We start from the raw sequence: 53,208 nt of genomic DNA, 5'->3' as shown, positions 1-53,208 counted from the left end.
AGGGAGACAAAACAGTGGAGTAAAAACACTCAAAAATTCTTTCATGCTTTGAAAAATGCTGGTCAGCTCCACCTCTTTTGCTAAGTATCTACTTTTTATTTGCTTTGATTTCTTTAACTATACACATGCTTATTAAACCCAGTGATAATGTGATCACTTTATTAATTGCAATAAGAAATTAATGTGAAGCAACCTTCTAATTCGAAAATTTTAAAATAAATAAACTCTCAAATTAGTTCCAAAAGCAAATATTTATATAGAAATAAAAATTTTCAGGACTTCTAAATCCTTCCCATCCCTGGGAATGTTCAAGGCCAAGTTGGATGGGGCTTGCAGCAATCTGGTCAAGTGGAAAGTGTCCCTGCTCAGGGCAGGGACTTTGAAACTAGATGATCTTTAAAACCCTTTCCAACCAAAAGCATTCTATGATTCCATTGCAAGCACCAGGGAGAAGTGGAATTTTGCTCATTTGCCTACAGGTTCCTTAAATGTTGAAATTTAGAAAAAAAACCCACTCCTGGTTCTCACAATCCAGTTTGAGAAATGCACTACCTTGCTGGCTTCTTTGGGAAAAGCAATCCCTTTTAAAGATGCCTCTTTTTAAGATTTACATTTATTTTTAGTGCTTGGAGTTTTAATTTGCAATACTTCATAATTAACTTAGCTTTCTGTATGAATTAATCATTTGCAGTTATTGCTGCTGGGGAAAATTCCTGCTATAAATAATTCTTACAATTTAAATTGGAAGGTATACCTGGCAGATTATGTTTTACTAATAGCAAGTAATACACTTAGTCAGCTTTTTCATCCTTTACAGCTCTTTCCAGACTTTTTTTTCCCCCCTTTTGCCCAACAGTCATGCTGCTAATTACTCTGCAGTGAGACTGTGTGGTGGTTAGTTCCACTGAATAATGCATCTCCTCTTCTCCAGGCACAGAGAGTGTGCCTTATATTGTAATCTGCAGAAATTATAACCTACAGAAATTGTATGTGTGGATGTGTATTTCTATATATATGACTATTTACTATGGCATGTAATGTTCAGAGGAGAGAGAAAAAAAAGCAGAAATTTTGTTTTTAAGAGAACCACTGGCCAATTCATCAATAATGCTAAGCATTCATTTGGCTGAGCAGCTGTGTGTGTGATAACCAGGTCTGACATGCTCTGAGGGGGAGATTTTTAAAGCTGGAAAGGCTCAGGGTGTGGAACAGGAAGAGAGATTGAGCAGCTCCTGTGTCTCTGCTAAAAAGGAGAAAAATACCATTTTTCCCCCTTTGAATAGAAAAAAGAACATTAATTTTAATGTCTGAATATGGGGCAGACACTTCCCCACTCACAAAGAAACTGTGCAGGAGGTTCTTACAGATGTGGGAAAGCTGTGGTGGAAGAGTAGATACAAATATTAATATAAATAGGTAATGCTGTGATACTTTTGGAAAATCAGACATGTATATATGTGTCATGGACAAAATCCTGGACTTCTACACAAAATTGCATAGGCTATCTATATGCACAAAATAATTTAACCTGTTAAAAAGTAAAGTTTTACGAGTTAGGACACTTACTCTAAAATATTTTTCATTTATAATCTTGACCCAAAATACTAGTACAGTCTGAGATGGTGTTCCTTCAGGTTTGCTTTGTACAATTCACACTGAAAACAAATCCAAAAAATACAATATTGTGAGAGTTTCAATGAAGGTTTGAATTTTTCAATGCATTTCAAATTTAGGAAATTGTATTCTATAGTATATTTAAACTATTTATCTACCCACATGAGGAAAAAAAAAAAAAGCATTTGACACATCTGGGCTTGGGGAATTGCTTGAGTAGAAAAAGCACTTAAACCTACTCCCTGTTTAAACCCCTGAAGAAAACACATCACCTGGGATACTTAAATGAGTTACAGCTTGATGAGAGTGTTTAGGTGTAGATGGGGAAATATTTGTCTCCATATATACATGGCAGTCTAAATAATGACAGAATAACCACCATGAATGATCAGTGCCAATGGTTTCTGATATGCCAGGTATATCCTCACCTATTGGACTTGTTTGAAAATTTAACCTCAAGGAGCAGGAGACAGGAGAGGAGGGAGGGGCTCTTCCATCATTTCTCTGCTGGCTTTTTGCACCCAGAACATTTTTCATTCCTGAGAGCAAACATTACCAAGAGCTGCATGGGGCTGAGGATTTCATGTGTCTGTATTGTGTCATTGTGTCATGTATTGTCCTCAAGAGCTGTCCAGGAGAACAATCACACTGCAAGATGTCCAGAGAAGCTATTTTTAGCATTTCCATGGCAGGCTTTGTCTGGGTACCCTGGTATTGCTGGCCACAGGTTAGTGATGGAGAGATCTGGCTCTGACATGTTTCATTGGACAATAAAAAATGCTCTGCCAAGCACATAAAAATCTGGAAAATAACTAGGCTAAATAATACTTTGTTGTATCTGTTCTTTCCAAGCTGGTTTTCCTTCTGGAGTGAACAGAGCCCTGAGGCTGCTCTTAGCTCTGTGATCAATGGGAAGAAATGCTAGTCTCAGTTTTACAAACCTAATTATTTTCTTCAGAAATCTGTCTGAAGCTAAAAAGCCTATGAGAAATAAAAAAAAAAAATCCTTCTTATCCCTGGAGCTCAGAGGAATTCAGTCATTGCATGTGAATTGTGTTTATATTGACTGCTTACACATCTCTTGAAATTGGAGTTGGCTCTGCAAGAAAACACATTTCCCTCCAGGCACAAACTGTGAGCTCCTTTTATCAAGAGAAATGTTTAGCAATAAGAATGCAGTGTGAGATTGTATTTACAGACATATGTACATGAAGGGATGTGTGTCTAGGATCAGTCATTCAGGTGATGGTGCACAGCCCACCCACACTGGGAATTCCTGTGGAATCATTCCTTGTTCTTTAACACAGTCTCAGTGCAGTTGGATTTAAGAATGTTAAACTAAGCTGTAACTTTGTCTTTCTAAAGGGCAAGTAAAGTGTCAATAAAATAAAATAAGGTTCATCTGCCATTTTAAAGAATTATGGTGTCAAATTAGAGTCCCTTAAATACACAACCATCAGGGAAAGGGGCTTCAAAAAATTGACCTTAACTAACATCAAAATGCAAATCCATCCATCATGAAAAGTGAATCCACTCTAAAAACCTTGAATTGCCTGCCAGACCTACATCTAAATGTATTATCCTGGAATAAACCCTGTGGAAAATTCATAATGAAAAACAAGCCAACCACCCTGAGCAGGTGTGACCTGCAGGCTGCTGCATACTGTGATTGCTTCCCATAGATTATAATTTTAGCAACACCTGGGCTGGATGTGCTGTGCTGATGCAGCAGCCTCGTGGGTCCTAATGAAATAATTATGGGGTAAGAGCACAAAGAAACATTCAGAGCTTGCAGGAAAACAAACAACTGTAATTCAGGAACAAAGATATTAGATCAGCTGGGGGATAAAAAAGCTTTTGTATGGCCTTATTTATATCGCTGGCATAAGTGAAATCTCTTCAGACCTTTATGCAATATGTTAGATATAAGTGCAGTCAATGAGAAATGTTAACTGCCTGGTCTGGAGAAAATCACATTAGTTTTACAGGACAAGGCCTTACATGGAATATTCTGGTCTAACAGGAAAGATGGGAAGGCAAAGAAGAGGTTTCTGCCACCTACCTACCTCTGCAAGTAGGAACAATCCCAGACAAACCTAAGAAGTCAATGGGTTTTTCTTTTGGTAGGTGATAGAGGTCAAGTCAATTGGTGAAACGTACCAAGAAATAAATATATTCAAAATAAAAATGAACAAGAACCTCCAAAATATCTGGAGGTTAAAAAGTGTCTCTGAACAGCTCTGAATCCTTGCAAAATTCATTTCTGAGATTGTTCTGAATAATGCAGTAGAGCATCAGTGAAATGTGGGGTGCATGAGCTGTGCCTCAGCCATGTGTGACTCACTCAGGATCTCCTCAGACACCCAGAACCATCCATGGACCTGCTCTCTCACCCACTGCTAAGGGATGAAATTCTAAGATTTCTACTCCAGTACTCTGACAGACCTAACAGTTACCCACATGTGTATTCCCTGACTTGAAGATGTGACTTTGCAGGACTGTACCTAAAATGTCTTAGCAATAATTGTAAATATTTAAGGATTAAAAAAATAAAAAGCCTTTTGAATGCTTCTCTTTTCTGTAGCTTTTAATTAGAAATTATATTTCTCTGAAATATCTGTTCTAGAGCAAATGAAAAAAAATACTAACCTTATATTTTACATGGGATTATTGAATTCTTAACACAGAAAAACATGATTTACAATCTAAAATGACTGAGACCCTTTGCTTCAACAAACCAGTCATAATCTCTAAGATACCAGCATACACAACTGGAAATACTGCAGTAAATTTCTTCAGCCAAATTCCTTTCTAAAGATCTTAATTGATTTTCTTCCCCCAATAGTGCTTGTGGTTTTACACTGGTTTTCAACAGGAGATTTTTTTTTTGTCCTTAGACCATACAATCTTCATATGAGTCTAAACACACTTGGAAAAATAGGAAGCCCTGCCTGGGAGTATAAATTGTACTGCTGTGCTTAGTCACAAATGGCTGAGCACAATGAGATTTTACAATAAACCAGAAATGTCTGTGTTTTGTTGTGTCAATAAATGTTCCAGTGATGCTCTTAAAGACAATAAATTACTGGTAATGGAACACTATCCTCAGCATGTAGAAGTCATTTTCCACTTCCAGACATTCTCAGATTAGGTTTAAATTGCTATTAGAAAATCCTAAATGTGTTTGGTGGAAGAAAATCTTTTTAATGCCTAGAAATAATCTGGCAGTGGCTGGCTAGAGCAGAGCTAGCAAGAGTATTCCTGGGGAGAACAGTTTACACATATGGAAGGGAACTTGGCTCCAGCAGATCCCTACCACTCAGAGGGAACAATACACAGAGATTTCAGAGCCTGTAATTTTTTGCAGCTGCTCAGATGAAGGGAAAACATGTCAGTGCAGAGGAAATCATTGTGAGGGACTGAGTTTACAGTCCAGCTCTGGGCTGCCCTTGGCAGAAATGTGTTCATAATGTTTGTTCTGCAAAACCTTAGGGTGGCAGAAGTAAGTGATGGGCATGGACAGAAGCAAACAGGGGAAGGGAAGATCCATAAGTGAAGGAAAGAGCAGAGAACAGGACTCTGGTGTACAACCATTCCCTCCTTTGTGAGTGGAGTTTTGGTTTCCCTGAGGATCCCCTGGAATCCACAGTGCATTTATCACCAGTGCTTGTGGTGCCTGCAGCTGGGCCTGGAGGTTCAAATCCTGGGTTCTTACACATCCCCTTTCCTCAACATTGACAACAGAAAATCAAAGCAGGACAAACCATCCCACCCCCTTTTTTTTGTTTTCCCCCTTATTAATGGCTGCAATACTAAAGCCAGAAAAGTGTGTGTATTTCTAAGTGTAACAACTGTGAACCACCAGCAAGACTGCCACACTCATCCTGGCCCTACACCAAAAAATAAAGAGTTAACTAGAGATGCATAGCATTAAGAGGAACTTCTGTATTGACTTTTTGAGTTTTTGAAGAAAGAAATACACGAGGGACTGAGAAGGAATTTTCAGAGGGACTAATTATCTTCATGGCCCATGAAAAATATCATTGCTAAACTGAGACTCTGCTGGACTGCATTGCATTTTCTCCCACACTAATTGCCCCAAAACATGGGGCATATTATTCTTTCCTGATCAATGCATTCAAATTCAAAATTACATTTCCCTTAGCATAAAGCCTGCTTTATTTCATATTTTATTTTGCTTTGTAGAACCCTGAAATGAAAGGAGAATAAATTGATATTGTTAATGGATATATTTCCATTAGCTATAGCAGGGCTTGCCCCTTGATGTGATGTATGGCCTGTTCTATGTAAGTGAAAAATAAAGGTTACTATTTATTGTCAGAACCATCAAAACTGGCTGTGGTCCCTCCCATTTTCTGTCAGTGTTTCAAGCTTTTGTGAGTCTGGTGTAGCCTTAATGTGACAGATAATTTTGCATGTGTGCTGGGATCTTTGAACACAGACATGTGGTGTCACACTGATGTATAAACACACATATTTATGTGTAGGTGTAGATACAATATATTAATAAATAGAGCTCCGTAGATTTTTTTTTTCCAATCCTACTTAAAAAAACCTATATAATGTATGCATTGCAACTGGACATTTATATTGCAGAATATTTGACTGAGTTTTCCTGGTGTCTTTATAGACATTTTCCAAGGGAAAACAAAACAAGTAAAAGCATGAAGCTGTGAAAAATACATTCAGAAAAAGAGGAAGCAAATATGAGCCAGAAGGCTCCAAGCAGTGAAGAAAGTTCTGGCTGATGGTGAACTTGCTGCATATTTTCATGTGAGATTCCACTTTTAAGGCTCTAAACATCTCTGGTGTGTTAGGGCTGCTGACAGTGGCAGCTTCTCAGAGCCACAGGAGTCCTAGATGAGCCCTCAATGGTGCAGGGGCTAGAGGATTCCCATGGATCTTCCACGGAAAGCATTCCAATAGAATACCTCTTCACACCTGTAATTTCCCATATGCCTTTATTTTTGCCACTTTATCCAAGTAACACAACAGAGGAGCAAAGTTGGCTTAGTGTCAGATGGTTAAAAAACCAGAAATTAAGAGATACAATGGCAAGGCTTCTCACCTGGATGTGTCTGGCATGTGGAAAGGGAGGTGGGAGCACCTCAAAGAACAAAATGCCATCAGCCTTCCCACAGGTGAGGACAGAGATCAGCAGAACTCCTCCAGGAGATGGGAGCCCCAGGGGAGACTCCCCTCAGTCACTGAGAGCCTCTGACAGCACCAATCTTCCTCTCAGGGTCCAGGGAGGAGAAACTCAGGCCTTTGGTGCTGAAAATAAACTGCAAATAACACAGCCAGTGCTGAACCAAGAAGCCATGGACTGTAAAAACTAACTAAACTGCTTTCCCTGAAAGCATTAAAAAGGCTTAGTTTGGCAACAAGAGATTTTTTTTGCTTTAATATAGCAGAATGCAACACAATGGATAAGACCACAAAAGCCATGAAATCGAAAAATGTGATTTACTGAACACTGTGTTGAAAACACTTCAGTACATCCATCTTTATTCAGGAACCAGCCCTTGAGCAGGAGAGTATTTCTGCAAAGGGAGTGAAGGGATTCCTCTATGCATGACATCAAAGGTATTAAATTTTCACTATTTAAACATTTTTGCCTTTCTGAAAAGGAAAGAGGACTTGTGTAAAATGAGGATTCTGTGTCATGGAGTATGTTCATTGTCATACAATCCTAGTTTTATATAACCTTTTTTAGCCTTTATTGTTTTATACAATTTTTCCTTCTATTTTCCTGTGTAAGCAAAGCAAATCACACACAAAATACTTGGGGACAGCTTTCCCACACTCCCAAATCCTTCCAGCTCCTCTGGCTTACACAGCAGCTCACCATAACTGCTGTTTCAATGCAGGGCAGGTTAGTTAATCTTTGTGAAGTTAAAACATTTTAGGAGAGGGAAGTTCCACAGTTAGATATTCAGATCTGACAAATGCTTAGCATCCTGCATGTGAGATTTGAGGGGAGGTGTCCTGGTGCAGGTGTTGGGACAGGGCTGAGTGGGGCCAGAGGGGCCCTGTGACACTGCCTGGGCTCTCTATTAAATTAAACACCCACACTTTCCAGCCACCAGATTTCCCCTGCAGGAAGAGCCAGTCATTGTCAATATTTATAAAGCCCCATGAGACCTCCTCACTGTAGGGTGAAGAGTGTTTCATCATGATGAGTTTCCAGCTCTTCAGTGACATTTGATGAAATCACATTAAAGGTAATTATATTTGAGGGGCACACGTCTAAGTTCTAATGAGCCTTTATAGTTATTCATTATCTGATTTCTTCATTTTCATTTTCCAAAGGTTTGTTTGCTTCATTCAGCTAAATTATGGGAGGACCATGTTCATAGCATCTCCCCTCCAACTTTCAGGTCCTTTACTGTGTTTTATGACTCTCTGCTGGTGAATATTTGCACACAGTTTCTTGATTTTCACCTTCTAGGGACTCCCATCATGTGTCAGAAGTTATGGACAAGAATAGATTTATGAATAATATCTAGTCCCAGGATTGCAGACTACAATTTTTGGTTTTCATTAAAGGAAATTCTTACATGAAGAAAGCAGGTTTTGCTTTTTCAGAAATGACTGCAGCTAGTGGGATGAAATCCAGGCACTACAGATGCTTCCCACAAGAGATATATGCAGATTTAAAGCAGAAACCCCATTTTGACCACATATTCTGGATTGAAAGGGAAATGGACTGAGCATTACACTGACTTGTACTAAAGATTAATATCTGCCCTGGTTTAGTCTATTATTTGAAGCCCTGATGTGGGGAAAAGGCTCTGGATTTTAACAGGAGAACATGCCTTCATTAATTTTTTTCCTTCTCTTTCTGTGTCTTTTCCATGAGGAATCCAGGTAAGATGCAGCCACTGAAAGCTGTAAATTATATCCATAACCTAATTATAATTATAATTACAATTAACTATCTAGATTGCCTGCAGTAAAGAAAGTGAAGAAGTGATAAAGGTGCCAGTTGACTTCTGTGTAATGATGTGTCTCCCAAAAACTTTTCCTGATTTCTTATTAAAAATCCTTTTTCAGGGAAAATTAAGTATGCTTTTGAAATTTTTCACCATGAACAATCTCCACAAGGAAAATGTATTTCTGACTTTTCTGATAAGAAATATGAAGCACTAAAATATTAACAGAGTGCAGCTTTTCAGCATTGCATATCTGTAACTGAATAATTTTCTGAAATAAATATTCCTAATTTCCTAAATAAAATAATGACTTTTAAAATGTAAAACCTTTTCCCTGTTTTTTTTCTTAGACTCTCATGTAAGTATGTAGCAGATCCCTCATAACTTTAAGACACAGGAAACCCAAACCAAGGATCTGAGAATCAAGCTCCTGTAATCTTTAGGAGTTATATCTTGATATTTATAAATAGTCATTTTTTATATAGTGATTTTTAATAAGATGGGCATCTGTATTCTGCTGTTTGCAGTCCCAGTTTGAATCCAAATGTATCTTGAGCATCTCTAGAATTTCACTTGCAATTAAATACTATGTTTTTCTTTCCATATGATTTCTCTTTCTCAAAAATAATCAGGTACCCCCACTTCTTTGCAAAAAAAAAAAAAAAATTACCTCCGATTTAGCTCTGCTAGAGCCTGCATCCACATGAAAGGAGCTTTCAATAGGCTGTCTCCATTGCCTCTATCTTCAAATCACTATATTTGTACAGACTGCCTCTTCACAAGAATAAATAAAAGAGAGAAAGCAAAGCAAAAAAAGGAAAATTCGAGGATAAAAGAAATAATTTGCAATCCTAGTGAAGGCAAAGCATCGTGCCACATCTTTGTTTTTCAGATAACCCAAAGCAACTTCAAAGTTAGGTTCTAAAGGCAGGATCAATATCCATAGCAACTAATTGCATTTACTGCACCTGCTGGAAAGTGCAGTGTCCACGAATGCCAGAGTAACCAGGCTGCTCCAAATGGCAGAGCCTGGCTGGGGGCACCTCTGTGCCAGCTTCAGGATGCTCCCTGCTGATGCTGACTCCCTTATGTTTCTACTAAATATCTTCTCCTTCCTCTTCTGCTGTTCTTGACACCAAGAACATTCTCCAGAGAAGAATTGAGGGAATTCTGTTGTCCTCCCTCAGTCTATGATGGTACAAAAATCCTGGCACAGGTGGCATGTAGGAAATGCTGCCTGCTTGACCTTAGGCAGGGCCTCTTCCCCCTGTGCACCTGCATGCAGCTCTCCCTCTGCTGTTTGGAGCAATGAGATGTTAGGGCAGGCACTGCCTTTACATTATTTAGTTATGCTGTGCTGGGCTGGGACTGCAGCTCCCTCCAAGCAGAACAAACACATCAACAGGGGTTTATCAACACCCTGTGCAGCACCCCTCTATCAGACAGCACTGAGCAGTTTGTGACTGCAGCCTGAGCATGACCACCTCATTCCAAACAGCATTTCCATCCACTCAGCAGTGCTGTTTGAAATGTTTACAAAAGCAGAACAATATCCTGTGGCTGGAACTTCTTGTGGATATTGCACAAGCAGAACAAACCTTCTTGGTGTTTATCAAATATTGTAATCCAGCTGAATTTCTCTGTGAGACAATAATCCATTCAGTCTAAAAGGCTGATAATATTAGAAACTCTTGTGTGTGTGGTTTGGTCCTATCTGACTGCACAGATAACATGCTTCTGTTTCTATTTGTCAGTTTTATATACACAACTTGTAGAGTCAGAAAGAGAGCAGGGTCTGAAATGTATAGTGAATATCATTAAACAGCAGCAAAGACATCTTTTAAATGTTAATATTTCCTTTCTGGGTCTTGTAAGCCTTGCCAAAAAATTGTCTATGGATATATGATCTTATTTAAAGCACACTGATTTTTTTGTGATAGATGTTCTGAAGGTAACTCTGTGAAAGAGATCTTGCTCTTTTTAAAATTCGTTTGTCCAAAAACAATTAATTGATAAATATTACTTGATATTCACCAAAATCATTTGCTTGCTCTGACATAACCCTTGAGCCTTTTGTTGCAGCTTTTCAGCCAGACTTTTCTAATAAGAGAAGCACCATGCATTGGGCAGATAGCAAAATGAATGAATGCTTGGGCTGATTTTCTGTACGTGTCCAGCCCCTCTCCCTCCGTGCTGAGCAGCCCTTCTGCTCTGTCCTGCTCTTATCTGACGATCTCCACTGCCTGGGAAAGCAGCCCCGAGTCACGGAGCCACAGCCACGGCTTGCACAAACCTAAACGAGGACACTGACAAAGCCCAGAGGAGTAAATCTGTGCTGGAAGATGGATTTGGGTCAGTTTTCACCCCTCTGTGCAGCCCAGGGGTCTCAGTGCTGATGCTGCCCTGGTCCCTCCTGGAGCCCTCACTGTAAATCCATGCTGCCCCATGCACACGGATTTCTGCCCGGATTTCTGCCTGAACTGATGTGAGAATTGCCCTGGAGGAAGAGGGGGAGCAGGAGGAGGGCAGACAGAGAGAACAGTGACTGCTGCTTGCTCTGCATGCTCAGCCCCTGTCCTGTCTTCTCCTTCAAAAGCAAACAGGGAGAAACCTCTGCAAGGGACAGCACTGGGGGACAGCAATAGGGGACAGCAACAGGGGCAGCAATAGAGGACAGCAAAAGGGACAGCACAGGGCCACCAGCAGGGATCTGCACCCATTCTCCCCCCTCCTCTCAGGAAGGTACCCAAGGTGACACATCCCCTCCATGGCCTGGGAGTGACACTTAGGAGCCTGTCACCCCTGGTTAACATCTACTTTTCCCTCAGTTCTATCACTGACCCCCCATTTACTGATGGCCATTGCTGGCAGCCATCCTCTTTCCCTGTGCATTACATTTCCTCCTGCATCCAGGGCAGGGAAAGTTCAGCATCCAGAGCAGCATTTAGAGGGGTGGTGAGGTCAGTGTTGTTCTGGGGTGGGGCTGTGGTGCAGGGGCTGACATTTTGTGTGTTCACATCAGATCTGCCTCCTGCAGTCATCATCAGCCAGGCTGATTATACCAGGGCTATAGGCTGGAATGATTCAAGTCTTGTGGCCTCTACCATTGGAACTTAAATTCCACTAAAAATAACAGTAAGACAAACTGGAGACATTTAAGTAGAAGTCTGGGCTGAGAACAAGCAAGGATAGAAGGGAATAAATAAAAGATTATCTGTCCTTTGAAACACCTCATCTTCCTGCCAATTCAAATATTGACTGGCTGCAGAATAGGAAAAATCACTGCTTGCAGTGGGCTGGAAATGGCAGAGTTTGCTTCAGAGATAACCCAGGATGCAAAAATGATGTTTGGAGGCTTCCAACAAAGACCAGAGCTCCAAAGCAGGAGAAAAGGCACTGTGTGCCTTGAGGGGGAATGTCTCTGGGATGTTTTTCACTGTGAAATCTGAGTGCAGACATAAATTTCACATCCAGGATGCATTGTGGCATTTGGTATTCATAGATTAGAATATCCTCTGTTGGAAAGGACACACAGGGATCACCAAGTCCAACTGCTGGCACTGCTCAGTGGTGACACCAGCTCTAGAGTGGTTGTGCAAACATCCCCCTTGCTGGTTGTTTCCATGGACATGGTGGGATATGCAGGGGCAACTGGTCTGCCTGAAGAGAAATTCCATGTATTCAGGGTATCTTCAACCATTTCATTTCTCTGTTCCCAACTCTGAAATACTGACAAACACCTTCCCACTGAGTTCCTGAGGGGATCACCCATCTCACACCTCCAGTTGTACATGGGGTGTGCTTGGTGATATGACTTCCAAGATCCCCCCATATTCCAACACACTCTGAATTTAGCATTGTTCTGCCTGCATTAGGGGCTGTTTTGACCATCATTTTAATTGGAGTGTGATGGATGGAGGCTTGGTTTGACTTTTCAAAATTTGTTTTGTGTGTGTCCAGTGATTTTTTTGTCAGTACAAGACAATAAACTTCAAAATGAGTCCTTCTGTCTGAGATGTTAATTTTTCTAACACTAGAAAGGCCTGTGGAGATCAATTATGGGAACAAAGAATTAGAATCTAGCTCCTCCTCTGGTATTAATTAAATCTTTTATCCTATGGTGAGCAAACAGCATATTAGGCTTTGCCACAGTCCTCAAAGGTATCATTACCACACTTCAATGGATGAGGGCAAATAAAGCCAAAGGAGGCTGTAATTTGCTTTAGGTCATTTTTCCAAATTGATGCAAAATAAAAAACAGAGCACAAAATGCCCTGTTCTACATCAGTTTCCATTGCCACCAGCCAGTGCTTCCCCCAGTGCATGCAGAGACTGTGGGCAGTGGTTTTACCCCTCTTGGCCCCCCTTGCATGTGAACTCTGTGGGGTCAGCAGAGCCAGCTGCTGGTTCTGGCTCTGGCCCTGAGCTCCTGTGTGGGGCTCTTAAATCTGTGCCTCTGTTTGCCCATTCATATGGCCATGATTAAGAAATCTGAGATTTTTCAGTACTTCCTGTGTATTTTTTGTTTAAAAGGATTGCTAAAATAAGAACTGCTCAAGGAGCATTTTAAAATCCATGCTGTGTCTATGTGGATACATGTAGGGCATCACATCAATTTATCTCTGTGGCCCCTTTCTGCTTTAAAACCAATAAGAGATTGACTGTGTAAAGTATTTTGCTATCCTTTCCTTCCTAAACTGCACTCATATGCTCCTCCTTTCAAAGTCCCCAGCTAACGATCCCGCTGTTCCTGATGTTGCAGAGAATTTTCTAAGGCATTCTCTGGGCAGACCAAGGCTGAAGAGCAAACGGGAGGGTTTGTCTCCATCCCAACCCTGCCATCTGGTGGTCCTGAGCCTCCCGAAGGAACGAGGTCTGCTTGCACCATCTAGTGGCTTCGGGTAACCCAGCCAAAGGGAGTTCCTATTTCCAGCACAAATCCCCAGCAAGCCTGGATAATTAAAATACAGACGAGGCATCTGCAATTTCAGGTAACTCTAAGTGAACGCAGGGAATGCAGAAAGCAAACTCACCTCCAGGAATAAAATGACAATTTTCTCTTAATCAGTTATTTCCCCCCCACTCTAATTTTACTTACCAGTACCACCATTCAAAGCACAAAAAAGGAGAATTCTTAAGAAATAAAATAAGGAAGAAAGTTCCTCCACAGCAGTAGAAGAGAAGGCATCTGTGCAATCTCAGTTCCAGGATCGATGCTGGGGAGGTCAGACTGATCCTTCTCACACATCCTTCCTTTTGCAGCTGCTTCAGAGCAGTTTTGCTTTCCCCCAGAGAGAAGTGGAGCTGTGAAAGCAAAGCTGCAGAGGCAGTGTCTCATCTCTCTTATTGAGTGAATGGAAAGAAAAGCTTCTCCAAAGACTTCAGAAGCACAGCTGGAATGGCAGGAGTTGCATTTTTCAGGGATAGAGTCACATTAAAGGTCTTTGGTTTTCCATTGACGAAAATAAGAGTTTTGCAATTGTTGTCAGTCACTCTGAGTGTGGGAATTTACCTGAGCTGAGCAAACAGCACCTTGTTCTCTCACCATGGAGATCCATGGTCGTGCCAGGGGGTGGAAAACCTCCCGGGAGATAGAGGCACTTGGCTGGGAACTTCCAAGTTATGTTTAATGGATGCCTAAAGGCTTCTTCAAATACACCTGATTCATTCCTCAAGACACCATAATATGCATAGAAAGTAGAACACATCCACTGTGAAACACACGACCTGCTAAACCACGTGGACGGAATTCTTTGTAAATTATAAAGAATATTTGTATTCTTCCTTTGTATCCTTCACCCAGAGCAGCCTTTGAGTCATGTTTGAACAGGAGTACACCATGACTTGGAAAGCTTTTCTAGGAATTTAAGCCCTTGATGGTTGCCATAAAGTGTTTGTTTTTAGGACCCTCTTTGGTTTACAAGGCTCTGGGACTTTAGGAGAACGTGAGCTCGAGAAGACAATTTTTAATGCCTATTGCTTTCCTCTTGTAAATACAAATTTAACATCCCTTCACTCACTGTGTTCCCTGGGACTAAAAATTAAATTTATAAAGGCAAATAGTGCAGAGAGTTCATCCCTATGTTAATCTTGCAGGAAGGAGCAGGGGTGTATTCCCCAGTCTGCAGGGACCCAGAGACCTGTCTGCAGAGCTAAAGGAATGGAAGGATGCACCTTGTTTGCTGTCTCCAGAGACCCATTTAGGCCATTGGAAGTGAAGGGAGGGCTGTCCCATGTCCAGGAGTTCATCTCCTCCCAGGTTTGACAGTTATAACCTGCCAGACCATTTGTGCATTGCCCAGCTCTCTCTCTCAGACATTATAATCTGCTTTGCTTTGATGTTCTTTCTTTTTTCATTAAATCATGTTGTTTCAAACCCTTCTTGCTATGAAACTCTCTTCCAGCTAAGCATCTTTCTGCACAATTTTGACAAATATTTCAGGGAGTGAGCCAGGAAAACTCTGAATTGAAGCATCTCCTGTAAGGCTCTATTAGTGTCTCAGTCTCTTCTCAACAATAACAAGCATTTAAATGTGGTTGCTTTTCTGACTGATCTCTTTTCTACACCTGTTTCAGCTAAGCTCTAAGGCAATTCTTGTGAATGCTCATGGACTCCTGAGTACAGATTCTTTCACTATAAATCACTTAATCTGGGCAATATAATAATAAGACTATAAACACTCCTATGTAAGCACTTCTCTGACACATATGCCTTCTGGTCCAATCCCATAAAATGTGATGATGATTTGAAATTTTGCAAGCTTATCACACTTTTCACTCTAGAGAGGGGAAAAGTGATTTCCTCGATCTGTGCTTGTCAATTTTTTTTGCTGTGCTGGATTACATCACTCTTCCAGCTTTCCAGGCAGCTTCAAGCACCTTTAGCAAGAACTATCCATCATCATGAAAACTAAGTTAATATCTGAAGGCTGACAAACTCATGCTTTCCCCAGTATTCAGATTTATCCAAGAGATTAATTTAGAGATCAGCAAAGGTATTTATAAATATTAACACCCAAAGTCAATGCACTGGGCATTCCCTGGTTGATTGGCCAGGCCAAATGTGCCCACAGCTGGTGGGGTGAAGTGGCACAGCTGGAGCAGGACATATGGGCAGTGCAGACACTTCCCCTGTCATGGAATTTCATGGTGTGCAGGAGGCTCCTGCATTCACAGCTCCTATTTCACTGAGCTCCTTCTTTTCTAAAACACACCACAGCTGCTCCACAGATCTACTCAATCACCCAGTGACACATTTTTGTGCACGTGCCATAAGGAGTTTCTCTTTCTTGCTCAGCCAGGACAGGCAGGAAGTGATAAGGGCTGCTTTAGTTAGAGATGCACTCTGCAGCAGGCATGCAGCTAGGAACTCCCAGATAAATGGGGGGTTAAAGTCCTTATCTAAGATGCTCCAAGAAACCGCCTTAATAAAAATAATGAACCCCAGAAATAATAATTAGTAACAGAATTCAAGGAGCCTGACCCCAATCCCATGTTTGGTTTAGAATTTCTTTTCTTTTTTTTTTTTTTTTCTGATTTTGACAGAGCTGCTTCCCTCTGAAACTGCTGGAAGTGTAATCAGAGTCAGGGACCAAATCTTTTGGCCTCCCTACTTCTAATTGAGCTGCTCTGAAAGGTTGTATAGCCCCACAGTGATGCTATCCAGACCAAAAAGCAGGTGAGATCTTTAGATCAAAGCAGCATTTTCCAAAGTCAGCCACTTCAAATCCTTCTGTGTGAAGTGGTAGGCTGGAGAATTTTACAGGAACAGACTCTCTAATGGTTTTTTATGACACCTTTTTCCAAACATTAGAAACTCTGAGGACAGTTTCTAGCATGGTTTCCCGTTCCCATCAGTAAAAGCTTATAATTGAACAAATTAAATACCTGACTCTCAAAACACTGGACTTCAATTATGCTCAAGTCAAAGTGTTTATTGGAACATCATCCCTAAAATCTATTTTAAAGTCACCTGGGGGCTGGGTTTAATGACTACCTTAGTTGCTGTGTTTATAGTGCTGTCATTATTGATGGTGCTGCTTCCCTTTTAATGGAAAACAAAGCCAAGAGAGGGAATATATCCACGCTTCTCCATGGAAGAATTCAATCTCTGACTCAAGGCAGGGTGAGCCTTGCTGTCCCAGGGAACATGTCACACATCTCAGGGACATGCTGGGCCTTTGATGGGAATTCTGAGACAGGGACCCAGTGACAATGGCAGTCATAGCCACAAAAAATGTAGTGTAGGTGTAAGACACATCTTAATGTTTGTCTGGCTTTGACCAAGAACTTGGATTTATAGAGAAATTTCCTTTTCTCCTGAGTCTGTAAACATGTCCTGATTTCAGGTCAGTGCTGCTGATCTGGAAAAATATCTAGTCCTTTCAAGAGGAAAAAAAGATAAGCAATCAGTAATTTAAGCAGATTTTTGTGGGAAAAAGCGTTTCCATGTGAGAACAGTTTAGGCGTGAAATGGTTCTTCTAAAACCAGGATCAAAGTGATTAATGGCAAAACACATTCTATTTGTCACTTCTCTCCAAACCTGATTTTTCTAAAGCACTGTGGGTTTTGCCATGGATACCAAGAAGATCATAATTCAGATCACTTCTTCTTAAATAGCATTTATAAGTGTCTTTTTTAGAAGGCAAACACATGTACCCATGCCAGTCCTTAATCTCTTTGAGCACAAAATGTGTTCATTTCCTTGGCATAGAAAATTGCTGTAAAAACCATTTGGCAGTGTAACTTTTCTTGCAGGGGAGACAGAAAAGAGGTGCTGTTGGCTGTCAAATGTTTGTCCAAGCATTCACTATTTACAGACCCATTCAGAAAATCAGATTTCTTAGCACAGCAAACTGTGTCCTGTTCTTAAACTCTTAAGGAAAATTCATGAGCCTCTCTTATTTCCTCTTTCCAGGAAGTACAAGGCTGTCTTATCATAAGGCTATTTAAACTGAGAAGCATTTGTTTTTATCAAGAATGCTGCATATTGCTTTGTCTGGAGTAGATCATGCCATCGTTTGGTGTTCTCCTGGGAGGTGTGGAAAAGCTTGAATGAGCCTTGGGGAAAGCCAGCCCTCTTCCATCAGCAGGTGACCTGACTTGTCTCTGAGTGAGGAGCTGCAGTTACAGCACAGGAGGATCACAAACAGCTTTATCTTTCAGGCCTTGCCCTTCTTACCAACATAAATGGTTCATCTCACAGTGTCATCCAAAGGTGGAATTGTTAAAGCCTTTCCAAAGCCCTCTCTTCACCATCAACATTTTGTGGTTCAGCCAAAAATACCACTCTACACTCAGATTTGCTTTGAAAACACTTGCAACTTCAGGCTGGCAAGAGTGCTTGGAGCACCCTCCATTAAGCATCAGTGCTCTTCTGAGAGTTTGGATGGTTGTGTGAGCAATAAACAGCCTAAAATCATGTGCATTATCAAGAAGGTTTAATACAGAACTGAATTCCCCAAACTCCCAAATTCCTTTAGCAGCAGCATCTTCTATTACTTTCCACCAGAAAAGTGGGGGAAATACTAGAAAGTGAGTGTCTTGTGCCCACAGTCAGAAGCCCAGCCTCCAGCTCTGGGGCTGTTTCTCAAATCTTTTTGCCACGTGTGGCAGAGCAGAGCACACACAGCTCTCCCCCACAGGGCACAGATCAGAGCACGATGACAGTCTGCAGTGCACAGCACATCAAGGAGCTTTCTTCCAGCAGCACATCAACTACACTGGCAACTTTATATGCTGATTTTGTGGTGTTCTCTCACTCAGTTTTCCTGTTCACACAGGAATTTGTGGAAGCAGATAATGTAATGAATCAATGTTGCCAGACAGCATCGTTACCCTGATTTCTCATCAGTAGATGCTAAACATAGAAATTCATATTTCACTGTCAAATTTCTACTCTTCTCTTCTTGCTTTGCTTTCATTTCCCTTCTTGTCAATTGCTTTCCTTTTTTCTCTGGACTTGGTGCATTCTGAAAATGTACAGACATAAAGTTTTATGCACAAGACCAGCATTGGAAGGATTCTGTCTCTGGCCAAACACTGAGAACTTCATCAGTTTCAAAAAGCCTGAACTAACCTCAAAAGAACTACATTTTATCTACTCAGAGACTGAATTTTTAACTCAAAGAAAAATACAGCAGAAGAAAAAAGCTCAGATTCACATGCAAACCCATAAGCACACAAGCCAACTAACATTTGTTCAAGCACTTCCCAAAACTCTCTAATGAAAACCACGTGCAGACAATCAGTTATTGGCACGTACAAGCAATACACTCATGGACTTCATTGCTCATGAAGGTTTGCACTTAGACCTCAGACTGCTATCCTAAAAATATTGGCTTCATATATGAGAGATCTGCTGTCTTCACATTGCTATGATTTGTATGATTTGCTGTATGAATGATGGAGAAAATTCCTCGTACTTCTGCTGTTATCTGTGCATGTGTGCTTTAACAGAGAGAATTGAAATTTATCCTGAGCAACCTGATCTCCCTTGCTCTGTGTGTAAATGCAGGCTGCCCTGTCAGATGGCTTGAAAAATATCTTTTCTGCCTTATAAGTGGTGCATAAGGTGAGGAAGAAATGGACAGATAGCCCAACTAAATACTTGAATTTGGTCTTAGAATATAACATCACCCGGCAGAACATGCAGAATACAGCCTGTGGAGTTATGGTGATAAGCCTGCTTAGTAATAGTGATTATAACAATAAAAATATTGTTGTTACTTATATATAAAAATAATAAATTTTCAAAAAATGTTTCATTTATGAAAGCCAGGTTAAATTGTAAGACCCATCCTTCTGGGTTCACAAAACACTCACATTGCATGCAACAGCCACACATGCTACATTTGATGCTTCCTGTGGTCTGGAAATTAGGATCCCAAGGTATGCTGGCAACCTGGAAGCAAAGAAGACTGCAGGGACTGCTCCCAGCTGGAGTTCCAGCCTTTGCCTCTGCTGAGCCTGCCACCACACATGCAATTAGCATTCATTATATGGCAGTGTTTTTATGATGTGGGTGCATCTCCACCTGGAACAAGTTGAAAAAGCATAAAAACCATCAAAGTGTTATCAGATGTTATTAACGTTGAGCCCACTAAAATCTGGACCACATCTGAACTACTGGCACACAGATGACAAGTCCTACACCCCATTAAGAATTTCCTGAGTCCTCAAACTTACTGCTCATGAACAAAATGTCATTCTTTGAATGACAAAGCAGAGGATAAGAGGAATGTTTCTGATGGTTTCATTAATGGCCTTTCAGTGCAGACCCTGTATCTTCTTTCTGACACTGTTTTATCTCTCAGGAGGATTCCTTGCTCAGACTTTCTGCCCTGCTGTGGCTGCTGGTGGTGAGACCTGTGCCAGAGCCCATTATCCATAACCACTGTGCTGGTTCAACAATGGGTCTCCAGCCAAGCTGGCTGCACAAACCTCCCCAAGTCAGAGGAACCAGTCCCCTCTGTATTTTCAGTATCAAGCACCTCTTCAGCATATTAATGTCTACACAGAAAATGGCTTTTTCTTTCTCTGCTTCTGTTATTCTCCTTGTAACCCTTCTGCCCAAAGATTATTTTCCCCTCCTTCCACTCATTCCTCCATGGCTCCCCTGTGATTCCCACACCAGGAGTACCCTGCCCTCTGCTCCTAAGTGCTCGTGACAGCTTCCATCTTGGCCCAATCAGGGGTGATTGATCCAGCATCCTTCAGCCTCAAGTGCATTTGATCTGTGAAGCTCTCCAGCTGGGGCTGTAATAACTCATATCCGCTGTGGGTTACACATCAAGCAACTCTTTCCCCATCAGTCACGTCTTCCCTGATGGAGGAGTTCTTCAGTGAAGCCCTTCACATCTAATCCACCATCTCATGCAGATTGTGATGGGGAAAATTTATGAAAAGCAATATTTTGTACTGCTTTGAAGCAAACAAAGCTGATCTCCATGTCAATTTTGTTGAATAAAAACTGCTGTGGGCAGAGACTGTGAATTCTTCCAGGATTTAGTCCATGATAAGAACAGTCAAATCATAAATATTTATGCACTAAATGAGCCATTACTCACTACTTTGTTTCATTTTCACTAACTCTGTGTCTATGTTTACTGCATTTGCATTCAGATCCTGCTCTGCAGCGTGAGCTGCTGCAGTCACTGCCAGCCCAAGGCTGCTGCACACTGCTCTGCCACCTGTACAGAAGAATTAAATACCTTTTTATACCTGAGAATGCAATGTGTGTCCAACTCCCCACCCTCCTTTAGGCTCATGGCACATGCCAAATGACCACATTACTCTCACTGCAGACTGGTTGGGTACTGTTGCCTAAATCACAGTTTTTGGTGATATGTTTTGCACTGTCAGACTAGACTGGTTTGTCCACCTGCCGCACAAGTATGAAATTAAATATCTATTCAGGCATTAGATCTGCTGAGTGGTTATTTTTAGCTCTGTAGCAATATGCATTACAGGCATGGAAATCAGAAGAGGATGGACAGAATATTTTCTGTCTCTGAGAGACAGCAGGTTGCAAAGGAGGAAAACAAGGATAGCAAAATCTGTAGAGAGGTTTCTCCTCATCTCCCAACTCAGAACTCAGTGATTACTGAGCCAGAATTGTTATCTTTGGATTTAATTATTTTAAAATTTTTTCTTTCATAGTTTTGTTCCTTGTCTCATTGATCTAATGGGAACTTTTAATTGCCACATTCTCCCATGACAAGGAGCATCTAAGGCTTGGTTATATGTTGTGTGAAGCACCATTTTCTGTCCTTTCTGTTTCTTTTCTTAAGCCTGTCACATGTGGGTTTCATTTGTCAGCCCAAGGTCTCCTAATGAAAGATGTTTGAAAATCATTCCATCATTCCTTGTTTCCCTTCTCTGAGCCCTTACAATGTTACACATCTCTCCATCAGCCTCTCACCTCTCTCCAGACTAGAGAGCTCCTGTACATGTCCTGTATGAAAGTTGTTCCCTATATTTGTTCATCCTTTACCCTGGGCTATAAAGTTTCTTTCCAAATTTACACATCCTTTGGGAGGTGAAGGACCAGAGCTGTGCACAATATTCAACAGTCAGGTGCATTATTATTGATTTATGGAGGGGGATGGTTATGTGATTTGTTCCCTCTCCTTCTACAAAATAAGTTTTTATCCCCTTAACTGACAGATTCTACAGGAAAGAAAGCTGTTCACTGCCATCCCTTGGTCATAACTAGAATGATTTGGTGCAGAGTCCCTATTGTAAACCCAGCCAAAATTCCCTAAATCCATAAATAAATGGGAAGGTATTAAGGTACTGTGTCAATAAGGAATACATAGGATATAAGTTCAGAGTTAACTGCCCTCCATAAAGGAAACCCCATATATGACAGAAAAGAATCAAATTACATGAAGACCAGTTATTAAAAATGCTGACTGCTTTAGAATATCCCAAGGAAAACCTTGAGGGGCAGGAAGTGCAGTTACCTGATCCAAAGTCTGTGATATCTTGCAAGTTCTTCCATTGATAGCTGAGAACTTTGACATGGTACCAAAGTTCTACACTGATTTTAATCTGAAGACACAAAATTAAGTAATATGAGAGCAGTGATATGAACAGAGGGACTTGCTATGTAAGGCCAAAATCACAGCAAACATGACAGAGTTAACTGAAGTTTCTTCCAGTTCTGTAGTTTTTATTTTTATAAAACACTTCTCTATTTGCTATCAGTCATTATATATCTTGCATATCATCAATGCTAAATTGCATCATTATTAATAAGGACTGAATACATATTGGAGTGCAACAGACATAAGATGGCATGTAAATATTCTGAAAACCTCAGCTCCAACTAGTAAATTTGCTAGTGGAGAATATTGTACATTCTGTCATAGTCAAGCATTTTTTATTATCTAGAGATGTTCACATTCAGTGGTCATGCATATCACTTACAAGTTAAAAGGTGGTTAATTAAAGTTAGTGGTTTCTTTTATATGAATTATATATTTTATTCTAAATTTTTGGTTTTAATTGAAATTTATTATTGACAATTCAAATTGATAATAATAGAAGCAAAATTTTGAAGAAACAACAATATTCTCATTTTAATGTTCTCCACATTTACATAGTTACAGGGCATCCACATCCCAGTGAGACAGATGGGCTTTTCCTTCTACAGGTGTGTCAAGGAGCTCCCAGAAGTTGAGCAGTCTGTGCAGAGTGAAATGTGGGTGAGGAGTGGGGACTTGTGGGGATGGTGTTGAACACAAGCTCCTCCAGCAGCAAAGACATGCAGCATCACTCCAGGGCTGCAGCACTCCAGGTTGGCTGTGAGCCTCCCCCAGACACCCCCAGGAGCAGAACTTGCCATGAGCACCTCATGGACACCATGGGCAGGCACTGACTGCAGGCTGGGTGCAGACACCATGGGTCACCATGGAACAGCAGTGGATTCAGCCCTGAGCAGGTGAGCAATTCTCTGGTTTGAATGGATGAGCAATTCTCTGACTGGTTTGAAAGATGGGCAATTCTCTGACTGGTTTCTGGACAGGTGACAGAGATGGAAATGTGTGGTGTCCTTCCTTGGCATGGAGCATCTCCCTGGCCTGTGCCAGGTGTGGTGCTGGCCATACACAGCAGCTGGGTCCGTGCCTCTCCTCCCCAGCCCTCTGAGGATGAGCAGATGGCAGCAGCAGTGTCACAGCTCAGGACAGAAACCACAGCCAAGCTGGCCCTGCCTGCAGAGAACGTGGCAGGACAGCATCTTCCAGGACAAGTACTGAAAACAGAATTCCTGAATTGGCTTGCAGTGGGAAAGGGGGGACAGGAAGGCTGCATAAAATCAGGGCTTTGCAAAATATATCAGGGAGAACTGGCAGGGAGAGCCTTCAGCTTCTTCATCATGCAGCATCTTTGATTATTTAGGACAAGGGACTCCTCTGGAAAGTACTCCCTGGAGATGTCTTCACCAAGTGCCTCCAGAGATATGCAACCATTTCACAGTCATTTCTCAGAGGAAATCAGATTAAAATACAGCACCTGCCAGTCCAAGGCAGAAATGCACAGAAACAATTTCATCTCATTGCAGTGGCCAATACTGACAAGTGAAGGAGAAATGACTCCTCTTATTTTGGATATATCTTCTTTGACGGCATATTTTTCTCTGCACAAAATGATATCACCTTTTTATACAGAACAATTAAACGATCTTGGCCCAGCTTAAAAGCAATGAAGACAATTTCCATGCCAATCATAATGTAAAGGGAAAAAAACAAGAAAAACTTGGGATGTTCTAGTTTTGTATCTCCAAATCCAATAGTGGTCAAAGTGATAAAGCAAAAATAAAAGGCTTCCTGAAAATCCATATTTTTTTCCCAGTTTGGAAGAATAGCAGCTGCACAAGAGATGTAAACGAAGATAACGAGCACCATCAAAACAATGGGCACATCTAATTTTTCTAACTGCTTTCCTATTTTGTCAAAATTCTTGATCACTCTGGATACAGTCTTTTCCCTGGCTAGTTCAGGACATGAACTCCACCTCTCCATGCTTTTATTTCTTACTGGTTGTGTGTTTTCATTCTCCCTGGCAATTAACATTTCAAAAAGTTCCACATTGCGATATTTGACCGGCCCCCCTTTCACACCTGACTGATTTCTCAGCAATTCCACAATGGTCAGGGGCTCATTGATGACTATCTTGGACTGTGCCCTGGATTTCAGTTCATTCCTTTTGCTACATGTGGATCCAGAACAGAGTTTAGAGGCAAGAAGTTTTGACTGAAGTTCCCTGAACTCGTTGTAAGACTTGGATAAGACAGTTGCAAGGATGTCTCCCATGTCTGTCAGGACCAAGAACATCAGAGGGATCCCAAATAAAGCATACAACATACAGAGGTACTTCCCAGTCCATGTCACAGGATAGGTATTACCATAACCTTGAACAAGAAGGGGAAGAGAAGAGAAAGAGAGAGATGTGATACTTAAAATGGTAGCAGAAAATGTGCCCTTTCCCTAAATCCAATTTGGGTGTTTTTATTTCCTTCCTCTAACTTATTGGATATGAAGCTCAAATTGTAGGTCAGTGCTTTCTCATTATCGTGGGAGAAAACGTTGGTATTATAGTAACTGTATTAAATTTTAACAACCATTTTTCTTCTCATCCTTCAGAAGACATTGAATATTGCTTCTCTCTCTTCAGAAACCCTGCTCTTTCCTAGATGAGCTTCTAAGCCAAGTACTTATCCTGTAAGATTTTTAGTTCATGTGCTGAGGCATGGTTTCCCTCATTTTCTTCATCCATCCATTTATTCTTGGTCACTCTCTTCCCCACAGGGTAACTGGGAATGTTTATCTTTGCTGCTGAAGCACTTAGGGAAGATTATGGTTGTTATTGCACAGAGTGACCTTATTTACTCTTTTTTAGTTGATTTCTGTGCATTAAAAATACCTTGTGCAGTTTCCAGGCTTAAAAATTATCCTGAGCTTAAATTTAGCTATCCAGAAATCTATCCTAGCTGAGCCCCTAGGCAGCCTCCCCAGGCAGTGAAGAGATGTCAGTTCAGACCATCAAACTTTAGACTTGATGCCTCAATTTTCCCAGAATATTCAAGCTAGATAATTTGATTCTATTCTGAGGTGATTTATCAGATCCTAATACTGCAAATAACAAACCCACTGCAATGGAAATAGCCACCTATTCCATTTATTAGCAGCAAATATTCCAGGCTTTCTATTGATCCCAAAACTCAGGACAAAACTGAGGAAGATGCATTAATACTCAGTGCTATGAAGAGAAAAAGTATTGGCAGTTTAGAAATAAATATTTTGGGTTGGTGTGTATGGGGACATTTGTCATGTCCCATGTTAAATGGCAAATATACCCAGGGAAAACATTCCCAACAATATGCTTTCCATCAGCTTGCTGAAGTCAGAGCTTTCTGATAAAACATCCCCTTTGGAAAGTTCTTGGCTGCTGTGTTTGTTGCAGCAAATATTCACAGGGCTGAGGATTTGGGTTGCATCCCCAGTGTGTCTCCGACCACCCAGACTTCTGCCTTCAAACTGCAAGAAGCTGAGTTTGGGCAGCCACTCACCCAAGAGATGAGTCTGAGGTTTGAGCTGTGACACAGCACACACGAGCTCTGAGTGCATCAGCTCTCACACTGCTCCTTGTGTAGGATAAGCCCTTTTTTAGGGTTCCCTTTTTCTTTTACAGTAAGATGCACACCCATGCTGGGCATATCCTGCTGTAGAGGAGAAATGTCTTTGCAATTTGATACAATGCTGTGGGAATATTTCCCATCCAGCTTTGATTATGACAAATTTGGATAGACAGTGCATGTACTTGCCAGCATTTGAGAAAGATTAACAAAAGGATAAAAGTGGCTTTGGGAATGAGTATGAGGAGTTGTATTTAGCAATGCAGAGGGAGCCAAAATCAGAGCAGAGGTTTTTATTTGATCTAGGTCCTCCTTTGAAATATGAAGTCAAACAAAGATTTCAAAGGTGTGACTTAAACACTATCATTTGCTGTTAACCCAAAGAAATACGAACACCGTGGTTAATTACAGAATCACAGAGTAACAAAGCTGAATTAGGCATAAGTAAATGAGAAGCAATTGAAAAACAATATATGCATTATGAATTACCTTTTCCAGAGAAGAAAACATTATCCAAGAGAACACACAACAGTGGGAAGGATAAGGTTTGACTGAAAAAATTGAGATTTCTTTTTAGTCCAATAGCTCTGTGCACATCATAAATGAACACATATTATAGTATATATAAAAGTGTGTACCATCACTAGTTACTAAATTCTGACTTGTATCTGTGGCTCAGCTACGTCTCTGCAGTCTGTGTTTGCAGAACTACTTGCAGACTCATCATCAATACTCAGGGGAAAAATTCAAGAGGATTTGGGCTTTGAGTTTAGAAGATATGATTTTATTTGTTTGTTTGTTTAGGGTGGTTTTAAGGCTCTGGAAGAAATACATTACAGAAAGCAGCAACAGGAATTGATTCTGAAGGGTGTTACTTTACCTCTGTTACTTACCCACAGTTGTGAATACTGTGCAGCAAAAAAAGAGAGACCCAAAGAAATTCCATTTCTCTTCTGGCTTGATAAACCAGACTGGGTCAGCTGCATTGAAAAGCTCACGGATGTTGTCACCAAACATCTTCTCATTTTCTGTCACGTTATCTGTCACAGCAGGAGGCACAGTGAGTGTTTGCAGACCCCCATCCAGGGAGCAGCCCTCCTGTTACTCCAGAGAAATGTACTCCAGCTGAGGATTTGCTCAGATTCTCTTAAAAGATAAAAAATTCACCTTCTCATCCTCCCCTTTGAAGCTTTTCAACCCCACCTCTGAAAAAATCAGGTTTGTCCAGTGGTTTTGGTGCATAAAAACACAAGGCACAAATAAACATAAAGAAGCGGGACAAGATGTTTGAATAATCAACTTCCACCCTGAATGCCCTGTTTCATTTTGGACATCCCAGGAGATTAGTCTATTTTTGACCCAAAGGCACTCAGAAATGTGGGGTTAACAGTAGGGAACAGATATGATCCTCTTGGATGCCAGTGCCCAGTGTCCTGCTCTGAATCCCAGAGCCTGCAACCCTTCTTCCTCCTCCCCGTGGCTGAGCCTTGCTTGAAAGGACATTATTTACATTATTTAATTGCCCAAAATGGATTATTGTGTCAGCACAGCCACCTGAGTGTAATTCCAAGCCCATGCACAAACCCCATCACAAATCCAGGATGGATTTCTAACCCTTCTCTCCCCTGCCCTCTCCAATCAGCATCACTGGCTCTGGGGTGCAGAAATGCAGCTCTCCCTCTGAGCATCCCATCAACTCAGGAAAGGTAGGGAAGCTCAGAGCAGGGGAGAGAAACCTGGAGAAACTTTCTGAGAGAGGATTTAACCCCCAGCAAACTGAAGGAAATACCACCGGAATCTCAGCTGCTCTTTAAGAACCTGGGCAAAAGGGGGAACACAAGCATGGCAGGAAAATCATTCCAGGCAGGAACACAAGGACTGGGGAAGCTTGCAGTCAAAAGTCACAGCAAAGGAGGAAAACAGCAGTCATTAGCTAAACAGAGGGGAAATCCTGCTTGCAGGGTCAGTTGTTAATATTTTGGGGAATGCCTTAAAAGCAAAAAAAAAACTCATTCAAAAAGCAAAAGAATGAGTAGCTCCCTGTACAGTTAAGTAATTTTGAAATTCCAGTACATACCTGAGAAGTTTCTGGTGAGGTTTGTCAGGTTCTGCAGAAATGTTATATATTCTCCACTTACAATAACCTTCCGGGTACCTTCAATGTGGGAAAACATGAGAGCCCCAAGAAAAGCATAGATGACAAGAGACACAATGAAGCAGGCATGAGGAAACACTGCCCAAAATATTTTTTTACAGGTCATTTTACCTCGCAGAGGCTGTGATGTTGTTGCCATCCTGAGCTTGCTCTTTCTTTTCCTTTTTTTTTTTTTTAATATATAATGTTGTGGAGAAGACGCAGCTTTTAGAAAGAAGGATGAGGATCTAAAAGCTTTTGCAGGCAAGAAAAGCTTCTCCTGTGAAAACAGGGATTGTTCTGCTTCAGCCTTTCAGATCACATGTCTTTATAAGTGAAGATTGCACTAGAGTCCCCACGGAAAAGGAGCACAGCTGATCAAACCCTGCAATACTTCTCAGCTGACGCCACTCTACCCCTGAATTATTAGAGATCAGCACTGTAATGCACATGGATTACCAGCTCCTGCCAGTCCCACTGCAGCCAACTCCTGCTCAAAGTTTCTTCTCCTGAGCAAGTTTCCCATTGATACAGCAGAAGCACTTCCAGCTCCCAGGAGGGAAAATACACACTGTAAGGATGGAGTTCTTAAAGATTTCTCTCAGAAACAAACAGGAACATTTAAAATTAATCTAAAGAAGGAGGTGGCACTAATTGTAACCCCTGGTAGACTGCAGAACAATTGATTTCTCTTTCAGAGAGATTACATAATCTCTCTATACCACTTGGTCTTTTAGGGAGGGTATTTTGAATTTCAAATTCTTTTTCTTCCAAGAAAAAAATAAAATAAAAAGAGTCAAGAAGGTCTTTTCCTAGATCTAATTTAAATAAAATCTTCCTATATAAATAGAAGTTTCAGTTATGAAATTCCCACTGACCTTAGTAAGTCAGAACTGCAAGACTCAGTTCAGGGTTAGTGATCTTTGCAAACTATATCCTACTTTAAAAAATCAAGCCTTTCTTTTCATCCTTCACTCTAAAACACTTGGAGCAACAAGCAGCATCCCTGCCCTTTGCAATTATTGTAGTGGTAGTAAAGGGAGTTGGACTTTACAGAGAGAGGTGTTAAATATTTAATCTCCAGGCATCTTTCATTAAAAATTGAAACAGTCTTGTGCAGCCAAGACTACTGAGCTGAATATATGGAACATGTCCACACAGAAATCCTACATGCTTACAATGATTTCTCCTAGGTCAAACTCTCAGCAAATTCCACCAGAAGGTAGTTTATCATCAGTATGCAAGTTTCCACTATTAAAAAAAAGACTTTCAGGGCTAAGACAAAAATAAGCCTGTGTGCTTGCTATTTTTCATGTTATCTACCTTGTTGGCTCAGTTTTGCTTTTTGAAAACAGATTTATAAATCCTCTTATTGCAGCCAATCTCTGTTTCATTTTTTTCCCCCACTGACCTGAAACATAGGGTTAAATCTGCTAATGCTCATAATTAGTCAAAAGCAACAGAACTTCCTGAGAGGTCATACCTGGAGATAATGTACATAGGTTTGGTGTCCTTTATGCTGGAATTGTTACAATAGAGACTAAAGCACTGGACAGCTGTTTTGTACTCTCCAAATGCATGGATTGCACACACCTGGAGGAGTCAAGGTGGTTCTGCTCCCTTGCTCTCAAGCAGCAGAGTTAAAAACTGGGAAAATTCCAAAAGCAGCAAGGATGGCTGAAGGTGTGGGCAGCTTTCAGACAAAGAATGACTGAGCAGTCATTGGCCAGGGGGAGAAATTGTGGCTTAGGAATTAAATAGCAGCAGTCTCCAGGCTCCCAGGTGTTCTGGAGAGAGCAGGTGAGGGATCAGCTGCCTGCAGCCTCTTCTGGAAGCAGAATTTAGGACCATCAAAAGAAGCAAGTAGAAATCTGCTTCAAAACAAACAGGATTTTGTTTCTCACATAGCTACAAAGACTTTTTTTAAAAGTCTCACAAAGACTTTTCTAGTTTTTGCCAAAGGTTTCCATACATGAAAGAGAGTGGAGAAATATTTAGAAGAACAGTTATTACTACTGACTACAAAACAGGGCTCAATAACCCCCTTGAACTGAAAATAGCTTGCAGCTGTAAAAATAAGATGGGGTACTGGGCCCTGTCTGAGGCAACATATTCACACTGATGTTCTAAAAAAGTTTCCACTGACCAATAAGGTAATTCTGATACAATTTGTCCTGCACAGTTTCTCATCTACAACTCAGATATAAACATCTTTCCTACAAAGTGCTTTAAAATCTTCTCAGCCTCCTCCTACACATGGTACTGCAAAGTATTTAGCAATTCCCAGGAGCTTCTCAGCCATTTGCAGCATCAGGCTCTGAGCTTGTGACAACAAGAAAATTTAATAAAAATAAAACCAGAAATGATTTTTACATTATTTGCTTAATCTAAACCATTTCCCACTATTGCTGTATTACATATTTGAACTTAGTTGCTTAAAAGCAAATCCCACTAACCACAAGTTATTCCAAATTGAGTTACTGGTACTTGTATTGAGAGAGATTTTTGCAATACACATTTCCTATTCACATTAATGGACAGCAAACCTGCACTTGTCCCAACTTCCATTTCTTTGATTAAGGCAAATATGAGTGCTCTGTAAGGTGCTGCTTGAAAGGGAAGTTTTTGACCACAGCTGCAAGGTTAAATAATTCCAGTAAAAATATAGTTAGGATGAAATTGCTATTTTATCTGATATTTCTGGATTACATAGGTTAAACCTAGAAGGTCATTGTTTGGGCAGAGAGAAATGTTTTTCAATAAGCAATAAAACTCTCCCTGCATTAAGTCATTTGCTACATTGCCAAAGATCTGCTGTGTTACCCCCTCTGTGAAACACCACTGGATTCACCATTCTGTGCTGACAATGAGTGTAATGTCCTCCTTTTTAGAGAAAATCAAAGTGACTTGAAGGATGACAGCACTTTTTAAAAATAAATGGCAATGGACTAAATGGATTGCTTTTATTTACACCTGGCATTGATTCTGATGGGAATATTGTTTGATAGAGAACTCACACCTCAGCCTGGCAGCACTTCACAACAATGAGAATTAAAAACATTCCATTTGAGGTTGAATGTTAACAAGGATCACGGAAGATTTGATCCACTGCCCTATTATAGGCATCCAGAAGGTATTTCTAGAATGCATTAATATACCTAAGATCCCCAAGAAAATGAATGTTTCGGTATAATGGCTACATAACCCCCAAGTACCCCAAAACAGCAAAAAACAAGTGGCAGCAGTGGTTGCATTTTGAAAGCAATCTCAGGGCTGTGTAAGGTTTAGATTTGATCCCAAGCCATAAGGAACACCACCTGGGGTCAACTGCACAGGCAGTGACAGTGACATTTTTAGCATCCTCAGCACTCTCAAAAGACTCCTCCCTGCTCCCACCCACAATGGTCATCCCAGTCCTTCCCAGCTCTGGGCTCTTTGAGACCTGTCCCTGTGGGATTTCAGCCCACAGTGGGGGCCAGGATCAGTGCTGGCCCAAGCCCAGCCACAGCACAGACACATGGCATTGTGCAGAGCAAACAGACCCTGCCAGATGTGCCACAAGAGCTTTTAAGGCACTCTGCTAATATTTTTCTCCCCACTACCCCACATTCCATATTCCCTTGGAATATGAATTCCCCTGATACCTCCAGTTCTTACCACTGTGCCCTTACACTGCTGGGATGGAGAGAGAAATGCACCAATTGCTGTTGGATACCTCAGGGAAGGTTTAGCTTTCTTTGTATACACCTTTAAATGTCTCAGCTTTTGCTTGAGTCAAGTGCTTGAGCTTGTAACCTCTGGGAATATTTGAGAGCACTCAGGACTAACATCCTGACACCACATATAATGCTAAGTGGATTCAAAGATGCCCAGGACTCTCACCCTGAATAGAATTTCCTATTTTATTCTTTGTTCACACCAAAGCCAAGCAAGTGGTTCCATCATTTCACTTATGAGATAAAAACACTCTCAATATGCCCCAGGACCAAGCAAGGATTGGGTATGAGTTTCTGTTACTCCTCTTTCTTTTTAAGAGGAATGAAGTCACATAGTCAGAAATTCCCTTTGATGGGAGTCTTTTCACCTGGTAACTAATCACAGAACCAGTCTGTTCATTCACAGCTAAGCAGCGACTTGATCCCTCTCCCCCAGCTTCAAATCATTGCTTGGGCAGAAAGAATTCATTTTCCCTTCCTCTCCCCCAAACCTGACCAACCACAACAGCCTGGAAGGAGCAGAGCTGCCCCCCAAAGGAGGGAATATTACCCTTCCTCCCTTGGGAACTGATGTCATCCCTCCCAGGGTTTCACCCAGCAGCCAGGGGTGCAGCCCATCTGGAGGGTTTGGTTGCTGCAAGGCTGAGGTTTCCAGCACAGCAGAGGCTGTGTCAGACACTTCTGCTCCTGCTGCTCTTTGAAACATGTGGTAAGTCAGAATACACTTGGGGCTGGGAGGGGAAGCTACTCTAGACAAACAACACTTTTCCAGACCCTTTCTAAAGGGCCACAAGCAAAACCAAACTCTGGTGGAGAGAGAGAGCAACAATTCTCAATCAGGGTGGGGATGGCTTTGCAAACAAAGCCACCTCACTGCTCATTTCTTTCTGTGACTCCTCTGAATGCTGTGGCACCCTTGCAGGGTGCTGTAAGAAGCAGAAAGGTTGGTATCACCACGAGCCCCAGTGTCAGACCCCACGGTGCAGGAGCCCTGGGTTTCCAGATAAGCAAAGGGGATTACTGAGGTTCAGCCACAAGTGTCATGCCAAGTCTTTACTGAGTTAATGTAGTGAACGTAATGCTGGTATAGTGGAGACTATCTCAGCACAGTAGTTCATTTTAAGGCAAACAAGCTCCCTGTAGAGAGATCAGAAAGCTGCTTCTTAGGAATTTAATTAACATTAGATTATGTGAGATTATATGCTACATAAAAGCTAAGCATCATGATTCATGTCAACACTGCATTTATCTGAAGTTCTGCATTTATTGAACTGGCAAAAAACCCACGTAGATTCAAGATGACAAGTCCACTTTTCTCTTTAGAAAATGCTTATTCTTTATTACTATTAATGTGGCATCATATGTATATAAGCAGTTTGAAGGAGAGGAATCTTAAACCCCAAATACAAGAACCAACTTTTAGCTATAAATATCCACCAGCATTAATGTAAGACTGTCCCTGTGACTGGCACAGACCCTCTCAACTCTCAGCATGCAAAATACTAATAAAAAAAATCTCTTGATCTTATTTTCAATGTCACAGGTTCACTCAAAGAGAACACAGGTAAAAAGTGTTCCTCTGCAGGTTGCAGTGTTGACCAAGTATTACAGATAACATTGAGGTCAAATGTGTCAAATCTGGAAGAGCTCCACGGTCATTAAGGACTGTAAATCCCCAAAGTATCCTGCTTACAGTATTTTCTACCCTCAGTCATCTGTGGCACTTTATAAACCACAGGCAGGAGTCTGTAAGATGCCCACAATCAGACACCTCTTTTTCTGCCTCCTCTCCCTGGCCATCAGACTGGGCTTGGTTTCATGCCAGTGGCTCAGAGTTTCTTGAGTGTCAGGATAAATTTTCCATCACTTGTTTTCATCCCAATTTTCCTAATGACACTAAGCAATTTCTCTTCTCTTTTTGTGTAAAGTAATCTTAGAAGAGTTTTAACTCCATTATCCTACCACTTATTAGTCTTTGTGGATTTGAGGGGTGGAAGACACTCTCACAGATGGGTGTGCCTTGGGACAACACTGAGTGGACACTTGTCTTCAAATTTCTTTCAATTCTCTGATTTCCTTTAGCTCTGAGCAGGAATACATGAACTTTTCAAATCCTGTCCCACCCATTCCAGCTAATAAACCATTAATTGCTCACCCTTTGTAATGCTGGCCCTTTAAATGTTTTAGCTGCCATGGGAACAGCACTTAGATGCTTTTTACTGAATCACTAAACAACATTTTGCCACCTTAGTGGGGTACACTTTCAAGTTCTGGGCCCATGTTGCCTCATCTATTTAATTAAAGACATAATTCCTCCATGATGTGATCCTGCCTGGGTTGATGAGCAAAGCCACTCTACGAAAGCACATTCTGCAAAATATTTCGAGTTGGGAATAAATGCATGCAAAATTGCCCACCATTTCTGAGGAATGTCTTGCAAAATTGCATGTGGAATGAAGTCTCTTCTTACACTCTTTTCCACAAGGAAAGATCCTTTAGCACTTCTAAAGGAGTCATCTGGGCCACAGACCCTGAGTGCAGTGAACCCTGTGGATTAACCCAGGGGCTGTGGGTTCTTCCCCAGACTGCCTGGCACCCAGACTGCTGCTGCTGCCTGGCTCTCAGACTGCAGCAAAAAGCCATCTAAGTGGCACTGGCCTTCTCCAGGCTCTCTTGGGAATTTGAGAGGTGTGGGGCAGCTCAGCTGCAGGGTAAGTTCAGTGAGGGTTGATGTTTGAGTCCTGCCAAGGCAGCCAAAGACAGCTGATTGCATCATATTCAGAGATTGGGCTGTAGGTTGCAGCTTTTAGGGATTTATCATTTGTCTAAGCAGAAGGACATCAGAAACTCATCAGAAATTAAATTTTGAGCTGCTGAGAGGTACAGGAGGTTTTAGATGACCACTGGAGGTCATGCACACACAGAGGAGGAAGCAGGCAGGGCTGGAGGTGGCTGCATGTCCCCCATGAACAGTGTCCCCATGAATGAGTGCTGGCAGTGCTGGTTGTGAGGAGAACAGCCTCCTCAATCCTACAGCACCAAGAACCTTTGCTCCATCCTTGCCCTCTTAATGCAGCAAGAGGGAAGGGGGAATGGAGCACAGCAGACAGATCTCAACCAAAGGGTGTGTCCACACCCAGGGTCTGGCTGGGAAACAAGAGCCCCCAGACAATGGAGTTGCCAGCAGTGCTGAGCATGGAGCAAGATGAAGATTCTTGACAGGATACCTCATGCACATTGCTGCATTTCCTCATCCTTCCAGCCTAAGTGCTGGTGGAAGGAGAAATGCAGTGGCAGCCACTCTATGCTGTCCTCTTGCACACTCTTCAAGAGTTGTTGCTCAGTTCTTAACTCTACCCAACAGTCCAATGGCATCATCTCACTTCAGCTGCTGGGTATCACACCAAACCTGCCAGGATGTCTCAATCTGTATGCCACAACTTTCTTTTTCTTTCTTTCCAGAGGAAGTATCTTACCACAATGCTGAATAATTTGTTAGAATGCAGTCCCTAACAGCTGTGTGAAATGCTTGCACCTTCACATTTGCAGATCAGCTTCTCTGGCTGGTGAACCAAGTCAGAGGCACAGCACAGAGCAAGGGCACAGACCCCATCATCTCCTTTCAACATGTCCCAGCTGGAGCACACAGTAAACTCTGTCAGACCAGGGTCCCCTCAGCAAAATATTGATGCCACAACTGCATTGGCAAGATATGCCCAGCCCAAAGGGAAGATGTGCCCAGCCCAAATCTCCTGCTCTTCATCAGCAAAATCACTGCTCTAGAGCTCCCCAAGCCTAGATTGGCTTCAGTATTGCTGGTCAAGTTCCTGCAGGCTGGATGAGGCATTTCAGACCCAGGAGCTCAGGACACAGCTGAGATTTGTTTCCCATTACACAGGAGGGTTGCCAAAGGACAGAGAAGCCTTCCTTGCTGAAATTTTATTCCACCCATACATAGAACCTCTCTCTTCTCCCTTGCAGTCAGATATTTACATAAACAAAAGTATCTTGGGAAGTGCCTTTTGTAGATTTGGATCTCTCCTCTCTGAAATGACCAGAATTTTTGTTCAATAATTGGAAACTGTTGTCTGCAGTCCAACACTAATAGCAGAAATATTCCATTTACACCAATTAAGCATCCAACTTAATGCCTTTATATAGCTGAATTGTAACAGAATTTGGTCAGATTCTGCTTTCTTTTAAACTCATGCAACACAGTATAATGGATATGAAAGCAGAATTAGCTTGTTTGTTTTTTCCTAAGTCATTGCAGACATTCTAGATTTCTTGGGCTATAGCAGATTTCTGCAGCTTTTCTGGATGCCAAAAGAGGGTGAATTGTGGCATAGCCAGAGGGTAGGGTAAGCAGCCCAAAAAACCCTGTGTGAAGATAGGATAAGGGGGAATGACTTTAAGTTTTAGGAGGGTAAGTTCAGATCATGTATTAGGGTGAATTTTTCTACTGTGAGGATAGACTGGAACAGTCTGCCCAAGAGAGCTGTGGTTGCCCTTTCCATGGAAGTGTTCAAGACCAGGCTGGATGTGGCTTTGATGTAGTGGAAGGTGTCCCTCCCCATGGCAGGGAAATTGCAAGTCTGAAAGTTCCTTTCCAACCCAAACCATTCTGTGACTCTATGAAGAGATAGAATCTCTTGCCTCCATCAGCAGCTGCTCAGTGATATTTTCCCAGAATAGTCTCCTACCCTCAAGCAATTTGCAGTTCACGGACTTTCTGAGCCGAACACGGTATTTCTGTGGCAAGGAAATCATTTCCAAGCCCTTGAAAGAAACAGAAGTTGGTCGAGGGGTGGTACCTGCCCGCTATCCGCCTTCAGCCGTTTTTCCCAGGAGAAACGGCAGGAATGTGCCGAGGGAGCAGGAGAAGGGGGGCGGAGGGATGGATGCTCCTGCTCCGGCCCGGCTCCAGTTCCGCCGCGCTGCCGCCAGAGAGAGCTCGAAGCCCGCGGGCCGAGCAGCGCCGAGCGCATCCTGCATCCCGCATCCCGCATCCTCATCCCGCATCCTCATCCTGCATCCTCATCCTGCATCCTCATCCTGCATCCTGATCCCACATCCCATATCCTCCTCCTGCATCCTCATCCCGCATCCTCATCCCGCATCCTCATCCCACATCCTCATCCCGCATCCTCATCCCGCATCCTCGTCCTGCATCCTCATCCTGCATCCTCATCCCGCATCCTCATCCCACATCCCATATCCTCATCCTGCATCCTCATCCCGCATCCTCATCCCGCATCCTCATCCCACATCCTCATCCCGCATCCTCATCCCGCATCCTGCATCCCGCATCCCGCATCCTCATCCCGCATCCTCGTCCTGCATCCTCATCCCGCATCCTCATCCCACATCCCATATCCTCATCCTGCATCCTCATCCCGCATCCTCATCCCGCATCCTGCATCCCGCATCCCGCATCCTCATCCCGCATCCTCGTCCTGCATCCTCATCCCGCATCCTCATCCCACATCCCATATCCTCATCCTGCATCCTCATCCCACATCCTCATCCCGCATCCTCATTCCGCATCCTCATCCCGCATCCCAGCAGGAGCTCAGGCAGCTCCCAAGGGCTGGGGCAGTGGCCAGGAGGGCCGAGGGACACCCAGCACCTCTGGCACCCGCTCAGCCTCTCTAGCACGGAATCACCGTGGTCCAAACTCCTGAAAAGAGAGTCAGGAAATGCAAGATGGATGGGATGGGATGGGATGGGATGGGATGGGATGGGATGGGATGGGATGGGATGGGATGGGATGGGATGGGATGGGATGGGATGGGATGGGATGGGATGGGATGGGATGGGATGGGATGGGATGGGATGGGATGGGATTTTTTTTTGCAAGAGCATGGAATTATGGAAAAGGCAGAGGGCCCTCAAACTGAAAGAGAGAATGTTTAGATAGGATACTTGGGAAAAAATCCTTACTGTGAGGGTCATGATGCATCAAAACAGGTTTCCCAGGATAAATGCCTCATCCCCGTAAGAGTTCAAGGCCAGGTTGGATAAAACTCTGAGCAACCTGGTGCAGTGTAAGGTGTCCCTGTCCATGGCAAGGGTTTGGAATTTGCTGGTCTTTAAGGTCCCTTCCAACCCCAGGCCATTTTATGATTCTAAAGTTCTGTGTTATCAGTGAGCTCCTATGAATATGCTGGTGAATTCTTGACACCAAATACACACAAACATAAACATAATCACTTGTGACCTCCCTTACACTGTTTTATGTTTCTACACCTCTCTTATATTGATTTATGGATTATCCCTCAAAGATCTGCCTGTGTTGACCAGATGGATGTTCTGAGGGAGTCGACCCCCAGCTGCTGCAAGAGGACAGGTCCTGCAGCAAGAGGGCAGGCAGCAGCCTGGAATAGCTGTGAGGCACTCTGTGCCTCTTGTGTGCTCACCACTGCTCTCCTGGGCACCCTGGCTGTTTTTCTAAGAGCTCCTGTTTGCAGCACACCAAAGAGCAGCCCCTGGTTTTGCAGGCAGTGAGGGGGGACTGAGAAAGGAAATCTCCAGAGTTTTGCGATGGTGAACAGCCTGCAGCTATCCAGCTAGTTTGAGGAGTGTCATTTTAACCATAAAAACCTAGAGTTTGTTATAACATTGACCCTCCCCTGAATCTCATCTGGATCTCTCACTTCTGCCTGAAGTCTAAACTAGTGTGAGATGAAAGGGGAGCAGAGACACCATGAGAGCCTACAAGCTCTACCTCCCTTGCCAAGCTTAAGAGCATTTCCTGTCACATCCTCCTCACCAGATCTCCCTGCTGTTACACAGGATGTTCCCCAGGCTGCCTCCCTGTCACACAGAGCTGTGCAAGCCCTGCACTGGTGCCAGTGATGGAAAACCTCTCCACTCATGCTGCTGTTCCAGCAGGGGAAGGAGTGGCAGCTGTTGCACCACTCTGCTGTGTCTTGCCTGGGCTCACAAGAGTGGAACCCTGATCATGTCTGAGGGAGAAGGTTTAAGCTCTGCACATGCAATGATGATGAGCTCCAGGAATCTGCATTGCAAGGTCCCTGAATTGGAGCATGGCTGCATCCCAAAGGATCCATGGGAGCTGGTGCAGTCCTTGCTGCCCCAGGAGGCAGGAGCCAGACTCAGCTGGTCCCCTCCAACTCCCACAGCCCCAGCCAAAAGGACAGCTCCTGAGATTCCAAATTATCAATGTCCCAGGCCCCTGCTGGGATGAGCAACACACTTGATTTCCTTCAGGAACACCTCAACAGGGAGCTGTGTTCCCTCCCATCAGTTGCTTTTTACACATCTTCAAGCCAGCCCAGCAGACTGAAGGCTCATACCAGCACCCAGGGATAATTTGGTGTTCCTGATACACCTGAAGGGTTCAGAGCCCTGTTAATGGGTGACATTCACTCTCATACTATGTCTGGTTCTGTCACCTCTAGCTCACTGGATATGCATAATCTTTTACCTTTAAGCCCCTTCAAACACTCCACAAGGTCAATTTACTTTACTGGCAAACTTCAAGGCCTTACAAGAAGACAGATATTAGTCAGGGCATGTGAAGAAGTCAAGTCACAATTTTAAAATAGACTAGAGAATATATATCCTTTCTGACAAGGGTTTCATTAGAGATTATCTGATCTCATCCTCTCAACTGAATTCTTGTCTTAGGCTATCCTTCCAATCACCTTCTGGCTGGGCCAAATCTCTTTTCTGATTATTTCTGTCCTGTGGAAATAAAACCACGTAAAATGAAAGCTAATAACACATGGTTTGTTTTCACATAGATGCAACATTTCATTAGCTACTCTTGTGATTTTGGCATGAGTTTTAAAATAGGATTCTCAACCTAATCTAAATCAAATGGGAAAATATATCCATCATTGTGATAAAAGCTGGGGAGGAGAAAATTTTTTTCTAAGTAGCCTTTCCTTTCTTTCTGCAGTCTCTTCTCTTGCCCAGGGATCAGGGCTGCTTGTACTCCTTCTCTTGAGCCACTCTTTCACTCACTTAGCAGAGATCCCAGATGCACTCAGGAAACCTCACAAGTCACAGATGGCACCACATCTGCCTTTGGAAGCAGTCCTGCCTTGTGCCATCTTGGGCAATGACTGGAAAGAGGTCCTCAAGACAGGTGGGTGATCACTTTTGATGTCTCCTTAGCAAGCAAAATGAGAGGGGAGGTCTCCTTTTAGCATCTGGGACTGAGAACTGGCCTGGGCTGCAGCACTGAGCAGTCAGGCCATGGCAGGAGCTTGGCCAGGGAGCTGCTCTGTGCCTGAGGCTCTTGTGGTACCAGCACAGGCTGGGGACTGGCTCCATTCTGTCACACGTGTTGAGTCCCTTGGATTAACCTTTCTTAATTACACACCTCAGGCTAAATTCTCTGAATGTAATGAGAGGGGAATATGGCTTACACAGGTCTTCATCTGTGCTGAGTGTCACCTCTGGCCCATGCAGACTTTAGAAGTAAATGCAAAGACTGAATCTAAAAGTCCTCAATGCACCTGATGGGATTGCCTGTAGCATATTTTTCAGCCTTAAAGTCTTTTCAAAAGTCCATAAAGTATAGCATTTCCTTGTGCATTTTTTCCAATAACCATGCTAATTTGCCATCCCAGTTGTGCAGATTGAGCTGGGGCAAGAGGTGTTCTGATTATTTCCTTTGTTTATGGTATTAGACTTAAATTATTGTTGATCTTATTGTTCTTATTTGTAACGTGTTCACCTCACTAGGACAGTAATTGTGTCAAGCAAGTTGGAGTCCAATCTGCAGAGCTGAATATTCAGAACTGCAAAAGAAAGGCTCCAATTTTTCAAGCAGCGGGCATATTACTCCTCCATTTGGATTATTAAATTCTAATTATAGCCTGTTGATCCAGTTACAATGTTGTTTGTAAATCTAAATACAGTTCTCTAAAGCCAGCATTTTATTTCTTAACCTGTTGATGCTTAGCAAAAAACACCGGTGTGCCTAATAGAGCAGGTGGAGCTTAGCTTGCTTGTGATCAAGCTCTTTTTTCCTAATCTGTACTCCTTTGGATATGTTTAGGAATGGGTGCTTAACATCAGGAAGAGCCATGACCACAGCACTTCACATAATGCCTTGGTACCTATGGACTCAGTAGAGCTGGGGTCAGGAAGAAGTTTTCTGTTAAGTAACATCAGTGAGGATTCCCAGGATTTTTGGGAGGAGGGGAAAGGCAGCTGGGTTTGGTTTCTCTGTTCTTTGGGCAGTTACCCAAGGTCTTCTGGGAATGGCACCTTGAACATTCCCTCTTACACACACAAACTTATTTTAGTTGCTTCTTTTCATGCCCTTCTCTTTCCTCTGTCCTCATGAATGTTAAATGCAAGGCAAGCAGAGAAGCCCAAGCCAAGTGGGGTGAGCAGCAATGGAACTGCTGCATTTAGTGTGGCTGAAAAGTCTCCACAGCTCTGAGCTGTGAGTGTACCTGCAGCATCCTCCCACACCTGTAAGAGTAGAGAAGTTTTGAGTAAGAATCTACCATGATGGATGATTGTCTGAGTCCATAAACCATACACCATCACAACCTGATTTAATTCCAAGTCTTTTTCTTTTGAGCTCCAGCCCCCTTGTGTGCTTTCAGTGCTCACAAGCACCCAGCACAAGCTTCAGCCAGGCTTCTCACTGACCTGATGTGGGGGCCAACTGTGGCTTGACTTCTGGGCATGGAAATCACCAGGTGCACACACAGGATTTCCACTAAGTTCTTGGAGAACTCCTCCCTGGGCCAGGCACAGCTCCAGGCAGTGAAGCATCACCATGGCACAGTAGTGGGAAGGGCTAGGAAGGGGTTGTGGATGTTTTGACAGGTGGTGTTGGGGAATTAACCCAATTTCTCCTTTCATCCTTGTCACTCAGAATCCCCTGGGGAAGGAAGGGAGGGAGCTGCCCTTCCTGATAGGAAATTAAATGAAGGTCTCCTAGAGATTTTGTGCTGAGGTCTCTGCCCATGAGCACTCTGACAGGAATTTGGGATACAAACCAGACCAGACAATGGACAGCTCCAGCAGGTACTGCTCTTCCTGTTGATCCTTTTCCATGGGTCCCACGAGGAAAGTCACTAGGGTACAGGTGTTGGGGGTGGAAGGTAAAGCCTGCTTCCTCCCCTTGAAACTGCATATCACCTCACAGTCTTGCCCTGAGCAAGCAAGGAGTAAAAGGATTGAAATATATTACAATATTCCAACAACTGGGATGGGGATGGCATGGAGGACAGGGGGGAAGTAGCTGGAGTGCTGAATGCTCACACACACACACATTTCCATGCTGAGATGAGCAAGGCAGGGTGGTGCTCCCTGCTGGGAGGAAAAGTGCTGTTTCCTTGCAAAGCCCAGTGGGTCAGCTAAGAGGGCACAGTCTTTAAGCCATGGGAAAGGCCTGCCTGTGGCTCTGCTTTCACCTGTGTCCTCCTGGGTGGGGACAAGAGGGTTCCATCTCTTCCAGGCTGTCACTGAACCTTGAAAGTGCCCCTGTGAAGGTGTGAAGGAAACTTTTCACTTCTCAGATGGCTGTGACCAATGGAAACAAAATTATTGAGCCTAGGAGCTCTGACAGGGAAAAGACAAATTGAGCTGGAGGAGAGTAAGGGTGCTGCTTCTATTACAAGGAATGAGAGAGCAAATCCACTTCTCTAGTCAAACAGAGTGCAGCATGGTACCCTCATTGCTGAGAGTGAGGACTGGCTGGGACAAAAGGCTCTTTTTGACCTTCCACTGGATCCCTTGGCTTCATCCCTTCCAGAACAGCCTCATTCCCTATACTTAGTGTGCATGTAATGGGGAGAAAGAGGCTTTTCCCGCATTTAGACATTCCCAACAACCACAGACCTGCAGAAGCTGACCTGGAAGTGAGGGAAGGACCCTTGCTTTGCCCAGAAGAGAGGCACTTGTGCAGCTCCAGCAAAAATTCACTGCTTACAAGGTTTCTAAGGATCCGTGAATACCCGAGGGAAAGGATGTAACCTTCGGGATGTCACGCTGCCTCTCCTCCCCGGCGCTCCCCGCTGCTGCGGCTGTGGGCTGAAGGTGCTGTGCCTTCCCCAGCCCGCAGCATCCGCCGCCGGGAGCGCCCAGCGCCGCCGAGCCGGGCTCGGGGGACGTCGAGAGAGGCAGAGAGGGGGGGAGCAGGGAGCAGCAAGCAGAGTGTCACCCCTGCCTGGCGGGGACACGGCGAACGGGAGAGGAGGAAAGCGCCCCGCGAGCATCCCCGGGAGTTTGGGCTCCCTGGATGGGGCTCTGCCCGGTCCGAGCATCCTCCGAGCTGGGATCGGTGCGGCAGAGGGTGCGCAGCCTTCGGGGCTCCGTGCCCGCTGTGCCGGCCGTGCTGCGCTCCGAGCCGCACCTGCCCCGCAAGGGCCGGGGCTCTCTGCTTTGGATCTCCCACTTTGAGTTTTCCAGCGCTGAGGGCTGGGAGAGGGCGCAAGGGTGGGTTTGGTGCTGTTGTACCGGGCAGTGTCCGAGGAGAGGCGCGGAGCGGCTCTGGACACACCGGCACCGGCTCCGGGGGATGCTCCGGGGCACCCCCGATGTGTGCCCGGCCCCGATGTGTGCTGTCGGCCCGAGCCTAGGCACAAAATAAACCAAATAAAGGAATAAAGGAAAATAAAGAAAATAAAGGAAAGAAATCCATCTAATAAATGAATGGGCAGCAGCGGCTCCAGCGTCGCGGGGACGATAAGCGGAGGGATGGAGCCGGGCAGGGATGCGGGGCTGGGCTCGCTGCTGCCGGCTCGCAGGTTCTCTCCTGGTAACCACTGCTGCCCGTGCAAGGAGTCACGAAACTACGTTTGGCTGTGGTTAACCGCCTGTGCGGAGCGGAGCTCTGTTTATTCTGGGTTTCCATACCACCTGTAAAACAACAACAAGAAAAAAAGTGGGAGAAGCTCCGGTCTAAAATCCTGGAAACAAAAGGTTTCCAGGCTCAGCCGGCGCTGGGACCGGCCGGCCCAGATGCCGGGAGAGTCTGTCTGTGTCTGTGCTCCCGCTCGGCCCCGAGGACGGCACCATCGAATTGGCACAAATAAATTATTTACAGCATATGATGGCGCGATTCGGTTAGTTCTATATCGGTTTTTCCTCCTTTACACGGAAGTTATTCGTTATTCCGTTCGATTATCCTCCGCCACATTGCCTGTGCTGCTGTGGTACTCAAAGACCGTCGACAACAGAGAAGAAAACAAATTTACCGAGAATATGTGAGGGGAAAAAAAAAGAATCAGTATTTTTTGCTTTTCAGAAACCAGCCCTGGCACTGGCTATACAAAAGGAGAAAAAAAATAAAAATAAAGCAAACGCAAATCTTTCAAGATCGTCTCTCATTTGAGGCAAAATTCAACCAATCATTACAAGGAAAGATTTTAAAGCAACCGGCAAACTGTCAGAAGTTTGTTAAAATAAATAAATATCCATTTAATTGTTCAATTATTTTAAACTGTTAAATATCAAAATGGGTTTTCAGATGCGAGGCACTACTTCCAAATAGCAGACCACCATCACCTAAACGGATTTTAGTTGTGCTTCTGCCTTCATGGCACATTATCGAGAGAATAAAATGCGCCATGGAGGTTGGCATATCTCCTTAAAATTGTATTTGATCAAGATAAATTAATTCATTTCAGTTGTCAAAGTACATGATAAAGCGTCGTCCCTCGTTTTCTATATTTACCTCTTTTCGTGCACTTTTCTCTTTCTTTCTTTCTTTCTTTCTTTCTTTCTTTCTTTCTTTCTTTCTTTCTTTCTTTCTTTCTTTCTTTCTTTCTTTCTTTCTTTCTTTCTTTCTTTCTTTCTTTCTTTCTTTCTTTCTTTCTTTCTTTCTTTCTTTCTTTCTTTCTTTCTTTCTTTCTTTTTCTTTCTTTCTTTCCTTCTCTCTTTCTTTCTCTTACTCTCTTTCTTTCTCTCTTTCCCTCTCTTTCTTTTCTCTCTTGCCTTTTCTGCACTTCCCTTTTTCTCTCTCTTTTCGCTTTCTTTCTTTTTTCTTCCTCTCTCTTTTCTTTTCCTTCTTCCCCTGTCATGAAAAACATGCTTTATACTCTTATTTCACAACGAGATAAAGGAAAAATTACCAGCTCAACCTGACATTTATCTCTTCATTCCTAGTCTCCCTCAGCTGAACAGAACGGGAGCCCAGGGTTTTCCCGAGGTGCGGTGGGATGGGCTCCTCGCCGCGATCGGTCGCTCCTGCGGGGCCGGGGAGAGGCAGGGAACCCATCCCCGCGTGTGCAGGGGACTCGCAGCACTAATCCCGCTCCATCTTGGGAGGTGGCACGCACGAAAACAGGGGCGAAAAAAGGGTTTTGTTCCCCATTGTGCCTATGTCCTGAATAGAAACCTCTGCGGCTTCCGCCCGCCCGGGAGCGGCTGGGCCGGGGGCGGCTGGGGGGGCTCGCCCTGGTACCCCCGGGGAGCGGGGCTGCCAAAACCCGGCGGCCGCGGGTGCCCGTGCCGGGCTGGGGCAGGATCCGCGGCGCCTTCCCGAGGGCAGGGCAGGACACGCGGGGTCGGTCGGTGCCCCGGGGGGACGCGCCGGGAAGGGAGCGCGGGTGGGAGGAGCGCGCGTGGGCGGTGCCGGCCCGTGGGGATGCCCGTGGGGATGCACGGCACGGCTGGGCACGGCTGGGCACGGCTGGCACGGCTGGGCACGGCTGGCACGGCTGGCACGGCTGGGCATGGCTGGGCACGGCTGGGTACGGCTGGCACGGCTGGCACGGCTGGCACGGCTGGCACGGCTGGGCACGGCTGGGCACGGCTGGCACGGCTGGGCACGGCTGGCACGGCTGGCACGGCTGGCACGGCTGGGCACGGCTGGGCACGGCTGGGCACGGCTGGCACGGCTGGGCACGGCTGTGGCCGGACGGCTCCCGCAACGAGCCTTCCCCAGGGCAGCGAGGGCAGGGCGGCCCCGGCTCGGGCATCGCTGCGGGCGGTCTCGCATCCCCCACGCACCGGCCCGGGCTGGGCGAGCGGGGCCGCTGTGGCCGGGCCGGGCTCGGCTCCTCTCGCCTCCTGCAGCCCCTGCCGAGCATGGCCGGACCGGGCCCGCCGCTCTCCCCGGGCCGGGGCTGCTCTCCGGAACCGGGATCGGTCGGGGCAGGGCTGCCGGGCCGGGGGAGCCCCCGCCGCTGCCCCGCTCTGGGACCGGGGTTTTTTCCCTGTCCCGAGAGCAGCAGGGCTGCAGCGGCGTCAGGCCGGGCGGCGGCATCGCCGACATTGCAGAACAGGTTTTTGTTAGAATAGCCCCCTTCTTTCTTTTTTTTCCACACAGAAATTTTTACTTTTTCCTTTCCTTTTTCGTTTTCTTTTCCATTTTTCTCTCTTTCTCTTTTTCTTTACCTTTCTCATTTTCTTTCCTTTTCGTTTTTTTTTCTCTGTCTTTTTCTTTACTTTTCTCATTTCCTTTTCCTTTACCTCTTTTTTTTTAATCTTCTTGTTTCTTTTCCTTTTCATTTTTTTTCCCATTTTTCTTTTTCGTTTCCTTTCTTTTTTCCATTTCCTTTCTCTTTCTTCCGTAGTGCCAATTCACTGCAGTTTAAAACAAAGCTGTAAACACCAAGCATCGAACGCCACTTTCCCAACGAACAACTTCCTTAAAGCATCCCCTTCGTTCGGCTGGCGCCCGATGCAGCGGGATTCAGGGAGAGGAAGAGCCATTCCTGCCTCCCAGGGCAGGGAGCACCGAAATGAGGGGGCAGGTAAAGTGGCGGGGCTTGTGCGGCAGGTACTTGATAGTATTACCTTAACAACAGAAGTTATTTAAAAGCACTAACTCTGCCCATCATCCCAAGGCTGTTAGTCATTTTAATTTACACCCTCAATCTATTTAACACGCAAATCTGACACCGCTTTTCGAGCTCGCTGGCCCCTCGCCATCCGAACGATGCTGTCAGAGTTATGGTTCCCCACGACCGGGGAACCCAACAGAGCCCTCTCGATTCTGTTTTCCCCACCTTCGAGGTGGTGATGGTTTTGTGTAGTTAATTCTAAAATGCTTGGCAGCTTGCCCGTCAAACCATAAGCAATAGGAAAAATGCAAACAAACTGTTTAATAGTGGCTGGACAGTGCAGCTAATCCACTGTAAACTGCTAATGGGTATCGATGTCAACAGGTACGCGGCGAGAGCCTGATACTCTGCACTCAATGGAAGACACTTCCCTTCTGAATGAGGATTATGTGCAAAATGCAACTTGGCAGAAGGATCCAAATTAAATTCATGCTTCAGTTAATTCAGATTAATTTTCCTGATTGCCCTAGCACACCAGACAACCAAATCCCTGTGTATATTTGCTCCTTTTCTTTTTAAGGAGTTGATACAAATTTTTTCTCCTGGGGAGTGTTGCAAGACGCATACGGTGAAGATTGTGATTCTCTCAGGCATTAATTAGAGTAATAAAATACCTGAGATGCATTTTTATATCAGTTATTACTACAAACATTAGTTTAGGGTACTGGATCCACTATATGACCGTGTTTCCAGTGTTTTTTCACTAATATGCTGCAAGCAACATTCTAGCTAATCACCTTAATGGAAATTAGAGAGGAAAATGGTCTATTAGGCTATTTAATCTATCCTCACTTAGTAGCATTTTCTTACAGTTTTCAGTCCAGCCTTAAATTTAAAAATAGCCAGTAGGAAATATTCTGCTGTCTCCAGAGGTTGTTATACCAACAGATAGCTCAGAAAAGCGTGAAAATACACTAAAAAGAGGTTGCTAAGAAATCTTTTCTGATGGTCAGCTTTATTTTCCTTCTTTATGTTTCGTGTTCTCCAACTGCTATAAGTCACACGTCTCTCTGACAACCTAAATATGTGTTCTCTCTTCTTCATCTGTACTCCTGTCACCATGACCCTACCGTGTTTTTAATGTGGGAGTTTCGGTGTTTGTTGGGGGCTTTTTTCCCTACAGAAGGTTAATAAAAGAGTGTGGGTTTAGCTCAAGCTTCATTCCAGGTAGCACCTTGACTACACATTTACATCCAAATTCTTGCTCTTTTTCTTTTCCCTTATTTGACACCTTGATGGCAAACAGCATAATCTTTCTTGTAGATTTATTTTTTCCTCTGAAATGATAGTAGAAGTTAGAAATTTGTTTGCTTTTGCCCCAAGCTGCTTTCTCTGCTGTTTCCTCAATGAAACATTTACATAGAGCTGGTACCCCACAGAGAATAAATGTATGGTATGGCAGCATGTGGGAGCTTTCTGTGTCACAGAAGTAGATTTTATGTCACAGCCTCAATATAATTTTACCCTCTTAGTAAGAGTATGGTGTGTGCCTCACCCTCTCCCTGGCAAAATTACTCCTTACACAGGGATCTCCTGGTCCCTTCTCCATCTTCACTGCAAGCCCCAGTGCTTGTCCCTCCAGCACACCCCCATGTGTGCAGCTGATCCAGCACGACACCGAGGGCTCCAGCTGTGGGGACACAGCCATTTTCTGGGTGTTGTTTTATTCCATCTGCTCCTCATGCAGCTACTTAGCTGGCACCACTGGGAGAAGCAGCCCCAGCAGGATGATCTGCAGGGGTGAGATGCAGAAACTGCTTAACCAGGCTGTCACCAAAATGATGTCACAGTGCTGCAGCTTTCTGTCGTCACAAGAATCCTCTTCTGGCGTGTGTGGATGTGAGCCATCGACCTGGCCTGCTGCTTTTGGTGGTGGTCAGGGGCTCAGACACAAACCATGTCCCCTCCTGGCCTGCTTGCCCCCACAGGCTGCCCTCTGGTCAGATGATGTGCAATTCCCTCCCCTAGACCAGACTGAATGCAGTCCAGTAATTGCCTGAGGAACAATAAATCATACATGAGACAAAGCATTCATTTACACCACTTCATTTCTGTAACAATGAGAGAAACTGAAATGGACCATTGTTAAAGATCACTATTTCCTGCTCTGTAATAAAAGTCTCATCTTCCCTGATGCTTGTTTATTTTATAAATGTCTCTGCTTTGGCTTTCATATTTAGCTGCCAGCAGGACACCATTATTCCCTGACAGCATTCTGTTCCTTCTCCATTGTCATTACTGCTGCACTGATGTTATATTGCTGTGCTTGGCCTAGATGTGGTGGTGCTTTCTTACCCTGAATTTCCCATTGCTTTTCCCATCCAGGCTTCCAATGAGGCACAGAGCAGACATGGCAACACTTAAAAAGCAATGTTTTTGTAGAGTACTAGCAATTCTGGTTTTGCTTTAAAAAAGCCTCAACAACAAAACCCCCACTGACTACTGCTGTTGGTTATTACATTTTCAAGGCCATTTGAGAAGGACTGAGTTGAAGTGCATGGGTTGCACCTACACTTCAGTCCTGAGACTCTAAAGACCAAGTGAGTCTCTGTTGTCCCACTTGTGGAGACCACACCAACGTGGCAGAGCCCCACAACCTGCAATGGACAGTGAGGAAGTGCAAAAAGGCAAAAACCCTGGGACACAAGTGCTGTTTCCATGTTTTTTTCCTTGAGTGGAGGGTTGTGTGCATCAAGGGCAAGATCTCAACCCTGGTGACTCTGCACCTTCCAAGGGGATGGGCAGGGCTGACCTGTCCAGCTCCACATGCTGGAGAAGAGCGGAGTGCCTGTAGGGTGACGAGATGAGCAGTGCCAAGCTTCAAGCAAATCTTTGCAGTCAGTGGGAGCATTTCCACTGATTTCTTGAAATCAGTGTATTATTTGTATTATGTTCTTGGACATCTACAAATGAAAGATACTGTACTCACGACAACCTATTTTTAGGGCCAGGTTGCCCTGCTGCCCATTTGTTTTGTTGATCTCAGAGCATCACTAGTAAAACAGCAAAACCAACAGCAAAGTCTTAGTATGTGCCACACTGCTTCTCCTCTCATGAGCTGAAATCTAATAATCCCCCTAACTCTCCTGTCCTTCAGTCATGCACACTGCATTCCCTTTAATATTGCTAAGTCTCACTTCTCCTTCTTCTTCTTTTCTTTCTTAAACAAAATTCCCAAGTGGAGGCATCAAGGTTTTCCTCCAACTCTATTTCACTTAAAAAGTAATTGGATCGTTATTTTCTATAAGGACCAAACTTCAACAGTAAGTAATTTCTAGAGATGTCAAGTGGCTCAGCATAAAAGTTAATCTTGATCTATTGGTTTGTTAGGTGTGTTTACATCCAACCAGTTAGCTCTCCTTAAACAAGAGTGATTTAAAGCCCTTTCTGGAGAGCATGAAAATGATTCCCCCAGCACTTAGATCCTCAGGGCCATAATCCAACAAAAGCAGGCTTATCTTTAAGCATATGAGTAGCCCTGTCAAAGTCAATGGGGCTCCAGATGTGTTTAAAGATAAACACATACTTAAGTGCTTTGCTGTATTGGAACTCCTTGACTGTTTTATTTTCATTTCATTACAATAGTAGATCTTAAATTTTACATATAGGTGCTGAGGATTCTTGCAGGATGGCACATTAGAATATTATTTCCAAAGAGGTTGAATAGGGAAATCCCAACATCATAGAAATAATTTTTATTTATTCAGATGATTTATTTCAACTCTTATGAATCTGTATTGTTTGGCTTGTTTTCCTTGGGGCTTCAGGACAGAAGCACTGCAAACATGGAATTGAGCAACAAAGCTCTGCAAGGCTCCACTTCAGTGCCACAAGTTCAATATCCCACTTTAGGGAAGTTGCTTCACCTGCTCAAGCTTCATCTCATCTCTGTAAAAATGAAGACTATTAACATTTCCTTTATCTCACTTCAGTTGCCTAGTAAAAGCTTGGACAAGGATTTGATAATAGAAAATGCTGAAACCTGCTTCTATTGAAAAAATAAAACTGGAAAAAAAATATTGACTGCAAACCTACTTGTGCAAAAAAAATATTTCTTTGAGTTTTCCACATGCTCTAGCAATCAAATTGATCAAACAGCAATTTTATGCAACTGTTTCTTAATATTTCAGAGAATGAGCTCTGCTATTCTGGATGACTGAGCTCCAGATGAAAGTGCAGCAGCAAAATCATGCCAGTGAATTAAACTGAGGAATCTGAGCTTTATTGCCTGGTGCACTGTAAGGGATGATCATCTCTATGGCCTTTCCTGTGAAATGCCTTGGGTTGGGTGGCTTTGTTTGGACCCTCCATCTGCTGGAAGGACTCCTTGGGCAGGGTCAGTGCTGCCTGCCATGCCTGCCCCCCTGCCCTGCTGCAGGAGGGTTCAGAGCTGCCTGAAAAGCCCCACCACAGCAGCAGAGTCAGCACCCAGCCGTGCAGAGCTGCTGGGCTGTGCCTGGCAGGCTGCAGGGCAGGCAGGGAGGTGCATCAATGCCGTGCCTCCAGATTCTCCTGAGACTCCTGCTGGAGGAAGAGACAGCCTTTGGGCTCATCTATATTTCAGCTACTCCAGTGAGTGCAGCTTGTGCAGAGTCATGGCTGGTGGTCAGACACAGCAGCACTGCTCTGGTTTTTCCTGCAGCTCCCAGCACTCCTGGGCACAGGATGGGCAGGGGGCTGTGTCTGCCCTGCTCCTGGCAGGGCCAGGCTGCATGGAAACATCCTGCACAAGCTGTGGGTGTGGAAAGGACTGCAAGGCAAGCAGCCTTTTATTCCTGTCAGATTGCGGGCAACCGGATAGATCCCATTAAAAAGGAAGGGGATGGGAGGGAGGTACTCAAAGAGTGGGAACATAATGAAATGAAAAGAAATCCAGATGTGGTGTTCATTTGCCTGAAAGGACTGTTGCCTGGGCCTTCCCACGCAGTGCAACAATTGCCACTCCATCTGCTAAGGAAGCAGCTATTCACAGGGAGCAGCCTTCCCACGACACAGCGCAGGGCTGCCCGTGACATCCAGGTTTGCAGCAGAGCTCAGCAGCCACCTGCCAACCTGGCACTCTCAACAAACTTGGCCAAGTGGGTGCTGGCCTTTTCCCCAGCTGAAAAGGCTTTACAGGAACAAATGTGCTGACATGGTCCCGTGTGCCACACAGCACCTCCCACACACATCTCATGTTTGAGATGACAGAAGCTGGACTGGTAAGATAACAGAGAGAAAACTGATTCTGTGCAAATGTTAATGTAAATGTCCACAGACCTGTGCTGCTTAATTCAAGGCTAGGCACTGGTCTGTGTTTGGCAGAGGAAGGACTGGGTGCTTATTCTAGACTGAGGCTTCTACAATATCTTTTTATTCTTTCCTGGCTGATATTTAGCTCCTCTCAGTAGCTCAGCTTTCCATTTCCCCTTTGCCATGTCTATTCTGCCAGAAAACTTGCTGGCTGCTTTATTGCCTTGAATGTCCAGCTCTTCTGCTATTCTTTTCACATCTGTACAGTCATTTGTCCTTTTCCTTCTGAATCAGAGCACCACTCCAAACAACCCTGTGAAGTACAGTCTATTATCCCTTTTCTCCACAAAGCGGTTTTGATTTTTCATATGTAATGCACTATACAAAAATAAAAAACCTTGTCCTGTCTTAATAGCCTAATGCTTAAACAGTTATGGCCTCATTCTCCTTCAAAGTACATAATTCCCATTGACAGCAGTGGGAACACTGCCAATACAATGGTGAATTAATTCCCATGAAAAAAAAGATGCAGACACCAAAAGGTCCAATTCTGCTCTTCATTAGGAGGAAATGGAGGTAGGGCAGACAAAAAAGATAAAACCAAGACACAAAATTGCATGAAACAGCTTCATACTAATCAGGCAGTAGGTTGCTAACTGAGAAGTCATTGGAACTGACCCTAATATGGCAAGAGTGTGAGTCAAGAGCAATTTAATGACATCAGTAGCACCTCACCCCTGTGGAAAAGCTTGGAACCATTCCTCAGAGCTGTGCTTCTGAACTGGGAAAGGTTGGTACAGCAGGACCCTCACCTGCCTCCTCTTACCTGGCACGTGTGGATCTGAGTAAGTGTCTCAAGAACATTTTAAAATCTTGCCAAGTGTTTGTCCTTCACAGCCAGACATCACATGGATGTTGTCTGTGCCATAATAAAGGGCAGAGAGTGGGTGGCATCATTCCTACACCTGAGAACTCAACAATGGGGGCTTGGCAGTTATTCAGCTTCCCTGCTGTTTAACACCTCTGTTTCCTGAAAATTTTTTCTTTTCTTGGTGGGTGGTCTTGAAGCACTTCTCTGAGGATCTCACTCTGTCTCTCTGGCACAACTGGGAAAGCATAGCATTCTCTGAGCTTCCTTTTTTCCCCTCTATACCATAAAATAAAATAAAAATTATAATTTCTTCCATCTAAAAGAATAAAAGAAATCATATTTCTTCTCTTTCAGATTAAAACTTGTTTAAAACTTAAAGAAAACTCTATTTTTTATTTTTTTTTTGCATAGCTCTAATCCATCAGGAGCACAAACGGATAAGGGATTCCTGATGTTTTTAATGTAACTTCACTGTTCTTGTGCTATTCAGTGGTAGAAACATCCTAGCAATAAAAACAGACAATCAATATTATATTAATACTCAAATCTTTAGAAACATATTATTATTTGAGATTTAGATCCCTCTGTTATTTAAATGAATAAGCAAAATTATAACTCCTTTATATTCATAAATAGGAAACTGGCAGATAGGGCAAAAATTGCCATGCTTCTGGCCAAAGTGTTTCTTCTTGACAATGAAACTGTTATGTGCCCACTACTGCTCCTTTCACACAAAAGTGAGTCTTGGAATACAGGCA

At 43.6% G+C, this 53,208-nt stretch overlaps 1 protein-coding gene across 1 annotated transcript; it reads right to left on the bottom strand.

Moving 5' to 3' along the window:
* Positions 1-23,675: 23,675 nt before the first annotated feature.
* Positions 23,676-28,005, bottom strand: KCNK18 (potassium two pore domain channel subfamily K member 18; the record flags this gene model as incomplete). The annotated part of the gene is made up of 4 exons (XM_079313096.1): positions 23,676-24,487; positions 26,605-26,751; positions 27,789-27,866; positions 27,978-28,005. 4 exons carry the CDS (start codon positions 28,003-28,005, stop codon positions 23,676-23,678), a joined length of 1,065 nt encoding a protein of 354 aa, XP_079169222.1.
* Positions 28,006-53,208: the final 25,203 nt, after the last annotated feature.

This window comes from Erithacus rubecula (genome assembly GCF_903797595.1).
Source record: "Erithacus rubecula genome assembly, chromosome: 9".
Taxonomy (NCBI): domain Eukaryota; kingdom Metazoa; phylum Chordata; class Aves; order Passeriformes; family Muscicapidae; genus Erithacus; species Erithacus rubecula.
Note: the sequence above shows the minus strand (reverse complement) of the source record. Positions and strands in the feature narration are given on the sequence as shown.